Source organism: Emydura macquarii, unplaced genomic scaffold (genome assembly GCF_026122565.2).
Source record: "Emydura macquarii macquarii isolate MOO-44397 ecotype Brisbane River unplaced genomic scaffold, CSIRO-AGI_Emac_v2 contig_2897, whole genome shotgun sequence".
Taxonomy (NCBI): domain Eukaryota; kingdom Metazoa; phylum Chordata; order Testudines; family Chelidae; genus Emydura; species Emydura macquarii.
In genome coordinates, this window is record NW_027133034.1 from 56,950,740 (window position 1) to 57,007,498 (window position 56,759).

Here is a 56,759-nt window from a genome sequence, read left to right on the forward strand (position 1 = left end):
ATTGCCAGTGCCACAGATACAGTCTATATTGAAATCAATTTCATCTTGATTTTGTTCATCTGCTTCCCTAGCTAGTATATTGCCTGACTACAGAAAGGCCTTGTCTGATTTGAAAAACTGGAGGATAGATTGGTGTCCTTTAGCTTCTTTTAGTTCCCTTTCTTTTACCTTCTTACGTTTCTGGCTGCCTGATTTGTATTTATAGCGACCACCAGACATAGCAGTATGGTGGGGGGGCGTGACTGTGAGTGAGTTGACACTTACTCACATATATTTGGGCCTGCAAATCCTACCAGAAGAAGAAGCATCACTGGCTCCCACAGTCTTATGGTGCTTTGTTTTGCCCCTCCCACCAGCTGTCCCTCCCTCCTGCCTGTGTACAAGGAACTCTGGGACTGGTAGTTCTTGATATGGTTGACCATATCACAGAGAGGAGCACAAATCTCTCAGTCTCAAACTACAAGTCCTAGTTTAACTGCACAAGCACACACTCTCTGTTTTAGAGAAGGGCCTGGGCTGGGGCAGCAGGCCCAGCAACTCACTGTTCAGAATGTTGCCGGAGACTGCTCTAACACTGCTTCTGATTGCCTCCAGCAAATCTCACATGATCTGGACAATAGATACGAAGATACAAGAAAATAAGTTTCTATAAATATCCTCAGGCATGATCTGCAATTTAGCCTCAATTTTTTCCTCATGGTAATGGGGGTTGCAGCCTGGGCCGGGCCCCTCAGGGCCTCAGGGCCCCAATAAAGGGTACCCCCCCCCAGGTGGGGGTCCTGACTGTCTGCCCTTCTCTTAATATTTCTGTTAGCTTTTTTTGAATGCTGCTGCACATTGAGGAGATGTTTTCAGAGAACTATCCACAATGACTCCAAGATCTCTTTCTTGAGTGGTAACAGCTAATTTAGACCCCATCATTTTGTATGTGTAGTTGGGTGTAGTGGTCCATGGTCATTCCTCCCCAGCAGTCTCACGGGGAGGCCATGCCTCCTTTCTACATTGTGTCTTTAGGTGTGGTGCTCAATAGGGGCTCTGGCCCTCTGGGAAGGGCAGAGCAACAGGCAGTTTATAGCCCAGTTCTCTGACTGGGTGAAGAGCAGACAAACAGAGGCTGTTCAGCCTAAGGTGGGGAGCCTGCCACCCCAAGGGGGGGTTGGCAGCAGGAGGCAGAGGGCCCAGGGCCCTTACAGTGGCAGAGGACTCCACTACTGGGTCTGCAAGGATCCCATCAAAATACACTGACCTAGACTCTGGCAATGCAACCAGACTAATGTCTGGTGTCTCTGGGCTACTTCTTAATACACCTCCTGAGTATATCTCCAGCTCCCTAGGGTACTTCATCAGCAATCCCTCGATCTGAGGATGATCTCCACCACGGATTTATATATGGATCCTGAGATGACTCAGGAGTACAATTCTGGAACCACAGATCTGACCGCAATAGGTACAGACATTTCCTAGCAGGTCAGCTGCCTGTTGGAAGAAAGGTTTTTCCCCCCCTTCCTTCTCTCTCTGTTTTCAGCTTCAAGGGACAGATGCTTCTCCTCGAAGTGGGCCACTGCCTGATGGAGGATATGGCACCATTGAGGTTGGTTGATAGCTTGCTCCTCCCAGCTTATGATGTCTACATCAGTTTTCTTAAGGTGTGTTTTCAGTGTATCTTTCTTGCATTTCCTCTGACCACAAGATCTCTGACCATAGGTGAGCTGAGAGCAGAGAACTTGTTTTGGGAAGCAAAAATCTGGCATCTGCACACGGTGTCCAACCCAGTATAGTTGTTGCATAAGGATCACTGCCTCAATGCTGGTGACATTCACTTCAGTGAGGATGCTGATATTAATGCAGTGATCTTCCCACTTGGTGCGAAGGATCTTCTGGAGGCATCACTGGTGATACCTCTCCAAACTCTTAAGATGTTGTCAGTAGGTCACCCAGCTTTCACATCCATAAAGAAGTGTAGAGATGACAACTATATTGTAAACCTGAATCTTGGTGTCCTTCCATAGGTCGTAATCCATGAAAACACGTTGAAGCAATTTCCCAAAGGAAGCACTTGTGCACTGGATTCCATGCTGAATCTTACTGTCAGTTTTTACATTTTGAGAGAATTGGCTACCAAGGTAGCAGAAATGCTCGACTTTCTCCAAAGTCTGTCCCTCAACAGTAATTTGTGATGGATCAGGTACAAAACCCGAGACAGGCAGATAGAGTATTTTAATATCTTCTCAATATTAAGTGAAAGTCCTAGACTTTGGTAGGCTTGTTGAGAAAAATCCAGTGTGGACTGAAGGACGTTCTCAGAATGCACAAGGATAGCACAATCATCAACATACTGAAAATCAATAATGGATGACCTGAGGATTTTAGACTTTGAGCGGAGACGTCAAAGATTAAAAAGCCACTCATCCATTCTATATTGAATTATCAACTTCACTGGGGAGACAGCCTTTAACAGGGACCAGAATTACTGCTAAATAGATGGCAAACAGGTTGGGAGAATATCACAACTTCGCTTAACCCCAGTTTTGATGACAAAAGGGTCTGTCTCCAAACCATTACAAAGAATGATAGCAATGATCTGATCATGAAGAAGCCTTAGGACCTTAATAAATTTTGGAGGACAACTGAATCTGGCCAGCACCTTCCACAGGGTTTCCTCAGGGTACAAGATCAGCAGCAGTCCCAGTAACTCTTCAGGGTACCGGTCAGTTGGCAATCTCAGCATCTCCTGGGTGTTCTCAGCATGGTAGAGCTCCATCTCAGGCACAGGGCTCAGCAACAGGCAGGAGGTATCTGCTTCCTTCTCCAGCTTTCACACAACTGAGCTGCAGGGCTTACCTTTTAAACTTCCTGTCCTGCTCCTCTGTTTCCGGCGGGAGGAGGCTTGGCTCCATCCACCGGACTCCATCCACTACATTGGGATTATGTGTTCCAATGTTCATTACTTTGCATTTATCAATCTTGAATTTCATCTGCCATTCTGTTGCCCAGTCACCCAGTTGTGTGAGATCCTCTTGAAGCTCTTTGTAGTCTGTTTTGGACTTAACTATCCTGAGTAATTTTGTATCGTCTGCAAACTTTGCCACTTCAGTGTTCACCCCCTTTTCTAGATCATTTATGAATATGTTGTGTAGCATTGGTCCCAAGACAGATCTTGATAGATAATAAACTGCTTTTCCCGTCTATCGCTATATTCTGCTTACGGATCGAAAGAAGATATTAACATTTAGATGGAACTTGAATATAATAAAACTATTGTTTTTATTTCTCTTTGAAGTTTGAGTAATAAACATCTGTTAATAGGTTTATGCTAATGTATGTAAATATGTATGTATGTGTATGCCTAGAAAATAAATTTTACTTCAAAGATACAAGTGATTTCCTAATCTTGACCCAAGGATTACCTGCTGTGTTACTTGCTGTCAAGAAGATATCAATAACCTGCCAAGGGTCTGTAAAAGACTCTAGGAACCTGATCCTTTTTATCTTTGGACTACTTGGACTTCATCAGGGGGAATTCATGTCACAAGGCTAAAATCTCCATGAATGCTCTGGATCTCCTTATTAATTCTCGTGGGAGAATTAGAACAAACTATATACATGGACTATTTGGACTATAACCTGAAAGAACTTCTGAACCACAGTTTATTATCTCTACTTTGAAACTGACATATGGACATTACTCTCATCTGTATGTATATGAACTTTTAACCAATATTCTCTTTTTAAAAAATAAATATTAGTTTAGTTAATAAGCATTGGCTTTAAGCATGTATTTGGGTAAGATCTGAAATATTCATTGACCTGGTTGGTAATATGTCCGGTCCTTTGGGGTTGGTAGAACTTTTTTCATAAAATGGACAAAGATTTTCAGTAATCTCCATCATATTTGACTTGGCTGTCTTGGTAGAAGTCTGGATGGCTTTAAGGGAACTGTGTTTTGGCTTCTGGATAACCAATAAGGTGATTAGAAGCTGTTTGTTGCTGGCTTGGTGTCTCTAATTTTTAGAAAAACCCACCAGTATGTGGAGGTTTGCCTGCCCCATTCTTTGCTCAATTTAGGGTAAACTGTAATCTCAATATGGCTTCCCTAGAGGCCAACATCACATAAGCTAACACCATTACTCAGGTCAGCCATGTGCATGTATTTGTTTCTTTTACATGGTTATAGCTGGAATGAGTTGCAACAACTATGGTTAAGCTTGCCAAAGCTTTCCCATTTTTCAGTTATTTTGTTCAGTTGTTCATTGCTCAGTCAAATTTGCACTTTTCTGACTATTTTGTCTGTCCCCCTCTGATGGGGTGTGTACCCCACACCAATTGTGAAGGGGTTAATGTGGGCCTGAGAAGCTAATTAAGGTACCTGGCAAAAAGAGAGAGAGAGAGAGAGAGACTCAATTGTTAAGGAGCCCAGATGGGGAGGGGCTGTGGTGATTATAAAGACAGGAAGTTTGTAGCAAAAAGGGGCTGCAGGGAAAGAAGTCTATAGCAACTCGGGCAGGCATAAAAGAGGTAGGAAGTGGTCCAGGGAGGCAGCAAGGAGTTTGAGGGAATAGACTTTGGCTATGGAACCCAGAGTAGAGGGAAGGCCTTGGTACCCCTACCAGCAGCCAAGGAAGTTGGGATGAAACCCCCTGAGGTAATGAGTGTAAGGATCAGGGAGCTCAGAGACCGACAGAAGACTTGCTGTAGGTCATTGGGCTATAGCTTGGTTGGACTCTCAAATACCCTGAAAGAGAGGACTAAAGCATGACCTGACCAGAGGGCCAGGAAGAGACACCGCTGCAGCCACTAAGCAACTGTCAGCAGGGGGCACCAGATGGGGAGACGGCCTCTACAGCATGCCTGGCCACGAGGTGAAGCTGGAGTGAGTGAGCCCCTTCCTGAGTCAATATTTTAAACATTTGAGCAAAACTTGAGATTTACCACGCACTCAAAAAAGTTCAAGGGCATAAGCCAGAAGGGGCATGAAGCTTAAATTGGGCACAGAGCTGGTCCTTTGGTTAAATGCACCAATGGGGTCGCCTCGCCCCAGATCAGCCCCCGAGCGGCGCCTCCGCGGGCGGGGCGGGCTGGGCGCTGTCCCAGCAGTGTGCAGCCCAGCCCAGGCGGTCACATGTGGGCGTGGGGAAGGTGACTCAGTCAGGGCTCCCACTCCTTTCCCCTCCCCTCCCCTCCCCTGCCGGCAGTCACTGGGTGAGCGAGCGGCTGCCTGGGGCTGCTGCCACTCGCGCACTTGCTGGCTGCCGGGGCAGGTGGGCTCCGCGCTCGCTCTTCTCGGCGCTGGTGAGTGTGGCCCGCGGGGCGCGGCAGGCAACTTCCCGGAAACTTTCCGGGCTCCGGGGCGTGAGCTCGGCCCGGGCAAGGTGTGGGGAAGGGACGTGGCTCCCGGTCACCTGCTGTGCGGGGCGCGGCGGCGGCGGGATGGGGAGAGCGGGGGTGGTAGCAATGGGGGGGGGATCTTAGGGGCTGCGCTGGGTTGGGGGGACCTGGGGGAAGAGGCGTGGAAACGGGCTGGGCGGGGGGCGGCCGGTGTAATGGGAGCTGGATGGGGGGAAGAGGAGCGCTGCTCGTTTCCCGTCTCCCCCATTTCAGGCTCTTGGGGGTGTGGGAAGCCCACGTCCGGCTCCGGCAAGAGGCGCGGGCCGGCCGGCCGGAGCCGCTCAGCTGAGCCTGTGCTTGTTGCCTGGGACCCGCGCTAACAAATGGTCGCTGGCTGATGGGATTAAAACCTCAGCGGCTGCAGGCTGAGCGTAAAGGACAAAAAGGTGCTTCTGGGCTGACCTACAAAGCCGCGCCAGCATGGCTGCCGGCAGCCAAGATCGCCGGCCCCGGGAATGAATGTGCGCTTGTTTGGCTATCCGGGAGGGCCGGAGAGGGAGCGACAGGTGTGGTGTGTGTTTGTTCACGGATCAGTTTCGGGTCCGGAGCCCGCTGGCTGCTGAGTAAAGGGATGACTCTCAGTAAAAAGGAGCAGAATCCTTCTCACTCTAACCCAGGAATGGTCTGTATTCTTCTTATCTCTTTCCATCCCCACCCCCCACTCTCCGACAGCAGTTGTGCTCGTGAAGCTGGTGGGTTGGGCTTGACAATATTCAGAACTCATTCTCTTCCTTCCAAACCGCTGCATGCAGGGATATATTAAGCCCATACTTGCAGAACAAGTTATGCCAAGGATGGAAGAAGGGGAACGGAACATCTTTGAATTGTGTAAAAGACTAGATCAGTAGCTTCTGCTGGGAAATGTGTTTGGCTTCTACATACTCCACACCTCAAAGAGAGAAACTCAAGGGAGGGAATGTAGATCCAAGACTACTTCTCTTCTCCACAACAGCCTAAAAATGGAGAGGGAGGAAGAGGATGGTTGCTATGGTTAAGGTGGAGCACTGAGAGTTTGTACACTTGGATTTGCCATAAACTTTGTGTGACCTTGGGGAAAGTGAGGCACAGAGAAGCTAATTGATTTCTCCCACATTAATGTAGAACTAGGTCAGGGCTTGAAAAATATACTTGACACTTAGTAGCGTGAGGACTCCACCTATTAGCCAGACCAGGCTGTCTGCATGGGGGAGTTAAGATAAATTAACTAAAGGTATGAATTTAATTGGTATAATTTAAAGAAGTGAAATGGCATTAATCCAAGGAAGATTAAGCCTCTGTCTACACTTAAAATGCTACAGCAGCAAGCCTGCACTACTTCAGCGTAGGCACTACCTACACTAATGGGAGAGGTTCTCGCATCAGCGTAGGTAATCCACCTCCCCAAGGGATGATAGCTAGAGGAATTCTTCTGTCAACCTAACGCTGTCTGCACTGGAGGTTAGGTGGCTTAATCATACCACTCATAGCTGTGAATTTTTCACACTCTGAGCTACCTAGTTAAGGTGACTTAATTTTCTACTATAGGCCAGACATAAAACTAAAGCAAACTAAGGCCATTTCATTTCTGAATTGGAGTGTCCACATGGGAGTTTAACACTCTCTTTATTTTTTAACTGTGAAAGTCACACCTTTAGTTTATTTGTATTAACTTTTCTGAGTGTCCCTGTATAGACAAACACAAGGTCTAAAAACCAAAGCTGTGCCTGCTCTGCTCCTCTAATGCTGCACCCATTGCATCTGAAAGAAATAAAACAATTTTATGTTATTTCATTGTCAGTCAGATTTCTCTTAAATGCTTCTTAAATTTTACCAGTACAGTAGGGCAGATTGAATAGTAGGAGATTTGTGGAATGTATGAATCTGCTAATACTTGTTAACTAGCATTTGACCAGCTATAAAGCTAGCTGAATACCACAGTGTTTATCGAAGTAGTCAACAAGTATCACTAAAAGCTATGAAATGCGTTTTCTGAGCACTGTGTGACCAGCCCTACTTAGTACATTTCAGTGATTTTTTTCTTACCACCTTTCCTTTTTTGGCTTCACTCTACTCTTTTCACTACAGTAATCCATGATGCATGCTTTTGTGAGTTGTCTTCAGTGTCTTTCCTCATTTTTACCCTCTTGCTCCATTACTATATTTTCCTATCTCTTATCTTTCTTTTCTTCTTTCAAATCCTCTTTCTGTGCAGCACTTTTCTCTAACTTATCTCATCAGTCTCGCCTGCTTATCCCCATTTGTTCACTTTTGAAATTTGCTTAAAAGCCAGAGAACTAAAATTATTAACTATAGATTAACACAAAATGTGTGTGTGGGAGGTGAGGGGGAGGGAGCAACAGGAATGGAGTCAGTCCCTATGCCCTTTCTGTTTGTAGGAAACAGGAGAGTGCTGGGATTCTTATCTTGAACTTTGCTTGGGTGCTCTAACTTTCATATCCGTAGAGCCCTGCACGGATGCAAAAATGTGGATCCGCATCGATCCACATCCCCGAGAATCAATTTACATCCTACCCGCCATCCACAGTCTCTCATTTCTATGGCATCTGAACCCGCATGCACCCACAGCTCTGCCTCCCCCCCCCCCATCAGCTATTTGGAGGCCAGCCCTGCTGCATCCACTGATCAACTGTCGGGCGGGGGACACTCGGCAGCCTGTAGAGCAGTCAGTGACTGGTGGTGGGGAGGTGCCCAACAGCTGATGGGCAGCCAGCTCCCACCCCCAGATCTCAAAGGCAGGGAAGAAGCCCCAAAGGCTTTGAGCTGCAAACAGCTACTTCCCTGCCTTTGAGATCCGCATCTGATCCACCATCCACAAAAAATGGTCCACAAATATAAAGCATGTATCTTTGTATTTGCAGGGCTCTCCATATCAGCCTCTAGCTAGTAGATGCCTGATAAATTTACAATTTCTCTATCCAACTCTGGCTGGCTACAATAAAAGGGAGAAGGACCATGGTCTCTCATAGGGGTTCCCCCATCCTAGAGCCTGTTAGCTGTTTTCCAGGTGGGGTTTTTCATTGTTCACCTTCTCCTGGCTACTGCAATAGGAAAGGAGGTTCTGCTACTCTACCTTTCCCAGTCAGCCGCAAACAGCTGCTCTGCTATTGCTGGAAGTTCTTTCTCCTTTTTGTTTTAAAGCCACAGCACAGTGAAACTGATCTGTGATTTGCCAGTTTCATTACTCTGGGGATCTGAAAAACAGTGAAAACTGAGAAACTGAACAGTGTTCACTTTGCTAAAGTTTACAGAAGTTTTGTTACATATATCTGTAAATTTGGAAGGAAACAACTAAGTTGGACACACTGGGTTTGCATTTGGAAAGTTTTCTTTGCAGCTACAAGGATCAGAAATTTAATACTGAGAAACTCAAATAGAAAGTGCTATTTCAGTGTAAAGAATGATTGTTGCTATAAAACAGATCTAAAGCATGTCAAGGCCTTATTATTTTACATTTAACTTGAATTATCTTTTTTAAATAAAATCATTTCATATCACTTAAAACCTAAGAAGTTATTCTGTATTCTCTTACAGTCCTGGAAATCAGAACGTGACGGCATTGTACTTGTGCATGAGAAGGGGAAAGTAAAACTGACCAACCTACTTACTTCTATTGTCCAAACGTGAGTGTGTAAAAAAAGGTAAAAAAGGTAAATGTGTGTGTAAAAAAGGTAAATGTGCTTGTTGAAAAGTAAACTTTAAATGTTTAGTATTATTGGATTATTAAAACAAATGAAATATTAAAACAAATCAGATAATTTATTTTGTAAACCTGAGTGTCACTTTAATTAAATTAATCGACCAAGAAAATAGTAGCAAGACCGCTTTCTTTTCCATATTCTCTGACATGCGTGCTGTACTCAAAATGTTTTATAGAGCTGAATGATATAGAGCTGAATGATATAATATAACAGACAAGGAGAAAAATTGAGATAAAATCAAAGAATAGAGATGATTTAAAATGATGCTGAATCTGCAGTTTTTGATCATGCCACTAGCCTGTTTGAATGCTGTCGTCTTTGAGAGTTCTTTGGTTTCAGAATGTAACTTTACCCACTGAAGAAGTAGTATTTTTTCACTAAAATGATAGTAATATGGTAAAAACAGTTCTGTGTGCACTGCTGGAGTATGTCTGGAATGGGATTTTATTGGTTTCATAAATAGATGCAACTTTGTTAGCTACATTTTGACTGCTTATGAAGATAAGGCCAAATGTGGGCTAAGTTGCATGCTCACTTTAAGTGATATTAATTTTGTTATGAAAAATGACAGTTGTATCTTAAGGCCTATAACAAACATAACTTAATTTTGTTCCGCGCTGAAAAGAAGCGCTGTAAAAAATTATTATCTTGATTTCCAAATGTGCTCAGAATACCAGCCAGGGGTTGAATTTCAGTGGGATTTGGATGCCTATCTTCTGTTGGGTCCTTTGAGGAGCCCCACCAAGATGTTCCTCTAAATGCCACTGAAGCAAACACAAGGCAGGGTGTCTCTCTTCATGCATTGCTTTCTAAATAAAGGTTATCCAGGCTGGATTAATCCCTTGGTTCCAACGTTGCAGCCCCATAGTTCTCATTACGATAAGTGTTCAAATTCAGGTGTCAGTAAATGGAATTTGGTGAACTTATTCTGATGATTCACAAGAAGGAGTGGAGTCAACACTCTCTTCACTGCATTAGTTCTGCATTGCTAATAGGAATAAAAATGTCCATTTTTTTTTTTTTAAACTCCTCCCTCATCTGTGGAAACAATGCTACCATTACTGCATATTAATTTAACTTTCCTTCAACCAGCCTTACCTTTCACTGATGATGCCTTCTGTACTTGAGAGGAGCTCCTGGTAGCAGCTGTATGGATTTTTACACTGATGTTGAACTCAGTTTTGCTAAGATATCTGCAAATCACTTGACAATGGTCATGCAGTTGATGTAATGTAACTGCTATTTTTGTCCGCCTCATACCTCTTATGTTTTGTCCATTTGTTTTATATGTGTGTATTGTTGGGGAAGGGACACTCTTATGTGTGTGTGTGTACAGTACCTAGCCAATGAGACCTTGATCCCTGTTTGGGACCTCTACGCACTACTATCAAATAAACGACTCTAAATACCCAGAGAATAGATGTTGTGTAAGGTTATAATCCTGCAGAAATGTATGCACATGTTTAACATGTGCATTGATGTGAATGGGCCTACTCACAGTACATAAAATTAAGCATATATGTAAGTTTTTTTAGGACCGGGGCCTAAGAAGATACTACTTTTTACATAATTGTTCGTTGTACTCATTTATAAATATCCCCAAGACAAGAACACAACTTCATTGAAGAATTCCCTCCCTCTTACTCTTGTTTTCCAACAGAAGAAAGGAGCAAACAATTCCTGTTGCAGAGTTGGAAACACCAAAGATTGATTTGTTGTTGACTTGGCAATAACTTGCATTATACCATGAAAATCCAAAAATGGCTTAAACTAAAGCCAGGTTAATTTGACTTAGTATTTAAATGTGGGGTGTGGGTTTTTGATTTGTTTTGTTTTGGCTGTATTCCGTGTTTGAACCCTCCATTTGCCTGTACTAATTTTTTTCTCTAAGAATTAATCTTCATATAAGTGCATTTTTAGATGTTTTTTGTCTTAGCACTTGGAGAAGGAAAACTGGAAATGTTTATAAGTGGCCAGAATCAATGCTTTGTGGCTTGTAAATGATTGGAATACCGGGCACCCGATTAAAAAAAATAAATAAATCTTGAAATATTACTGTTGGAGTTGGTTGAAAAAAGGGATATTTTTTCATAAAAACATTTGTGGAAAAACTTGTCCCTAGTTTTTGTTTAAAATTTGAAATACATTTTCAACCTCTTTAATATGCATTTATACACTTCACATGGCCCTAAGTCAGCCATCACCTATGCAGTTTGTCCTGTTTTCTCTTCTTAAACAAGCTTTGCCTATTAAAAGGTGTTGGTTGAAATATCAAAATATAGAGTTATAGCTTTTATGCAGCTAGACATGTATTTGTTCTATACCTCTATACCTTGTGCTGTGAATAGGTGATTGGTGATCGTGTGGGAACAATGATAGTATTTTTTCTTTTTAAAGTGAAGATTGAAAATTGTTCAATACTGAAATATTTTTCAAGTTTAAAGTGCACTTTAATCATTGGACGACTCTGCCTTAAGGATTGACAAGACTGCATGTTGCTTTCTTCCATACAAATATTCTGAGTAATGGTGTAAAGCTGCTTTAGATTCTCTTATGGAGCTATTCATGACTGGGAATTCATTGCCAAAGTTACTTTCTGTACCTGGGTTTTGCAATGTTCCTAAGGAATATTGGTTGGCTTTAGTTAGATAAATTCCACTAATGTGATACGACGTTGGAGTTGGGTCCTGTCTGATTTTAATGAATAGATTTATTTTTTTTTAATTGAGGTCAAAAATTGTATTCTCAACCAGCTTCTGCTGAAATTAATTAATTCCTTAAGTCACTTAAACTGATACTAATGTACCAACAAGACAGCTTTTTATTCCATATAAAATTAGGTAGTTAAAAAGAAGTCTGCTTAGGTTTAAATCTATTAAACTTTTCCTGTGAGGCATGATAAAACTACAGGTGGGAGAAGCTTGTAAATCACTAATGTATATCTTTGATGTATTATAAATCCACTTCTTTGACATGTTTTTCTATTCCAGTCATAATCATGACTTTTAAATTATAGTGGTCATTAAAAAACACTGAAAAATTGAAATGTACAGTTATAGTGATTTTACATATCTCACTTCAAAAGCCTTGAAAGAATCATTACAGGTTGGGAGGAAAGCCCCTCAGACTAACCTCACACCAGTTCTCATTAGCTGTAATTAGACAACAAGCAATTTACTTACAAGTTGTGTTAAAAAAAACTAACCAAGAAAAACAACCCTCCTCCTACCACTTTCTAAAATGTGAATAGGAAAATGAATTTTGCCCCAACTTGCTCTTTGGATAGCCAAGATGGAAATATAGAGTTGACACTTATCAACTCAACATTATTTTGATGAGTTCAACCACTGCATTGTTAAAACTAAGTAGCTTAGACCCAAATTTTGATATACTCTTAAAATTATCCATTGGAAAATTGTTTTTGGGTGCATGGGACTCACAATTTGATGCTACTGGTTCCACCTAATGGATACTTTCTCTGCATCATTAAACTATGTACTTGCATATCAACAGTAGCTTTCATTAAAGGGCCCAGAGCATTAGACAAATATTTAATTAAAAATTAAAACAACCCTTGGAGGTAGAAAAGGTATTCATTTTATCCAGGGAAATTATGTGATCTTGAGTCCGTTAGCAAATCAATGGCCGAGGAGAGAGAGACCCAGGTCTCCTGCTGTAACCTCTTAAAAACACAGCACTCTTTTTGGGATACATTGTTGAATAGCCTTGCAACTACAGAATGTGTGTGTAAAGACAAAGTTACCTAGCTTTGGAAGGAAGCTCTGTTTTTCTAGTTGGAAGAAAAAGCTTCAGTCTTCTTTCTCCCTACCCCTTTTGCCAGCTGCTGGGAAGTGGGGGGTGTGTGTGGGAAGATTTTACATCCCATTTCACTGAATTTGCAAGTGGAATATATACTGTAAGACACCAATTATGACATGGGCTCTAGCAATTGTGGTCATACTCTAAAATTATCTAGAATCCTGAAGGAATTGCTGTAAGCTCTTTGCAACAAGCTTCTTATTTATTTTTTTCCGCAGTATTTTTGCTACTATAAAAAGATGTGGACACTACTCACGTGGCACAAATCAAGATGTTTGAAAATGGGAACATCTTTCTGGATCTGAATCTGACTCAGGCCAGAAGAGATGAATTTGTTGCAGTGGTTCCTTTTTTAACAAGAAGGCATGGAGATTATAAATTTTATATCCCAAAATACAAGAATTTCTATACTTTGCAAAGCAGTACAATTTCAATTACCTTGATCTGATGATGAAGAAACTAACAGTTACTTGGGTAGTTGTACTATGTGGCCTAATGGATAGACTGGACTGAGGTTCAGAAGACATGGGTTCTATTCCTAGCTCTGCCACTGGCCTCTTCTGTGACTTTGGGTAAGTCTCTTTACCTCTATTTCCCTGTCTGGTGGAAAAAATAGGGATAATAGAATCATAGAGTTGGAAGGGACCTCAGGAGGTCATCCAGTCCAAAGCAGGACTAACCTCAGCTAAATAATCCCAGCCAGGACTTTGTCAAACCACAGCTTAAAAACTTCCAACGATGGAGATTCCACCACCTCTCTAGGTAACCCATTCCAGTGCTTCACCACTCTCCTAGTGAAAAAAGTTTTCCTAATGTCCAACTTAGATCTCCCCCACTGCAACTTGAGACCATTGCTCCTTGTTCTGTCATCTACCACCACTGAGAACAGCCTAGCTCCATCCTCCCTGGAACCCCCTTTCAGGTAGTTGAAGGCTGCTATCAAATCCCCCCTCATTCTTCTCTTCTTCAGACTAAACAAGCCTAGTTCCCTCAGCCTCTCCTCATAAGTCTTGTGCTCCAGCCCCTTAATCATTTTTGTTGCCCTCCGCTGGACTCTCTCCAACTTCTCCACATCCTTGTAGTGGGGGACCCAAAACTGGACACAATACTCCAAATGCAGCCTCACCAATGCCGAATAGAGGGGAATGATCACTTCCCGTGATCTGCTGGCAATGCTCCAATTAATGCAGCCCAATATGCTATTAGCCTTCTTGACAACCAGGGCACACTGCTGACTCATATCCAGCTTCTTATCCACTGTTACCCCCAGGTCCTTTTCTGCAGAACTGCTGCCTAGCTCATCGGTCCCCAGTCTGTAACTGTGCATGGGATTCTTCCTTTCTAAGTGGAGGACTCTGCACTTGTCCTTGTTGAACCTTATCAGATTTCTTTTGGCCCAATCCTCCAGTTTGTTTAGGTCCTTCTGTATCCTATCCTTACCTTTCAGGGTATCTACCACTCCCCCCAGCTTAGTGTCATCTGCAAACTTGCTGAGGGTGCAATCTACCCCATCCTCCAGGTCATTAATGAAAATGTTGAACAAAATCGGCCCCAGGACCGACCCCTGGGGCACTCTGCTTGTGACTGGCTGCCAGCTAGACATGGAGCCATTGATCACTACTCGTTGAGCCCTATGCTGTAACCAGTTCTCTATCCATTTTATAGTCCATTCATCCAACCCGTACTTCTTTAACTTGCTGATAAGAATACTGTGAGAGACCGTATCAAAAGCTTTGCTAAAGTCAAGGTATAAATGATGATATTGAGGTATAATGATATGGACTTCATTGTAACTGCTTTGAGATCTACTGATGAAAAGTGACATGTCGGAGTTAGTTGTTAAAATATCTGTATTACAAATTGTGAATTGATATTAGATTTTTGCTCATGTCTGTCTTGAAAATACTTTGCTCAGTTTTGGAAAAGAATGTGGTGGTTTTTTTTTTCCCTTAAAACCCAGAATTCTTCCAGATACTTCAGTAGGTGGATGCTTTTTTTCACTAATGTAGTTCAGAAGTATCCGTTCAGCAATTGCTAATATTTAAGGGCTTTGTTTTAGATTAATAGATTCCAAAGCCAGAAGGGACCTTTTTGATCATCTAGTCTGACCTCTTCTTGTATAACACAGGCCATAGAGTGTCCCCAGAATAATTCCTTTTGAAGTAGAGAGAGGGAAAATCTCAAGCCCCTACACTAGGGAATTTCTTTTGAACTAGATCATACCTTAAAATCCAGCCTTCATTTAAAAATGGCCAGTAATGGCGCATCTTCCTCTGACGTTGTCCTGAGGTGTGGTAGTGGCCAGAAGGATAGCTGTTACGATGCTCAGAACCTTCACCTTGGTGTAAAATGATGAGGGCAGTGGTGCCACTCTTGGTTCATACAGGCCTATGTAGAGAGACAGTGTTGCCTAGTGGTTAGACCACTGGACTGGGAGGGACTTGGGAGACCTGGGTTTTGTTCCTGGTTCTGCCAGGTTGCTGGGTGACTCTGGATAAGTCACTTTCTGTGCCTCAATTTCCCCGCCTGTAAAATAGGAGCACTGACCTCTTCTGTAAAGCCCTGAGATTTATTGATGAAAAGATGTGTATATGAGCTAGGTGCTATATGATAGTGAAAAATAGTTAACTCGGAATAAAATATCTTGACACATTCTTTGTCTTCCACTGTATTGGAAAGATTCTAGTTTTGCCTCCTTGCCCCACCTGTTGCATCGTGATTAGACCAGTGCTTCCCAAACTCCTTTGGGGAGCTGTGAAGGTTTCATGGGGGAGCCACAAATGTTTGGGGAAATTTAATCAGTATGCCTGTTTTTGTTCTTGTCTAAATAAGAGACTATTAAACTGGGCTTCAAAATCACCTGCATCTTATCCAAGGGTCTAAGCCTTCTGCTGCTGCAGGGACTCAGAGCCTTTCTGTGCCCTCTGCTCCTGTAGGTAGCCTCCATTGACGCACTGGTGACCTTGCAGACAACGTTCAGGACCAGCTGGTAGAACATGCCGAAAGTCAGTATTTTGCACTGAAGCTTGATGAGTCCACAGATATAGCCAACATGGCTCAATTCTGTGTTCTGATATTTGTCAAAGCAGGTATAAGAGCTGAAGAACTTATGCTCTGTTTGCCAGAAGCTGAGAATGGGTGACGGGATGGATCACTGGATTACTTTTTTTGTTCATTCCCTCTGAAGCACCTGGCATTGGCCACTGTTGTAAGACAGGATACTGGGCTAGATGGACCATTGGTCTGACTCAGTATGGCCATTCTTATGTTCTCAACTTTTATTTGGCAAAGAAACCCCAATCTAGACAGCTGGTGACGAAATATTCAAGATCCTTTACAGATTCATAGTGGATGAAAGTCTTTACTGGCTTATGTGTTTGGGGCTGTGCACTGAAGGGGCAGCAACCACGAACTGAAAGAACAGTGGGGTTGCAGCCTGAGTGAAGAAAGGTACCAGCAGCAATTTGAATACGCTGCTTGATTTATGGTCAACCTGAAGTACATAAGGCCCTCAACATTGTTGTTAAATTTTATAAAATCTCAAGAAGTGAACATGCATTGTTTCAGTGTGCTTCTATTGGCTTCCAGTTATCTCTATTTATCTGGCTTTTCAGCAATGATTTCTGAAATAGTTTAATAATAATAATAGAAATAGTTTAAATTTGTAAAGCAATTTAATTCCTGCACTATCAGAAATTCAACCAAACATTACACAACTGTGCAAGTTTGAAACAGGCCCATTCTTCTCACTAGAATCTTAAGCTGTGTGTGAATAGGCAAAAAAAATCCATATTTTCAAATTATAGTTTTAAAACTCTGGATTAGTTTAGAATAGATAAGATTATATTAATATTGAACAAACTGCATGTAATTGAATAAAGTAGCAAAATCGTCCAAACTCATGTCGCTCTTGAATTTAGTTTCCTGAACTCTTGACTCTAGTGACCTGAGTCAGTTTTAAAAAAAAAAAAAAAAAAAAAAAAAAAAAAGTTTGATTGTGGAGAATCATCAAGTTTTAAAATATCTGTTGAGGAGCTGCAGTAGTAACAAATTTGGGAACCATGGGATTAGACTATACTTAAACATTTGCCCAACAGGGTCTGTTTCTAGCATGTTGACATTCTTACTGGGAACATATTTGATTTCAACAACATAAACTTAAGTTGTAATGCCCAGTACCTACTTAAATGTGTCTTGGTTCTCATCAAGGATATCTGTTTTGGAAGTATAGCAGTCGTCTGTAATTTTCTGATAGCATGGCACATACATCTCCTGATATACTTTGTCTGGATGAATTTCTTGAGCTATTTATAAGTGTCCATCTTGGGAGATGGGGAAGGAAATTAACAAGTGAAGTATATCCTAGGAAATGCGATGTTTCTGTATGGCCAGATGTACCAGGTTTATCCTTGCATTATATCAGTCTGAATTGATCTGTTTAAACTGTGGAGACATAGACACAGTCCTTTGTGGCATCTAAGTGCTTAGCAAGAGCTTAAAAATTTAAATTCCAAGTGTGTGCTCTTGATGATAGTGGTATGAAATGGAAAATATCATGTATCTTTCTCGGATGGAATCATGCCTCAAAACAGAACTAAAATAAATGTATATATATTTTTACTGTACATTTTGACCTGTTAGTTCTAGATAACAGTATTTTTTTTAATCCCTCTTTTAGTGGAGACATTTATTTAGATTATTAGACCTAGAAAATTAATGGACATTAACAGTTGTGTACAGTCATTGCTGGCTTTTTTGTCCACCTGCTTTTTGTTGTTCTCTAGGAAGCACATCACCCTCCTCAGAACCACCTACTTTGCATTTTGCTTTAAACTAACAATTGCACATTCATTGACAAGAGATTGGACCCTGAGAGTAGGTATTGTTGTTTACAGTTGAGTTTGTATAGTGAGGACCAGTTTTTTAAAATGTAATATTGTTGTGTTATGATTTACACTCACATCAGGTTGCAATTTTGTTTTGTGATGCAACAGTAACTTTTGTCCCTTGAGCACATATAGTACCTTATATATAATCCCTGAGCTCAGGGTAGCCTTAGTTGTATACTGATCCTGAAAATACATTCCTCTGTTCGCTCTCCTCTGCAAAAAGAGACTCGCGTGCATACACAATTCTGTACTTTGAACATTTGTAACTTTACAATACTGAACTGATTTTGTTCACATTTGAGTGGACTTCAGTACATGAGATCACAAACCAAGCTAAACTGGAAGCTTCAAACAGAGTGATCAGAATGTCATTATGATTTGAACATATAGGCAAAGTGCCGCTGTCTTTTGTTTTTTAACTCCGAGGATTAAACTACTGCTACTTAAACTTGCTTGGAAAAAAATCATTTGGACTGAAGCCAATCATGGAAAATTTCAGCCCCAAAAGAATTGTTCAAGGAAGTTATGAGCATCTGGGCAAAATAATGAACAGGGAATGTTTGAATAGAATCAGGAACTCAACCTGAACTTTCTAGATGGGAAATAGAACTTGCATGACTATACAACATCAGTCATGAGATTGCATTTGCTTAAGTTTTTTTTCATTAAATTTTAGTTAATGTGTTCATTAGACATAGAGCTTTATGCACAACTTAATCTGGATGTGAGATGTGATAATGCATGTCCAATATGGTTAGGGGAGAGGGTTTAGTAGAGATCACTGGCTGAGGTCCCATAGACTTTAGGGTGGTTGCCTTGACATGACTGGTACTAGTTAATCTTGATCTGTATTTCAACTTTGTCGTGTTCCAGATTTGTGGTTACTGTAACCAACTCCCTACATCCTCTGGGTCTTGAGCTGTTCCCTAGTGTACACAAACTAAGCTGTTATTTGCACTGCTGCTTAAACCAGCGTGAGCTGAATTGGTGCAAATCATAGCTTCTGGTGCTTTACCCAGTTTACATTAAGGTTTGGATTCTGAAGCTGCAATGGTTGCTGGCTACCAATGGTTGTAACTGAGTCAAATCCACATTGTGGAGAAGGCCTTAACATAAAGTCACATGGGTATTGGCAACTATCTCTGACTCTGCTTCTGCCTTTCCATTCCAAAAGATAATGCTGTTTTTTGTTTGTTTTGTTGTTGTTGTTGTTGTTCTCCTTACAGTTGCTCCTCATCTTCTATCTTGGCAGCTACAGAAGAGTTCTTACACCTTATACTACCTTCCCCCAAACCTGTTTATGGAGATTTATGGTATGATTTTCCGAAGTGTTGAGTACCCACAGATCCCATTGGCATGAGATTAGTGGGTACAGGATAGTTTTGAAAATTAAGCTGCTAGTCTTTACCACATCACAGGGATCACTGATAAGTGATCTCTCCCCATAGCTGTATCCCAGGTTTGCATATCATATCTCTCCCTGTGTGGCTTGCAAGGAATGCAGTACCTCTGTGGGTACTTGACTATCTGTTTCATTCTTCTGCTAAATGATGAGTAAACAGAAACTAAGGATTCCACCAGTTATCAATAACAAACAGTTCTTGTTGTGTTGATTGAATATAGGACTCAAAATGTAATTAGTGACCTATTTACTACCACAACATGTATTAATTTTAGGTGAAAGGCTTTTTAATGGACTTTTGTTTGCTTATAAGCAACCTATAAAAAAAATCCTCTAAAAAGTATTAGACATGCACTAAATAAAATAAATTTGACAAAAATACCTGGAAATCAGAAGTTAAATGAACATCAGTTTTGGAGAAATTCTTTCCTCTTTTGCATTGAGTATTTCTCTATCAGGATTTTTCCATAGTCTCTGGATAATATCAAATGCACTTCTTGAATAAGTGGGGGAAGAGAAAGGAGAAAAAAAAGCTTGTTACTAGTTGACCCAAAATTTACTTTTAAGATGAATCAGGCTCTTCGGACAGATGTGATAAATGCACACAGAAGGAAGAGACGGAGGATAGAAAAGATCAGTCTCTGATGTTTGCTTCAGTGACTTATTGCAGGCAGGGTGCATGGACTGGTCAATCTTAAATAGGACCTCTACCCTCTGAATCATAGCTCAGTTCCCCATTTTGGAATGACATTAGGCTATCCTCTGGTTTCTTTCCACAAGTTCTCACACCAGTACAGTGTTTAACCTGCCATATTGATTACAGCAATGGTATAAAGGAGCTGAATCTGTTCCAAGGCTGACCAATTTAGAAATTCTTTAAAAGACAGAAAAGATAGTGGATCAAATAGAATGGAGATTTATGATATGCTAGAAAGGGGTAACGAGAATTGGTGATAATGGCCTATTCCCTGGCTTGGTCTCTGGTTCTCTCGTAGTCTGCTTATGGCAGGATGTATGGAGATGTTGTGGATTGATTGATTGATTGAAAGGTGTTGTGGATTGATATTTGTGTTCATTCCACATGCTTCCCCAAAAGAAGTGCCCAGCAGGGGAATGGTTGACTATCAGTGTCCTATCGAAATGTCCAATTAAATATGACTTTTATTGCCCTCAATATAATAAGCAATTTTCATCAGTAGATCTTAAAGCACTTTACAAGGAGGTCTAATATCATTATCCCCATTTTATGGAGACATATTGGTCCAATTCATTACATTTCTAGTCTATCAACGTAGTAACTTGTAATCTTGTCAGGGACCTGGGAGACTAGTTTTCAGTCTAGACAGATTCTGTCAGCACATTGTTTTCTAACTCATCTAGAGCTTTTTTCAATAACATCTTTACAGTATATAACCTGTTTATGGATCAAAATGTTTGTGCTTCATAAGTGAAAGAGTGTTAAATTGCTAAACTGGTTTGATATAAACAGTGCATGTTGTCTTTCAATGTAGCTTCTACATTTGCTCTCTGAATTGAGTGTAGTATAAGACACTGGTGCTTTGCTTAGATATTAGTGATGTGTGCACTCTAGAAATACAAAGTCATTGATCGTATTTTCATATATTGCCAACAAGCCCAGAAATACTGAGACCAATAACCGAGACAAGGTGGGTGAGGTAATATTTTTTTTTTTATTGGACCAACTTCTGTAGGTGAGAGAGACAAGCTTTTGAGCCACTTTTGTCTCTGTGATATCCTAGGACTGACATGGCCACAACACTGAGACCAATAAGAACATTCATACTTTGAAGTCCTTCATTGTGCATGCTCTCATAGGAGTATACATAGAGTATTGTGTCTGTGTGCTAAATCAGAGTGTGTTCGGTTATATGTTACAGTCTAGGCAGTGGGTTCTCATTTTGTTCTTTCACTTGAACTTAAACATTATTTAATTCTGACTATTCTTACAACCTCTCCAGATGTTTAGCTGGCTTTTCATTCATTTAGACTATGGCAGTAAAAAAGACCAGTCCTGTAGAGTGGTGTTTACATCATTCCTACAACCAATTGAGTTGTAACGGGATTGGCCAGCGTAGCTGCAGACCCATTGTTCTGGTTTGTACTTTTGTTTTTCAGATTAAGGAAAACTTCCTCTTTTTCTCTCCTAATGAGTTTCATCAGCATCTAAGGTTTTTTTAATTTAAAAATAAAGTTTTTGTCCCCTGTGGTTGTGAAGAAAACCTTCTAAATAGGAACTGAGTGCAAACTGAGTGCATCTGCTGCAGGCAGAGAACCTGAAACAGTCCCTGTAAAATGTATGAACCCAGTTTTTCTCAGCCCACCCCTACCACTTTACCTCAGTAGGGTGTTAGATTGCCTCTGAAGGATAACTTAAATAGCAGTCTTGTTAACGATTGACTTTATAGGGAGGGAGAAGCAGGGAGGGAGAGGAGGCATGAGAACATAAAATCATTAGATTTTCAGAGATCCAAAGTAAATATTCAAGTGTGACTAAAATGAGGTATGTGTTCGCTAGTTCTGCCATTTACAGATGCTTTACGTACACAGCTAAATAACAGATTAGGTGCTTGGAGGAAAAGTGCCTCCCAGTTTATTGCTTTGCTGTGTATATTTCAACAAATTTAATTACAGTCAACTTGAATAGCCAGCTGCTATGTATTATATGTACCTGCTAAGCATCAAGTCTCTTGAGTACCAGCAATAGAGGATATTGGCATGGAAAGGAAGCTGTTCCCAATACCATTACTGAAACTCTACCTTAGTGTAACCAAACTTTTTAGCAACATCTGCACTTTGTGCATATTTGCTAATCTGACTCCAGCTACTGCAGAACGTTCTTTACCATGTTCTTTAGGTGAAATACTATTGATGCACTACAATGAATAAGAGCTTTTGATGTATGTTGAAAGTTGATCCAAGATAGCAACAAACTGATTGTTTGCAAGACAACAGGGACCTTGAAGGTTATTGCTGGTGTAAAGTTTTAGATGTGCAATTTACTATCTATTCTAAAGATGCAGCTAATGTGCAGGACATTTGCATAATGCTCCTTACTTGTATACTGTTCTCTCTCTCTTCCTGCATCCACTTTGATACTGGAGTTGCCACTGTTGAGCTATCATAGGATATGATAGCAAATGCTTTTCTGAAATTAAAACATAAGGTAATGCAGCAGCCCAGCACTCTCCAACCTGTCTATTAAATCTGTTACCTTGTATCACAAATCAGAGCTAGCTGCATCTCTCTTTTCCTTATGGTATCTTCCGAGGGCACCCCCGTCAGGTATGGATCTTCTTTCCTTTACCTTCCTAGGGTAGAAACTTGTGATTTGCCCACTCTTGTACTAAGCTCAGAGCTACAGTCCCCTCTGCACCACAATGAATAATCAGCAGGACTGACTGGATTTGGTACCTGTGGCTCTTTCCTTTGGGAGCTGTGACGAATGATGAATACAGTGACGCCAATCAGCTTTCTTAACAATAGGAACACAGCATAGTCACTCCTTTGAATGAAATATTAAAATGAATGACAACTTTGAAATTCGCCCCCGTTGGATAATAAAAATGTGAGTGTTAGCATTTAGCTTAAATCATTAGCAATATTAAATTTTAAGGCAAGTCTGGCATTTTGAACAAGTTCTCTTTCCGGTTTAGAGCAAAAATGAAAGTTTAAAAAAAAAAAAAATGCCGCCAAATGAAACAGAGCAGCTGGCTGCTTATGGCTCCCAGGAACTCCCCAGACTCCAAGAACACGGAGCCTAGAAGCCCTGAGAATCCCATTTTGAGTTGGGCTTTCAGAACTACCAGGCTCTGTGCTGTGGAGTCTAGATCCTGACTGCCCCTTTTAGAACCAGAGTTTCCAGGCTTCTAGCTCTGTGGCAGGGAGCCAGGAAGCTCAAGTTTCCAGCGGCCCAACAAGTGAGGTGGTGGGAAACCAGGCAGGTCTCTCTGTCAAAGCATTGTCTGTATTTCATATATAGTTTTTGAAACCAAAATGAAACACATTGGTTTTGATGAATTTGGCATTTTTCAGATGAAAAATTGTTTTGGGAAAAGTCCCATTGACCAGCTCTAGTTGTGAATCTTAATTGCAAGACATTTAATTTAGAAGTAATCCTGGAATTCTTCAGTTCTCCTGAGTGCTTGGCTACATTAGTGTGGGGAGGCCATGAAAGCACTGAGACAGAACTTGTTGCTACATTTATCCTCTCTTAGCTTTACTTTTTCTATGCTTAACTGAAGTTAACCAGAGCTAAAAAATATAACTGAAGAGACACTAGCCAACTTGGCCAGGAATGGAAATATTCTGGAATTAGAAAAAAGACTAAGGGAAAACTGAACTCCTCTCAGTGCAGTTACAGCCAGCACCTAATTGAAATTTAGAACCAGTTACACAGTATAAATAATACGGGCATCTGCACATTGCAGATGATCTGCATTTTTGTGCCCTGTTGTTAGAGGTGATCATGTAGTTAAAATAGTGTAACTGCTTGGCCTTGTAAGACAGAAAGGGTGGAGTTAATATTTTCTGTGTAATGCTGCGAATAGGTTTGAAGTGTTGTCTAGATTTAATTGCCTTTTGACCTCTTTCCTTTGCACAAAACTATAACTATGCTCTTTTGTTGTGATGACACTATCAACATCAGAATTTGCACCAGTGTCGTAACACTTAAGTATTATTGCTGCCTCATAGGCCCTGATCTTGTAATCAATGTGGGTAGACCCTTGTGCTTTTGCAAAATCCATTGAATTGAGTTGGGCTCTATTTGAGCCCATGTAGTCTGCAGGATCAGAGACTTGGATTCTAAATTCTCGAATAGGGAAAGCATTTTGTACGGCTTTGAGCACATTGAGTCACTGATCCTCATTAGTGCCTCTAAACACTACGGTAATACAAATATTTGGCATTGAAAGATGATAGTAAAAGTGTTTCTGCTTTGTATAGTCAGTTTTGCTGCTTGTGTGGATCTTTCACTCAAAAGGGCCAAGAAATTATTTTTCCAACAGTTGGATTGTAAAAACTATAGGGATGCAAAAATTTGTGTTAAATTTGCCTCAATGGGGTATTTTTAATTTGCTATTAAAGATATATATTTTTAGTAGCCCTTTTACACTATATTTTATGTAGGGGGAGTAGAGGAGGATAAAGAATGACAAATATTTTTCATGTGGGTTGTTTAAGCAAAGAATGTTAGAAATTCTTAGCCAATGCTTTTTAAAAAGGGAGCAATCTAGGCATGCCAGTGATTCTAGTTATAGTAATCTTCAGTAAGGTTCATCATGTTGATTGAACTATAATACTTGCACTTACATGGAAGCTTCCATTAGAAGATCACCTCCTGATTAAGGTTTGCTATGCTGTTTGTAGCTTGTTCAGGACATGTATGTGTGTTTTACTCACTGGTTTGAACAATTGTGATATTATCAGAGTTTTTTATAAAGGTGTTTCTCACTTAAGATACTCATTTATGTTGAACAAGGCAAGTCCAGGGCCTTATTAATATTCTTAGCAGAAGAACACAAATACACACAAATCTCATAACCAAATAGCTCGTGCTATATTCCCAACCATCTCCACTTTTGAGATATTGAATTTTCAAATCTCTGTGAAAAAACTGCACTTCTTCTGACAATTAGTAAACAAAGAAACAAATACAAGATATGTACTTAGCAATTTTGAACTGAAAATGGAGTGAAAGTAAAGAACTAGAAATACACATAGAAAAATCAATTTAAATAAAACCCCCAAAAGCACTGTATGGACATTACTCCTGTTCTTAGAATTCATTAGTTAGTTCTGATTTAATTAGCCCATTTTAAAATGTAGAACAGATTCAGTTATCAAATAATTACATAGCCTTGTTTAAAAACAAACATACATTTTGAGATTAAGATATAAGGTTTATATCTATGGTATAAATTGTAAAAGAACTTTATTAAAGATAAGTGACTATACAGTAATTACGCACCCATTTGCTTCTTGCAAAGTCTTGATACCTTTTGGAGAGGATGCTGGTGTAGTAAATACTAATATGTATATGTAATGTTAATACTCAAATTAGGATGCTTCTGCATGTGATTGTAGTATAGAGTGATATATGGGCCAGCCTGATGGTGTGCCCTTAAATGTATCTCTTTACTTATACATTAATATTTAAGTGAGAAAATTAGGGCAATAAAATGGCCGATGAAATTCAATGTTGATAAATGCAAAGTAATGCACATTGGAAAACATAATCCCAACTATACATATAAAAATGATGAGGTTTAAATTAGCTTTTACCATTCAACAAAAGCGATCTTGGAGTCATTGTGGATAGTTCTCTAAAAACATCCACTATATGTGCAGCGGCAGTCAAAGCTAACAATGTTGGGAATCATTAGGAAAGGGATGGATGATAAGACAGAAAATATCATATTGCCTCTGCACAAATCCCTGGTATGCCCACATCTTGAATACTACAGGCAGATCTGGTCGCCCCATCTCAAAAAAGATATAATTGGAATTAGAAAAAATACAGAAAAGGGCAACTAAAATGATTAGGGGTTTGGAACAACTTTCATGTAAGGAGAGATTAATAACACTGGGACTTTTCAGCTTCAAAAAGAGACTGGGGGGATATGATAGAGGTCTATGAAATCATGACTGGTGTGGAGAAAGTAAATAAGGAAGTGTTATTTACTCCACACAACACACGAACTAGGGGTCACTAAATGAGATTATTAGGCAGCAGATTCAAAATGAACTAAAGAAAGTATTTTTTCACACAACGCAGTCAACCTGTGGAACTCTTTGCCAGAAGATGTTGTGAGGCCAAGACTATAACAGGGTTAAAAAAAGAATTAGATAAGTTCATGTAGGATAAGTCCATCAATGGCTATTAGCAATGATGGGCAGGGATGCAAAACCATGCTCTGACGTATCCCTAGCCTCTGTTTGCTGGAAGCTGAGAATGGGTGATAAGGGATGGATCACTTGATGATTACCTATTGTGGTCATTGCCTCTGAAGCACCTGGCATTGGCCACTGTCAGAAAACAGGATACTGGGCTAGATGGGCCATTGGCCTGACCCAGTGTGGCCGTTCTTATGTTCTCAGGGAGAAGTCTGAATGTTTAGAGGAGTTGAAGAGAAAATCTGCTGAGGTGAGTTGTGACCTAGTTTGACTACTACTGATATGATATGATGAGGAACACTTTTCAAGCCGTATTACACCCTTAAGAAGTAGAAGATGGAGTTGTCATTGTCATCTCTCTTTTTGGACTCTGGAAAGCATAGATGCTCTCTCCCTTTAAGCTGCAAAGCTTAATGTGATTGGGGCAAAACCAGGATTGGAGAGAATTAATAGCTTTGTTTTAGTGTATGCCCAAATATGATCTAGTCCGGGTGAAATGGAAATACATTTTGATTACAGTAAAAACTGTTGATGTTCTCTGGACCAGTTTTATGATCATCACATGTTGTAATTCAGGGCCCAATTATTGAATGTTTTTATAAGGCACTGACTGCTATCTCATGCTGCATATGCAGACTGCTGTCTTTGAGCTACTGTGCATGCGTATGTTTTCTGCTGCCTGTGATAGTAACAAACCTCATCTTCATTGCTTGAAAAAAATTCTTTTTTTATTACCTGGGGGTAACTAACCTGCCTGAGCCATCTTGCAGTAAAGACACAGTGAAGACCAGGCACTTTACTTTGTGGTAAAACTAAAGTTGTTGAGGTCAAACCCTGGAGGGTATATAGAGCTGGTTATCTTGAGCATACCTTTTTTTAGTGGAGAAGATGAGGCTTACTCTTGCCTGTGTGTGCCACAGAAGGGTCAAGATTAAAAAGATAGTGTCATGCTAGCAACCTTTGTTGGATCAGGCAGGGAAGATTTGGCTCCAATCCCACGTTACTTGATGCGACCTTCAGGTTCCCATTTCTACTACTCCTGATGATTGCTAGGCTTTTCCTGTGCACCCAATTTATCTCACCACTTGTCCTAGCATCCCTGTTTGGGAATGTGCACCATTCTGGCCTGGCCTGGTACCTCTTGCCCAAACTTCTTTTTATTCAAGGTCAGAAGTTGATTTGCCTATTTTACCACTACTCTCAGTGGTCGTCTCTAATGACAGCCTAGCTCCAAAGTCACCTTTTAAATAACCATTGCCTTATTAAAAAAATCTAGAGAGAAATCAAAACTGCGCATTATGAAATCTAAGGTCTACCTAAAAGCCTTGCTAGATTTAAGCAAAAAAATAATTTTGTGTTCTTGGTGCTCTAGAACTGTTGCACTGCTGACAGGTGTTCTCTCTCTCCTCCCCCACCCCGCTCATTGTTAGCACTTCAGATTTGAGCTGGGATTCTCTTTGTTAGTGAACCTGTCCCTGACCTATTCATAGACCATCTTGATGGTGAGTCTTCATTGCAATCCAACTTCCACTTAAACCCATTTCTGCCATGTAAGTTCAATTCACAAACTTGGATTCATTGCTATCATTATATGCAATTCACTGTGTTCTAGCTTATCCCATAATAAATGACAGCTAGCAGCCTTGGCAGACAATGATTTCCTTTCGCTCAACCTGGTAATGCTAAAGAGAAGTCCCTTGAATCTGGGTACATGGTTATGATGTCCTGATCAAATTGATTTGTTTGCTGACCTTGTTTGAATTGTTAGGCAAAACACAACTCTGTTTCAGTTCCAAAGTTATGCTTTGTTAGTTCCAATTCTTTATTTGCTATGACTTCTTAGGCTCAGCCTGTTACCATTTCTCAACATTTGGGTCAACCTTAGTTGCTCAGCCACTGAGCACCTCACCCATCTGCTACTGAACAGTTTCCTCCTTTCTTCTGCTTGGGAGCTGAGCCCACCCTCTGAGCAGTTGGCTGCTCTCCAACTAGCCTTTCCTTCCCTTCTGGAGAGTAGTTGAATTGTCAGGCTGCTGCCCTCCAAATAGCTAAGCAGCTGCTCTGGAGTCACATCCCTGCCTGCTTGCTAGACTAGGAACAAAGTGGACTTTGTAAGAGAAGAGTCTCTGCTTCAATCTCTCCCACGGGGATCCCAGCAACATTGAGTTCTAATAGCGTGTTTTTAATTATGGAAGAGAGGAAAGGACAGAGTTCAGTCCAGTACAGCGGAAGGGACAGGGCAAGGAAAGAGATGCTTCGGCATTGTAATGGACTCTGGAAGAAATGTTTACATCTGCTGCAGATTCATTATGTAGATCAGAGGCTATATATTAAAAGCATTCTTAGCTTGATGTTTCCAGGTTAAAAAAAAAATCCTTGCTCTTGGCTGCAATGTTTAGCAAGCGTATAAAAGACCATTTAAATCTAGAAACAGTATTTCACTGGCACCTAACACATAACTAAAACAGTGTCAACAAGATGAAGATAGAAAATGTGTGCACTTACAATGCAGTTGTCGGGATGAGAGGTGTTTGCACTAGTGCAAAAATAATACCATGTAAATGGCATCCACGTTGGCAGCAGTAGCAGTTTCTAAAGGGCTATGGCTTTTTAAGTTCTCATTTTTTAAAGTAATTGAAATCTTTGTTAATTTAATAAAATGTTGTATGAATTAATGACTATAGTCAGTCAATCTGTATTGCAATAAGGTTTCTTTTTTCCATTGTATCGAGAGTTTATGGATAATGCTATGAATTCAGTATACCATGAGTGACTGACTTTTTTTTTTAAAAGCATTGCTAAATTTAAATGCAGCATGATTTTGCACAACATAATTGTATGTTTGTTTAAAACATCACTTTTATGGTACCCAACGAGTATAGCATTTGGTTGAATAGAAGCACAAATAGTTATTTGCCATATCCCTAACCCAAGTGTCCTTCACTTGCCTATTAATATAGTACTCGTATAGAAAGAAAATGTAGGAGTATTCAGTTAAGGTTTTACTAATATTTTAATTAATGTAAATAGTATGAAAGCTTTAATTTTAGGCTTTTGAAATTCTTCTCCTTTCCCTCTCTTCCTCTCCACTCCCAGAGAGAGAGAGAGTGCACACATTTGTGTTTAACTGGAGTCTTTATCATCTGATTTGGCTTTCTGTAAGAATTTTGTAGTGGGCTCAGTGCTTCAGAAGAGATGGGGTTTGTGTTGGGTGTTACTTGTAGTTTTGTTGGGTACAGCAAGGGTGTTCACACTTCATAATGTGTTTCTGGTAGGAAAATTCTGTTCCCTTGCCTGGGTAGCAGGTGTCAAAAAGGAAGAAGCTATTTGTCTTCCACCTTTGTGGGGAGTAGAGAGAAGATGACTTTCATCCCTTACTACTTTCATGATCCTATCCTTACCACAATGGTCACCTTTATAATAGTATAAAATGCTTTGTAAAACATCATACTTGTTAAAATTTAAAGTAACTGTGCATATAATTGATCTGAAAATATATGCACTTTGCAAGTATGTTGGACATGATAGGAGTATAAGTAAGCAGAATTTAAGCATGATTGTGTGTACAGATGTATGTGCAGGTACTACAGTTGTGAATTAATGCAGCCGTTGGGGCTTTGCGAGAGCAGCTAGATCTGTGGAGGGTGCACATACAGTAATTTGTTGAAGGCAGCAGATGCTTATGCCTGATCTTAGTCAACTTGAGATGGCTGGAGTGTTGCACTGTTGGACATAAATGTTTCCATTGATGGTGTAATAAAATTTTTAAAGGATTAAAAAAAAACCTATATTCTTGATGTACTGTTTTCATTGAAACTGATAGTGAGCCACATAAGTAGGACCTAATTTATCCAAATTGAATGGGGGACGTAAGTAATGTAATAAGAGGAATCTTTAATTGGTTCCATCAGCTGCTAAACATCGTATAGTTTTTTGGTTAGGGCTCGGTCCTGCATTGTCCACGTAAGCAACCCCTATTTACATAAGTGGAGCAATATGCTTAGAGTCACAATGCAGTACACGTGTTCATATAAATGTTAAGAGCCTAATAGAGATCAATGGTAGTGGTAGGATTTACCTAATAATTAGATTAATCTGTACATGCATACAAAAGCAAAACAGTGATATTTGGTGGTGTTCAATGAGATGGATCTTGAGTTTAAAAGGTTTATGTGCTCTGAACTATCTCTGTAGTTCTTCATATGCAAGTTAGTTGCGTGAGAGACTAAATTGACATCAGAGTTCAGTTCAGCACTATAATAGAAAGCTACTTCTGTGAAGTCAGCAGTATGATTAACAGACTTTCCTAGGGATTTGTGAGACAATCCTTTGCTTTGTAGTCTCTTTTTTTTTTTTTTTTTTTTTCCGGGTGAGCATTGGGGAGTCAGTCTAACTATAATTATCATGTTCAGTGGCTCAGTACAGTCCTCACAACAGTTACCCTGATGACGATCTTCCTTGGTTTGTCTAGAAATAACCAGGAAAAATATCTTCACCTTGTCTTTATCAGTTTAATATTATAGATCTCTTTTCTTTGTTGCCAGGGCCAACAACCTTACTGGGTCAGTATTCATGTTACTGAGTCATTCAAGAATAACCTTGCGGGATCTTTAAGGTGCAAGAAATATCTAATGTATAATGTCTTTGGGTATGTCTGCACAGTGAGAGCCATGTGTGGGCTAGCCTGCCCGAGCTATCTTGAATCCAGCTAGCACAGGTAGCAATAGCAGGGAAGACTGCACTGTGCAGTTTTCAGTGCAGGTAGTACAAGCCTGGCATAGATCCTGGGTGCATGTTTGACTTTCTAACCCACTCTGAAGTCCACATGTTGTTGTCTTTGCTGCTATCATTACATGTGCTACCTGGATTCAAGCTAGTTTGGGTAGGCTAGCCCATGCGCAGCTTCTATTGAATAGACATACCCCTACAAGTAGCAGCTATGAATAAATAAAGCACTTACATAATTAAATGTCGGTACATTTATTTTTAGACATTTTTATTAAATGTTATTTATGTAGCACTGTAAATTAACATGACACTTTACATATCGAGATTAAGATAATCCCTGCATCAGAAATGACCAACTAAAATGGACAAGAAAAAGACAAGATATGATATTGGTTAGTGATTCAGGAATGGGTAGATTACGGAGAGATTTGGGGAGGAGGAGAAGAAGGCAGAGGGGGCATTTCTGGCCTTTAAGGAGAAATTTGCAAAGGGAGAGTTCTTGCTAGACAAGAAATTGGAGATCGTTTCAGGCATAGGAAGCAGCATGATAGATACAAAGCTGCAAAGAAGAGTAAACAAGCCGTAAGATGAGAGTTGGGAGGAAGATGCGTTATAAGGACTCTGGGGGAAGGGATATAACAGTTCTGCTTCCTGTGATGAAGTACCTAGCATGTTTCTAGGTGCTCAAAAATCAATATAGGATGTGAGGAAGTAGGAGGAAACTAAGTCAGAGATGTAGACAGAAGTGAGATTTTGTTGGACATTGAAGGAGGGGGAACAGGTATGAGTGGATGCCAATAAAGGATTTAAAGAGTGATTTGAGATGGTCAGAGTGAGGTCACAGAAATTACTTTCAGAAGCAGCATTCAGCATAGACTTGAGGGTTTTATCAACTTTTCTATTTGTATTTCAATTATTTTCTGAAATAAAGGTGCACTCTCATTGGTTGATATAACCATTAAAACATGTTAATTTACAACTAAATAGCCTTTTACACAAGATTTGGTACATCTTTTTGCTACCTAAGAGGGTATATTATAACTATGTACATTTATTTAAGCAATAATGTAGGATAATATTTTCAGATTCTTAATTGTACATTTTTAATATGCTAAAAAATGGTGAATTAATATTGCTTATTTACTAAGCTTTTTGTCAAGCTGTATTAGGATGGTAACTGGAATTTAATTAAACACTAACAGAATATAAACTTTATTTTATTAAACAAAATCCTCTCCTCCTCATTTTTATTCATAGACTGGAAGAGAGACAAGTTTTGCTGCTTTTTTTACTTCCAATCAATTTCTCAACTTTTGAATGAATTAGTCCAAATGAAGAAAATAATCTTTTTGTGCCTTCAGAATAGGCTACTGTTGTCAAAAGCTGGTTTAGCCTTTTAACAAGTTGTGGTCCCAGGTGCTTAGCTAGTGATTTCCATCCGTTCAGGGGTATGACTTTAAAACATCATCAACAAACATGTACTGCTTGAATGGATCATCTCCTGTCCTGAAATTTATTATGACTGATGGGTGATTATTAGATTCCCATGTCATAGCAGCATCTTCTCCAGCAATGAGGCATCTATCCTGGTCCTTTGGATTGAGAATATTGGCAAGAAAATGAGGTGGAGTATGTGCTTGATCCATCTGCTGCTTTACTGCCTGCAATTTAACTTTGTTGTTGGGGAATTCTTCAGTGTCTCTTGAAATCCTTTCCTACTTTCAGCAGCAGCAGTATACCAGAAATCTTCCTGAACTTTATCTATGGAAATAGGTTTCCGTATATTCATTATATCTTCTACATTTCTCTTTAGTCCCATGTTGACTACTTTGGCTGTGATACTTCCATCTATTTTGTAACTATTTTTTTCACAACTTGTCATCCGAATAGGCCAGTTCTTAATAAGTAGCTCAAAACAGTCAACCACTGAATTCCATCATACATCTTGGGTGGAGAATTAGTTTGCATCATCCTGTATCCAGCAACCGGCCAGCCATATCTGCTCTGCTGGCTGGAGTGTAGGCTGGTTGTAATGTTTGTTCTGAACAAGATGAAAGGGGAACTTATTGCGTTCTTTTCATCTATGAAGTCTTGCTGGAATTTGCTGGTCCTGATGACGAATTCATTCATGGCTTTACTGGATGATGAAGAAAGTTGTCCTCGTGTTATTTTATTATTCGGGTAACTTACTATCTGAAGTATGTTTAGTTGCAGCACTGCTGGTGGTACCAGCAGATGGCTCTGAAGCAATAGATGTTGCAGATGGATGTTCATAACCCCTGATGCCTAAACTGGACTCTGAAACAATTTTTTTTTTTTTTTTTTACAAAAAATCAGTCACTCACTGATTATTACTCAGTGCACTGCTTTAAAAAAAAAATGAGATTCCTTCTCTAGCAGCTATTTGTACCACTGTTTAAATTATATAATTTACTCTAAAACCAATTTTATAGGGAATATAACTCCTAAATCATAAGGATTATCTGAATTTATTTAAATTCTTGTCTCTAGCAACATATCAAACAGTTTGGGATTTTTAAAAAAAATATTTTAAATTTGTAAATGTGTAATAAAACTTTACTTTTAAACAGGAAATATTTACCTAGGATATTTGATTATGCTGAGCAAAAATCATGTCCTAAGTCCAGCACTAATAGTAAAATGTAATTGATAAATACTCCCACAACAAACTAACATACTAATTATATGTTGAACACACACATTTTGAAATCCACTCAAAACACAGATTTATGACTGTCTAAGTTATTGATACTAGCCTAGTAAGACATGGTAGGCAGGCTATAAGAATGGCGAAAAAATAAATTTACTAACCAGTTGATCCAGATTGTTCAGACATGTCCACATCATGATGAAAATCATTGCCTTCTGAGGAGTGTTTTTCAAAATGTTTCATTCTGACAACCAGGCCTTGCATCTCTTTGCACCCAGTATACAGCCCCTGGGTCCCCCACATGATCAAGCCCTTAATCTAGTACATGATTGTGACGGTGTCCCTCAGGGTGCAGCCTGGAAACTGTGGGACTATGGTGCCCCCTTAACACTCTAGCTTGGGCTGTCTCTCTCAATGCCTTGCTAGTGACAAGCAGCAAGCCCCTCCAGGCACTATCCTCACCTAGTTCAACAGCACGAGAAGCCCCACACCCGGATAGATTGCACAAATATTTACATGAATTGCCTCTCACCCTGTGATGCTGTGAGCAAGTACACAGACATCCACAGGCACACCCAGAATCACCCCGTTGAGTTGCATGAAGGCTTTCCCCAGCCACTCATGAACCAACAATAGAGAGGTACCAGCCAATCCCCCCCCAGATCTCCAGCAGTGCACCCTAGAACTGTTCTGTTTTGTACTGGTCAGAAGCCAGGCCACTGTAAATTCATTATTCAGTTCGCCACTTCATCAAAGGAAAGTGGCCATGCACCAGTCTTTGTAACTTGAGCAAATTTCCCAATCACTTCAACCAAAACACTGTTTTAGGCAGAATATAAAACAGATCTATTAACTACAGAAAGAGTGATTTTAAGTGATAGGCATCAAATATCAGAGTTGGTTACTTGTGAAACAAAAGTAAAATCACTAAGTTCTTATAAATTAAACAGGATTTGAATCAAGCAGTGTTTCACCCTGATAGTACAAACAGGTCACAGATCTTCAATACACAGGCTGGAATGCTTCTCCCGCCTGGGACTCCCTTTCCAGTTCAAAGTCCTTTGTTCTCCAGACGTGTATCCAGGTGTTGAGTTGGGGGGAGGGGGAGTGAAGCCAAGTGATAATGTCACTTCCTCTCTCTTGTAGCTTCTTCCAGCTTGCTGGAAAAGATCTCTGGCTAGGACACGGGGCACTGCACCCATTTATCAAGCAGTGTTCCATTGTGTACGTGTTCTCTTTGTGAAATCTTCATTGTAAACAGTTTCTGATAGTGGATTCTTTCCTTGCTGGGTGATGGTGAGCCATTGATGCTGTCTGGCTACCCATTGTTACACCTGAAAGGTTGGTTGTGGATGTTTCCCATCTCTCATCACATTTTAGTAACAGGTAGCACATACAATCCAACAGGATATTATTGTTTAACAGATCAAAGCTTTTAAAATGATACCTCACAAGGCATATTTTGTACAAAACACACAATAATTGTAGGATAATGGTGAATATGGGGTTCCAGGGTGCTTTGAAGCAGAGTGCTGCAATGATCTATTGTACTATATTTAGAAAACTTGACCTCTGATGTTAAATTTTTTCCCCCCTAATTCTTTCTTTATATAGAAAAGCAGTCTTTAATTCAATGTGTGTATTAGAAGCTTATGGATTTAGCATATTTATTTATTTTATTTAAATGTTTTGAGAGAATAAATTTAGGCCTTAACATATTTTGTAATAAATTCAGATTTCATTTTAAACAGGTTTTTTTTTTTAAAGGAAATACTTTTTTATAATTTAAATAACACCATGAAAAAATTCCAGTGAAATAAAATCTGATGTCCTGTTCTCTCCCTGCCCCCCACCAAATCATTTATTTTTATCCACCCTGGTTTGGATGGACATTTGCCTTTCTCTAGCTGTGTAGAAATCTGTCTCTATTCTAATACTTTTAATTAATATAGTTTATGCATGTGAATGATCCTTCTGCCTCATTCTGACAGGGTAAGTAGTGTGTTTTAATGGTGCTAATCCCACGACACAGTCCTGCAGTAAAAACAGTAATTAAATCAGCATTGGCATACTGTACTTTACATACTAGTTATAAATGCACATCTAAATGAAGTGTGGGGATATACTAGCTCCTCTCCTGCCCTGCCTTCCATATATTTGCCAGCTGGAAAATGAAGATTCTCCCTAATAAAAATGTGAGTAATTTTGCAACTCTGCTCTCATAGCATCATTGTGTTTGGATTTTAAATAAAGATGGTGATGAGTTTGAATTAGATCAGCTGCTCCTTATTCTCTGACCTGTAATGGTGAACCACCACATGGCTTTTTGAACCGTAGAGCCTTGTGGCACTATAACACTTTCTTTGGTATATGAAGATTAACAAATAATATGGTTGTACTAACTCAGTAGATTATAAATTGCATCAAGTAGAGTATAATGCAGTCATTTTATGCTCACTAATCTATTTAATGTTCAGTGTACTGCTAACTTTCCCTATAACATTCTTTTCAGGGCTGCTTTAGAAAATATTCTACCAAAAATACTCTCCATTGATCTTTGCCTGCATAGATTAAAAAAAATTAATGTTTTGGGTTTTTTGCAGAAGAAGTCATAAAGTCCACTTATCCCACTGAAAATGGCCTTTAGCAATCTGACCTCAAAAGCTGCACTGCTTTATGATGAATGTATTAAACATGCTGGTAAGTCATTAAATCCGAATGTCCACTAACTTCAAGGCTTTTCTATATATATGGAGTCGTGTTAACCATAATTTGGTATTGCAAACTTAAAATAGCATTGTCTTCCTCTAATTACACCTACGTTGTCAAGCTTGAGAGGTGGAACTTTTGCAATTATAAAAATGTATTTGCTGAAGAGTTAAAACTTCAGACACTACATATACAGAGAATGGCTCTTCTAAAACAGCTCTACTATCATCAGAATTGCATTTACATTTTGCAATTTGTACTGAGACAGTCTAAAACTTTAATTATATTTGATTATAAATGGAGTTCCATTTTATTAGTTAACTGAATTAAAGTATTTTGCTGAAAAGTGATGTATTTTGCTCTCCCTGATACTGAAGTAGCAAGTGAAAGGAAGTGTAAACCTTGATGATTTATCGCTATATCTTGCAAATTCCTGTAAGTGATTCACAGTATCAAGTTCCTGTTTTAAAAGGGAGTATTTATACTCAAAGTTCAGGTAATAAATATATAAATCATTCAGTGGTTTAACGCGAATATTTTATAGTGTTGCATATCTGCTTAGTGCCTGTTCAAAACTTGCACATGTTGGGTATCCTGGCTTTTCATAATTCTATAGCTATGGAATTAGATCCAGACAATGGAAAATACCATTTGGCTGTAGAGCATGTGTTGCCTTGAACTGGACAAGTACAGTGAAATCTGAACAGAAATTCATGTAAACAGGTGTGGCTCAGAGATGCTGTACCACTAGGACTGGGACAGATGAGTCCAGACTAGTACCATAGCTGAAAACTTTTTCCCTGTCATCAGTGGGAATTGGACACAGCCAGTGCCAGGGGGCAAGTTGAAAGTGAATGGAGATGCTAGCCCAGAGGATGGCTTGATGAATCTCCAGAAGCAGATGACCAAGATGAGAACGAGGAGTTAAGGACAACGTAGGCAGAGCAGCTGTAAGACTATAGACGATCTGGAGCCAGGGATGTCAGAGAGTGACTGCTGCTTCAGCCTAAAAATGCACCCATGAAGGTGAAAATGCAGAGATTGCACTAGGAGAACCTAATAGTCTGGTAAACTAGCAGGGAAGCTTCTCATCTAATGCTCTGACTTCTAGCCTGCCCCTGCAGTGTTAAGATGGTGGACTTGTGAAGGATTTTGGATGACTTACAGAAGATTTCTAAATCTCTTTTGCGTAGTAAGGTTTTAAGAATGTATATAGTTTGCAAGGTTCTGACTGAATGCACTGAAATTTAAAACTGCTTTATTTGGAAATAATACAAATAAAAATATTTGAATTAAAACTTGAGCCCTCTGAGTGGTGGTGTGGGTCCCAGAAGGAAATGACAGAGACAGGGTCTCCATGCTAGTGTTGTATGCTGCCTGTCTTAGGTTTTTGTTCTGCTGCCCATCACTGTAATAGGGGCACAGTAAGGAGTTAATTGATCCTGGGGGAAGTTTAAGGTGCTAGTTTTGACTTATAAAAACTCTACATAGTTGGATTTTGGACAGATTACCTAAAAAGCCACTTCTCTCCTTGTGCAACATCATAACAGTTAGGATCAGATGAGTGCTCAAGATAACAGCCCCTTGATTAAAATTGAATGGATCTGATGGTAGGACACTCTTGCTGTGAAATATCCTTCACTTTCTAGAACTTGAGTCGCTCACCCCTTAGCCTGCCAGAGCTTGGATATGGTGTCTTGCAACATGCTATGATAACATTTGTTCTCCCAGGCATAGGCAGAAGGATTATTGGGAAGGAACTGATGGAGTGGGTGAAAGGGAGTAGCTTCTTGTGAGGGTGTGGTAGTCCACTTACAGCTGATTACTTGTCTAGTTTTTGTTTGTTTATAGTGCCTAGATTACTTGACTAATGCTTTGTAAATGTGAACGAATAAATTAGAGAATTGAGCAGTGTTTTTTTTAAAGTATTACAAGTTGAATGTCTGGATTTGTGACTTTACCCCGGTAATACGACAAGCCACAAAAGCAGCAGAATGCTAATACAAAAGCCACACTGGCATTATTTAAAACACTTAACAAAACCCACAGAAGGTTACTGGTAAAAGCAGAGGTTGAAAGCAAACTGACCAGGTCACTACTCTTCCTAGTGAGGAAGAAATGGGCAAGTCTTCTGGAAACCAGATCCCCAGGATGAACTAGAATTAAAAAGGAAGATGTCACTTTCAAAAGCTTGAATGTAGCTCCTACCAATGTCAACTATTAATGAGGGAAATGGGACTTGTGTGGAGCAACTCTAGCCATAACATTTAATATCTTTGTAAGCTACCTGGGGAGGAATTCACAGCATTTTCTCCATATGGATGATTTTAATGTGAATTCTCCCTGTTTACCCTGCAGACTTAACTCTGGACCCAGAAATCCCTATACAAAACCAGACATTTCATTGTGAGAGGGATGAGGACAACTTTCAGGAATTGCAGGATTTAACAGGCACTAAGATATGGGAAATCCTGCTGACAGCTTTTTTCTGTCAAAACTTGGACTCCATTTGACAGCATCCATTAACTGGGCTTTTCATCCTAAAGGCAACCAGCAAACCACTTTGAAAGTCACTCCATAGTCAGATTAATTGGAAGCTCTGCAGTCTCCCACTAACCAAACCTTTGCTGGGAAGACTCAATCACCCCAGAATGTCTTAAAAGAAAAGTTATAAATGCCATAGGTGCAGAGGACATAACTCTCAGTACCAGATGAGTTCAAGGGGTAACTTGAGTGAAACAAACTCCATAGACCCAGCAATGGGGGATGAACTCTGCTTATGATCTATGGATGAATAAATCTTCAAAATATTCCTGTTAATAGAGTTCTATTGGTTTTTATCTTGGCAAGGGAGGATTATGTGAAAGATGTCTCTATCTGGGTATATAGCTTTAGAATTCCACATGCGGTTGTAGGCAACATTTGCTTAGCCAGCATGCCCAGAATTTTCTTCAAGGTGTGGACTGAGAATTGCCTGACAATGCATATGAGATTGGAAGTGGGGAATTAGGCAATAGCTTGTCAAGACTATCTGAACTGGAGTATGGTACAAAGCAGCCAATTATACCTGTGAGGATGATGTGGCATGCAGTATGTCAGTCACCTTTAGATTACAAAGGCGAGCATGTATGTAAACTTCAACTGTAAGCTTTGTGCCTGGTTAGTGGTGTAATATAGAATTAGTGTAGCTGAGAATATATATAACCCAATTTTTATTTAATGTTTTTCTGTATGTTGCCAATAAAATGTCCTTTTTTTAATCTGAGTTGACAGCGAAGACTTAAACTGACTCTAAATCAGTGCCAGGTGATGCATGGAAAGACACTGACCTCTGATCTTCAGAGACTGAGTGTGTGGTCAAGGCAGTGGCTTTAATCGCTTACCTTGACTGGTATACTAAGAAATCTGGCAAAGACCAAAATTGGTTTACAAAGAGGATAACAACCTTGGAGGTACTAAATTTTCTTAAAGCAAGTTATAAAAACTTATTAGCTTCAGGTTAATAAATTATTCTAAAATCTGACCAGTGAAAGCAGAAACTACATGGTGACCAATTTAAGAAAAGAATATCCTTGTTATTAAGTTAATGTGGATGTAAAAAGCATCATGAAAGACTTATGGTTTGTTTGTTTTTTTTCTCTTAGATCCAAGAGTAGAAGGCTTCCTTCTCATGTCTTCACCTGTGCCACAAACTATTATCATTGGAGCCTATATTTATTTTGTCACTTCTTTGGGACCAAAACTCATGGAAAACAGAAAACCTTTTGAACTCAGGCAAATAATGGTATTTTATAATTTTGGTGTAGTAGCCCTTTCAGTGTATATGACTTATGAAGTAAGTATTTCTCTATAATTACTTGTTTAACTTTCATTTCCAATCCTTGTTACATTTCTATCTTTTTTGTGTCTAACTATATCTGTAGTCTGTTCTAAGAATGTCAAGTGTTTTTCTTGAGGTTCTCCCTAATCTGTTTATGCTAAATGTCGCAATTATGGTATCCAAAATATTACATAAAACTAGCTGAGCTAGCTGAAGAAAAAAGTTACACACAATCATGAGGGTGATTGTTTATTTTATATTAGAAATACCATAAAAGAGAACTTGAAAAATCTAAATACTTTCCAGGTTTTAGTTTTTTAACTTCCTTGGGCTCAGAAGGTTGAACTAGACCAGCAGGTGTCATGCTTTGTTTATAGTCTTTTACTTTTTAGCTGCCATGTGGTAGAATATGTTGAGATTTTCAACACTGCACAAGGAATGTTTAAGTGCAAGATCCTTTTCAATTAATTTTTGGTTTTCAAATTGCACAACCATGCTTTCCTGATATAATTTATCTTTTATTTACAGAATTTAGTTTAGGTTTTTAGAATAATTAATAAAAAAAAACTTCCTGAAGTGTTCTGGGAAGCTATTTTTTTCCTCTAACCTGTAGCTCAAGAAAAAGCTAGGCTTTTTAGGAGAAAAAGAACATTATTTTTTATGTGACAGTGATCCAGTGATGCTTCTGTGGGATGCATTGGTTTTAATGACAGAGAAAATAAAATTCTATATGTTCATGGTGCGCACCTACAAATAGTCATTTAGAGTTCACTCTTAAACTGGCATTTGTGTGTGTAAAAAGTCTACATTGACACTTTTGCAATAAACAATGTGGCTGCTTGGCAATACTACAAGCTGCCTGATAGTTTTCTACAACTGGCCAGATGAAACAAACTATTGTGGTAGCTATTTTCATCTTTGGCAATCTAGTTAGGAAATTTTTCAGATACTGCTGCCAAATTGGCTGTTAACCCAGTTCACGTAACCGTCAAAATGGATTAGACTGAGCTTTTTGCATTTAAAAAGAAACCGATATATTGGCTAATAATTGTGCCAAATACCATAAATGCCAAAAAGGATTAAAAGCATGCTTTTCTTTTGCACTTCCTGCTTTGACAGATTAGTTAGTGTCATGCTGTTTTTATGTGTAGTTAAAAAATAAACACTTGCCTCTTTCACTTCTGACACTAACATGGTATTTGATTTGCTCAACGTTACGCCTTTATTTAAAATGTCACAAAAGAATGCATAGATACTGTATACCGGATTGAATTTCAGCCATCCTCTGACTTCCAACCAAAACCTAATTCTTTTCCTCGTTTGCTATCTTAAGCCATTTTGTGGATGTGTTGGTATTACATTCACTTACAATGTTTGAAATCCTGTTGGTTTCAGCATCTGATTTGTTAAATGGGTAATCCTTTACTTGTCGTATTCAAGTGATGTTTTATTGAAACTACAACTCTTTACTTACCAGGGAAAATGTGGTTTCCTATTATACATTCATGGATAATTCTGATTAACTGACAACTATTCATTCAACACAAGTGGGGTTTTTATAGTATTGGCTGCGTGTGGAGGGGAGGAAGAAGCGAATAAAGTGTAATATCTACAGTGCCACTCTTGGCTGAGTTTTAATATAGTAATAGAGGAAGGATTTGATGTGACACCTGTTGCAATCAATTGATATTGTACATCTGCATGTGATCTCAAGACAGCGTCCCATATCTTCTGACCATTATAGTCTAATTTGCATCACAAAGTTGAATATTTTTTTTACAAGAACTTGAGATATTTACGGTACCCTCCCCTCACCCCCGCACACACACACAAAAAAAGTCTGTGCTAATTCTTTAGCCTCAACCCCCTGCAGTTGGCTACAGACCACCAAACTCATAAAACAAGTTGCTGAAACAGTTGTGTATAAACTGAAGGTCCGTTGGGTGTTGTAAATGGAGAAGGAAAAAAACCCAAGGCAGAACTTTTCTTTTTTGATGTGCCTTCTCTGGTCTTTTTTCGTCCTCTTTTATGGACTTGTTGCAAATAGATCTATGAAGCTATGTGCAGTTGAACCTGGCATGTGAACTGGCCAAAATAATTGAGTGGAATGGGGGGATCTGACAAATGTACAAATGGCAGTTCCAGTTCTATGTGGACTTAGTAACTTCCAGTGAAACCAAAAAGCTATTGGATGTTAATTCTTATTACTAGGATTTCCTTATCATGGTGTGATATCTTTTTATTAAACTGTTGACCAGTCACAACTGTGTGCTGAACAGGCTAAATTGCAATTCAGAGATTTAACTAGCTGAATTTTCTTGTCCTGAGTGTATTTCCATTTGTAGAAAATCTATGAAGAACTGAGTTATTTAACTTCTAAATAATAGAAGTGTGGTTCTATGCTAGTATTTGACTCTTTAAGATGATCTTTTAATGCCCACATTCAATACCAACACTTTTTTTTTTTTTTTTTTTTTTGGGGGGGGGGGGGGTTATTTATTTCAATCACCTGTTTCCATTAGTGAGAAGTGAGACACTGATCTAATGTCTATTCTGGGGAGCAACTATTTCTTCTCTTGTGGCACTGAGGCTTAGGTACACTGACATGGGTATAGTTGAGGTTCTCATCCATATTGCCAAGTTATGGGATTCAAATATCTCTCCAGTGCAACAGTGTTGCTAACCTACATTGAGGTAAATAATTCTGGCAAGCTGACTGAATCCACAAGCCTTTTTAGTGATTACATGATTATTTAGGTTTAACTGAAATTAATTAAATTTCTCAAGTGATAAACTAAATCTTTGCTCTCCCCCTTTTCCTTGGCACAGTTTCTTATGTCTGGTTGGGCCACAGGTTATTCATTCCAATGTGACCTTGTTGACTACTCCAGGTCACCTACAGCTCTGAGAGTAAGTAACCAAATCAAGCTAATTTTTGTTATATTAACTTTATTTTTTGGAATGCTTTTAAGCATTGGAGTAGAATTGCTAAATGAAAATGCCTTGATGCATAATGAAGAGCATGTGAGTAACCATAAAGGGTGGTGGCGGCAATGTGTGCTGGTAGGGTGGATTGATTTTAAATCAGTGATTTAAATCATCCACTGAAAGCTTTGATTTAAATCTTCAATATTAATCACTTTTTCCATTTGTACTTCAGTTATCTTCTAAAGAGAGGTTTTTCCCATTGGTTGATATTAACCCTTAAAACATACTGACTTACAAATAAATAGAGCCTTTTCACTAGGTTTGGTACATCTTTTTCTACATAAGACTACATACATTGCAGACAAAACAAGCCCTTAATACAATACATGATGTGTTGTGCCATATTTATAAAGCTTGACCTCAAAAATCAAATGTTTTTCCCCAGATTATTTCTTTTTATGGAAAAGCAGCTTTTAGCTCAAAGTTTTTGATAGAGGATCCTGGATTCAGCATATTTATTTTTTGTTTAAATGTTTTAAGAGATTATAAAAAGTGTAGGCCTTGAGATATTTTGTATTACATTCAGATTTCATTTAAATAGTTTATTTTTAAAAAGAAAAATTTATAATTTAACAACAAAAGAATCAATTTTTATTTATCGTGTGCGTGCGTGCGTGCGTTCAATACAACATTTTAAAGTTCCCTGATTCTGAAAAAGCATTTGGTTTGCTTGTTTTTTTAAAGAAAACTTTCCTAATGACTTTCACTAGATTTGACACTGTGTATTTTTTGGATTCCTTAGATGCTTCGGACTTGTTGGCTTTATTACTTCTCCAAGTTCATCGAACTATTAGACACTGTAAGTATGTAATGACCCAGCCTGGTAAATACTGTGATCTCCATAGAGGAAAAAAAGACATTGGTGTTGCAGCCATTGGATCATGTGGTAGCTTTATTCTGTTAGCTCACTAATCAGACCTCATCTCCCCAATCAACAGAATTTGGTTAGTGAAGGATAACAGTGAGAGTGGAGAAACATTTCAGGCATTTTTGTGCCATAAACTTTTAAGCACATCTCCTCATTAGTTAAAAGGGGAAGTCTCTAAAAATGATAGCCATGGTTTGGCTCTTTTAAACTGTCCTGGGAAGTACTCAGGGGAGGTGGGCTGGAAACAAGTGCTGATTATGCTTCAAATATTTTTCCTCTTCCTCCCCAACAACTTTCCCTCCCTTTTCTCAAACATTGGCAGTTAGGGTATGGCACAGCCAACTGTACTCACCTGCCTCAAATTCAAGTACCCATCCTGGCAATCATGACTAGTAATACAATGTTAGCGTGATGCTCTGGGCTGTATCTAAGGCCTACCTAAGTAGATTCCAGGTCTCCTGTTGGAGGGACCAGGAACGCTGGAAATAGAAGTTGTGACTGATGACTTTGAATTAGTCCTGGGTCTGAGAAGTTATTTTCTTCATCTGAATCCCCCCAGTTGTATACTTGCCCTTGTACCTGCTGGTTATTTAGGTACCTATATCTCAGCTTCTTTTTAGTTTTATTGTGAAAGTTTAATTTCTTGAAACTTTGGCAACCATACATAACATGTTACTATTGTGCTGCGTCATTTGCTATTTCTCAACATTTGAAAACAGTCCTGTATTCTATGTATGTTTTCTGTCACACCTGACCACTCTAGTCCCCTCTTTCTGGGTGCCACCTTCTACCTGCTCTTGCCATCTGACTCTACTTGTCTCATTCTCATGTGTATTCCCATCCACTGTGTTCTTTTTTTAGAATGTTTTGCCCTCTTCTCCCTTAAGTTTCCCTCAGTGGATTGATGGGCATTTAACTGCGTAGCACTTTGCCCATTGAGAATATCCACATTCAATCCTCTCATACTATCTCACCTTTCTTTTCACATCTTTGGGCAATTATTGTCTCTGTAATGCTTTTAACGTGTAAAGTGCTAGTCTTTCTTTAGTTACACTATGGTTCTGATCTCATCTTTCCTCCCTTGTGTACCTCTTCTGTGCCTTTCAGTCAGATATTTATATCATCCTATTTTTTCAGTTTCCTCAGATGCTCTTCTCAATCTGTTGTACTCAGAACTTCAAGGGATCTAAAATAGGCTGGCTGGACAGTTCAGTCCAGGAATTGGGGCCATCTTCCCTGCATCCTCTATTACTTTCAGTGGCTTCATAGCCATCCCTGCGTATATAATTTAAAAGTGCCCTTCTGGCTTTCAGGATTCTATGGATTTATTTTGTTCAATCCTCTGGTTTCATATCCACCTCTTCATCCTTCTGGCACACACTCATTCTCTGGCCATGGCTGCCTTCCCAATAATTAACCACCGTAAAATGGCCAATTATTTTACTTTATCTGGAATTGACTTCTTCACTACATATGCGGAAAATCACACTTCTCTTGCTTACAATGCTTTCAAAAGCCTTGCCTCCATGTAAGGTTTCATATCAGTTCAATTTTGCACTAAGTTTCTCATTTATAGCTCTCAAGGGCTTTACAAAGGTGAAGTGCCATTATAACCCTCATTGTACAGATCAGAAAATTGAGGCATGAGGGCCTGATTTTCAGACCCTCTCTACAGTGAGGAAGCATAGAACCAGTATGAATTGTTTTTGTAAATATCTTATATAGACAATCGTATTATACTGCGGATGATGGAGTCCTAGAAGGAAAGGTAGTTGTGGTCTAATGGCTTGAGCATGGACCTAGGAGTTGAGACGTCTGAACTGATTATAATTAGACCTGATTATTGATCAGAAATGCTGATCTTCTGCAGCTTGCATTGTTTGTAATAGATGTTCAGATTATTCATAGCCTTTGAAAATCAGCCCTCAATCTGTGACTCAATTTCCACATATGTAAAATGAGAGAATAAGTGCAAAGAATTTAATGTACCGTATTGGGCAACCAACATTTGTGTGTACAATTAATTGCAAACAAATTACTTTCACATGTGACTTTTCTAATATATTATTCTTGAAACTATTTCAGATCTTTTTTGTTCTGCGAAAGAAAGATGCCCAAATTACATTCCTGCATGTCTTGCATCACTCCATCATGCCATGGACCTGGTGGTTTGGAGTCAAATTTGCTGCAGGTAGTCAAGAGAACTGAAACTATACTGTATATGTAGTAGTAAAACCTCCATACTCTATTAATGAAAAACACGTTCAAATGGACACTATCAATTTTAAATAAAACATACACATTATGACAAAGTATCTTTAGAATTACAAGTAATGCCCAAAGATTACTGTACCTAAATCAGATTATAGGGGGAGAGGGAAACCTTCCAGTAGGTTCATTTGACAATACACAGTGTATGGTCATTTTCTCCTGTTGCTTTATATGTGGAGCTGGAGCAGAGGAAGAAGGCATACCAAGGTTGTGATTTTATGAAAATATTATTGTAAAACCCAGCAGGGGAATTATAGGGCTGATGATTTATTGAAACTACTTCAAAAAATAATTGAGTCGATTGCATGTTGACAGTGTCCCTTGAAACACATAAATCTAATCAGAGGGGAGAGTTGTCTCATCATTCTCTCTTTAGCCTTAATTTTATTTAGAAATTATTCAAGTTTTGGTGCAGCTATTTCTGACTGGCTTTTGGGAGGACAAATGTTACAGCATTACATCTGGCTACTTTTCCAGAGTTAGTTAGATATAGAAATAGAAACTCAAAAGATATGGAAATTCAGGCCAGATAGCATCCAAATATTTGGGGACTGGGGAGAACCTTTTGCTGGTTTTCCCTCCTCTCCATCTTTATACTCTCTTGTTACCCTAACCTTACAAATCATAGAATATTAGGGTTGGAAGGGACCTCAGGAGGTATCTAGTCCAACCCCTTCTCAAAGCAGAACCAACCCAAATAAACCATCCCAGCCAGGGTTTTGTCAAGCTTTAAAAACCTCTAAGGATGGAGATTCCACCACCTCCTTAAGTAACCCATTCCAGTGCTTCACCACGCTCCTAGTGAACCCCCCTTCAGGTAGTTGAAGGCTGTTATCAAATCCCCCCTCATTCGTCTCTTCTGCAGACTAAACAAGCCCAGTTCCCTCAGCCTCTCCTCATAAGTCATGTGCTCCAGCCCCCTAATCATTTTTGTTGCCCTCCGCTGGACTCTTTCCAGTTTGTCCACATCCTTCCTGTAGTGGGAGGCCCAAAACGGACACAATACTCCAAATGTGGCCTCACCAGTGCCGAATAGAGGGGAATAATAACTTCCCTCGATCTGCTAGCAATGCTCCTACTAATGCAGCCCAATATGCCGTTAGCCTCTGTGGCAATAAGGGCACACTGTTGACTCATATCCAGCTTCTTGTCCACAGTAACCCCCAGGTTTTTTCTGCAGAACTGCTGCTTGGCCAGTCAGTCCCCAGTCTGTAACTGTGCATGGGATTCTTCTGTCCTAAATCCCTCCGCTCTCCTCAGCAATCTCGCCACAGAGCAAAAATGACAAAAATCCGATAGATCCTTGCATCAAAAGCTTATAGAATGCAGTCTTTTTCTAACCTGGGGTTTCACCGTGTAACAGCACAAGATGTAGCCTTAGAGTCTATGAGCTAGGACTGTGATTCCCCAGCTGACATATCAGGCCTGCGGACAGGAATCCCAAAGCAGAACAGTCCTGCCCCACCTCTTTTGCCCACAGCCCTGCCCACAGTCTTCCCCAGATCCCGCTCCCTCCCCCGTTGAGCCTGTCTGCCACTGCATCCCTCCCCCCACATTGCTTGGTCTTCCACACTCTCTCTCTTCCCCCAGTTGGTGAGTGACAGCTGGGGGGGCTGAGCAGGGAGGGAGGTGGTGAGCAGTGGGGGGGGGAGGGACGCATGAGCTAGTAATGGCAGGGGGGAGTGCTGAGCAGGTGGGGGCCACTGAGAAGCCAAGCAGTGAAAGTGGGGTGTGGAAGAGAGGCAGGGGGCCAAGCGGGGAGGTGGGCTGATGTGGAGTGACACAGCAGTGAGCAGGGTGGAGCCTGAGGTGGAGCGACTGTGGGCGGGGAACACAGGCGGAAGAGGCAAGATGGGGAGCTAGCCTCCCCAAGGGGAAGTTTTCACCCACTGTCCTTTTAAAATCACCGGGCTGCTTGGCAATTGCCCCCTTTTCCCCTTCTCCCCCACCTGTCAGCAGGCCTGTCACATACATATACCTGTAGTAGCTCGATGAGCGCTAGTGCACATATAAATAGTCATGTAACTGCAGTCACACAGGCAGGGTCCGGCACGGCTTGCCGTGCAGAGTACAAGCATGCCTGAAACAACTATTTATACTCATGATAGTTCTCATGGAGCTACAGCAAATGTGTATGTGAGCTGGGGGATCAGACCCCATGCTTGTAGTGTAGACAGCCTATAAGGGCATACAGCTTGAAACCTGCAGAGAGAATGCAAGCCTGTTGGAACACCTGGTGGGGAATATTATTCCTATTGGTGGTGTGTCTCGAAGAGGTAAAAAACAACAGAAGGACTTACCTGTGCATCGTTGCCTTTTATGTAACATGCCACCCATCTTCCCTGGTATTGTTTTCTTCCCACAGCTTTGATACTTAATTGAAGGAGAGAACCTTTGCCTACCTAGTCCCTCCTGTGTATATTAATTGCATGCATACAAAAATGTCCTGAAAGAGGTCCAAAAACTTTGCGTGGATTCTATGGAAGGTTGTCTAATGTGCAGTTAGCTAATGAAGGGGACTTCCTTCTACATTTTCACTGTTTGAGTCCAATTTCTAATATATAAAGAAATTCTCATGTTTTGAACTGTATCCTTTTCCTCAAATCAGTGGTACTCTGTTCCTATAATTGGAGTTAGCTTCCTCAATTTACAAATCAGACCATTTTATAACTGTTAATATAAAATACATTAGTCTGGTATTCCCAGCACTTAACAATAGCCGCTCAAAAAGATTCCATTACCGATACTGTCAATTTCCTGCTCTCCAGCTGGGCTTCAGAACAATGTACCAGCTGTGCACTTGTTCCATGATAAGGCATCTCAGACTTAATCTCCTATGTAGTAATCTGGCAAATGCTTTCCACAAAATGTTTGAGATCCACTTTGTCCTCAATCAGTAATATTCCCTCATGTAATCTTAGAGCATTCTTTCTTTCCAATAATTTCCAAGAATTTCAGTTCAACTGATGTTCATCTTATATTTAATTTCCTAGTTGTTTCTTTCCTTTAAATAATGGCATCATGCTGTCTGCTGCCCAGCCGTCTGAATTTGTTCTTAATCCAAATAATCCAAATGAGTTTGTGAAGCGATGCCCATCTTCTCTTTCTGAGGATCTGATGTAGACAGAAAATTGAAAACCATATTTATGCAGTGGAGTGTCTTTCTTGTGGAACAGTATTTTTGTAATGTTGCCTAGGTAGCTTTTTTTTCCTTCCATGAATTTTCACTAGGCAGCCCAAAAAAGTAAATAAATTAGTCTCAGAAAAGCAGTCTAATTGTTTGGGAAAATGTGACCTAGAAACACAACATTTTAGAGAGAATCTGACATTTAAACTGATATGACGGTCCTCTGTGGAGAGGGAAAACTCCACTAACTACTCCAATAATTAATAAAGGAAACATTTATTTTTAGCCTAAATTTAAAATTAGGACTAGTTGAAACTGTTTGACATATAATTGGGCTTTCAATTAAATTAATTTTTTGCTCTCTGTTTTTTCATGGACTTCTCACCTGGGAATGCAGAATATTTTGTATTTGAATTTCCATCAAATAATCAAAATGCTCTTTTTCCCTTCTCTCTCTGTAAACCATTTTTTTGACCAGCTATATTTAAAACTCAATTTACTTCTTAAATATTACTGTTTATGGCCAAGATAATTTAATCTTATTGGAAACATAGCAGGAGGGGGTTTTGGAGAGGGAAATATCTGCATGGTTCCCCTCAATGAGGAGTTCCTTCATTATCATTTCATTTATTGGTTTTGCAACCAAACCTGAGGGTTATGTGGGAAGCTAAGATCACATACCTTGAAGTCCCACACCTCTGGCCCTTGGTTCTTCTCTGGTCCTGGGAACATGCATCCTCTGGAGCTGTCAGTGTCATAGAACCATAAAATATTAGGGTTGGGAGGGAACTCAAGAGGTCATCTAGTCCAACCCCCTGCTCAAAGTAGGACCAACCCCAACTAAATCATCCTAGCCAGGGCTTTATCAAGCCACACCTTAAAAACCTCTAAGAATGGAGATTCCACCACCTTCTTAGGTAACCCATTCCAGTGCTTCACCACCCTCCTAGTGAAAAACCTTTTCCTAATATCTAACCTAGACCTCCCCCACTGCAACTTGAGACCATTGCTCCTTGTTCTGCCATCTGTCACCACTGAGAACAGCCTAGTTCCATCCTCCCTGGAACCCCCTTTCAGGTAGTTAAAGGCTGCTATCAAATCCCCCCTCATTCGTCTCTTCTGCAGACTAAACAAGCCCAGTTCCCTCAGCCTCTCCTCATAAGTCATGTGCTCCAGCCCCCTAATCATTTTGTTGCCCTCCGCTGTACTCTCTCCAATTTGTCCACATCCTTTCTGTAGTGGGTGGCTCAAAACTGGACACAATACTCCAAATGTGGCCTCACCAGTACCACATACAGGCGAATAACCACTTGTCTTGATCTGCTGGCAATGCTTCTACCAATGCAGCCCAATATGCTGTTAGCCTCCTTGGCAATAAGGTCACACTGTTGACTTATATCCAGCTTCTTGTCCACAGTAACCCCGAGGTTCTTTTCTGCAGAACTAATGCCTAGTCAGTCGGTCCCCTGTCTATAGTAGTGAATGGATTTCTTCCTCTTAAGTGCAGGACTCTGCACTTGTCCTTGTTGAATCTCATCAGATTACTATTGGCCCAATCCTCCAATTTATTTAGATCACTCTGTATCCTATCCCTACCCTCCAGGGTATCTACCACTGTCCCCAGAGGGCGACTTAAAAGAATAGAGAGTAATACCTCCTAAGGACTAGAGGTAGGATTGCTGCACAGTTGCAGCCCCTGGACTCATGAAAAGTTAATCATGGGGTCTAGAAAAAAGGTGGAGCAGAAGGGAGGAAGCTGCAGAGGTGTTTGGAGCCCCTTTCATGTAACACACTAACAAATGTTCACATTCAGTTAGACCAATTATGTTTTAGTGCAGCTTTGGAAAATTGACTTAATGTTGCTGTATTTTACTAGGTTATTATGGCTAAAGTATTTACATAAGCATTTGCTAAGAAGAGAGGGAATTGCTGAAATCCTTCAGCGTTGGTGACTACAGAACTTAACTTGAAACTTTGTATTTTATATGCTAGTGAAAGTCAGAGACTCCCACAGAGCCTCACTCTTTCATTTGGTTTTCTTCTTAACTAACTCAAAGCAAAATGCAACAACTTCACTTGGTAGCTAAACACGGGGTGTGTGCACACGTGTGTTTTTAAGGATCACTGTTGCAACAATCTTAGACTATTTTTATTGTTGTATAGGTGGGTTAGGAACATTCCATGCTCTTTTAAACTGTATTGTACACATCATCATGTACACCTACTATGGACTCTGTTCTCTGGGACCAGCCTATTATAAATACTTGTGGTGGAAGAAACACATGACATCTATACAGCTTGTGAGTATTGTGACTGAGCCAGGCTTTTTGCAATCAGTCAACCTGTATGTAAGTGATTTCTTAATGGTTAAGAATGAACATGTTCACAGAAGTATTTTTACAATGGCACAAAATAGTTTTTATCTTCATTTTATTAACTGAGCTCAGCAGAAATCATGAGACCAGTTAATTGTGTAAATAAAATCTATTGACCTAATTTCCAGAGGTGCTGAGAACCTACAGTTATCTCTGAAGTCAGTGGGAATTGTAGGTACCCAGTGTATTTAATTGCATTGTACTCTAAGTGTATTGATAAGGACCTATATGTCCATTTAAGAACTGTTGGAGTATGAACTCTCACTAGGAACAGACAAATAGTTTTTTTTTTTTTTTTTTAAATAAGTTTGCAAAACTATATTAAATTAAATAGACTAAGGGATAGCAGAATCAGTTCCTCCAAGAATGTGTCATCTTGTAAGTGTCTCAAGCCACTCCTTTCCCCTGGCCTGGTAGGGAGAGCTGCTTCCCTGGTCGTCTTGATGTGGATCTGCTCCCCTGTCCTAACACCATGATAATGTTTATAACTAAAAAATAAATGTTACTTCATCAAAAACCCTTCTCTCCCTGGCCAAGTAGGAGAGTGGAGTTTTGTAGGTCTACACAACTTCTGTTTCTCACTAACCGTCTGTGTGCGTGTGCGCATTATGCCAACAGCTATTTAAACCTCTTACTAGTTTCTCTTCATATTTTTTAAAAACGTAATTCATAACTGAGTATATTTTCCCTTGTCTGTTTCCTCCAGGTCCAGTTTCTTATGGTTACAGTTCACATAGGACAAATCTATTTTATGGATGATTGTGCATACCAGTATCCAGTCTTCTTATTCGTTATTTGGGTATATGGCTGTATGTTTTTAATACTGTTTCTCCACTTCTGGTATCATGCTTATACAAGGGGCCAGAGACTACCAAAGATTATGAAAAATGGAATCAGCAAAAGCAAAGATCACTGAAGCAATCTATGTAAATGTGTACATCTCAGATCAGTAACTTGTACTACTTGACAATCGATATTTAGGTGCACACTACGCTGTGTACATTTTATGTTTTTCCAAAACAAAGAACTTGTATTTTTACAATAACTTATTTGGGTTTCTGATACTGGGGGGAGGGTGTGTGTGTAATTCTGTGATTAAAGATTTGCAGTTTTTCAGTGACTTGCACATATCTAGAGAAATTTTCTTTGTGCCTAGAAGAAATGAATATTTAATGACACTCATACAGGTGAGATGCATATAAATAAAAAGATCTTCTTTAGGAAAAGGTGTATGATAAGTACAGAGTACTTTGAGCACTAAGAAAAGGTATAAAGAGTATTCATTTTAACTGATACCAGAAACTGTAGTATAATTTTATTAAAATAACCATGAAAAATCTGTTACATGCATAACTTAGAGACTAAACCAGATTAATGTAGTTAATACATGTAAACATTCATATTTTGTACAAATTGTACCATATTAAAGAATGTAAGTTAAATAAAACCTTGGCAGATTGTTTAAAAAAAGATGAATTTTTGGATTATAATAACTTAAATCATTTTATAAAAGGACATGGACTTTAAATGTTTTTTTTTATTAATTGAACATTATAATAAAAACTGTCTTAATTTGATATTCAGTCTAAAACATTAGTGATTTGATTCACTCAAGTAGAAAAATAGTCTTACCTCATACCATTCAAAATTGTCTGTGGATGTACTTTGATACCTGCAAATAGGAATGTTTACTGGGAAAAACATCGTGAAATTAAACAACCAAAACCTTATTACATTTTTAGAACAGGTTTTGTTTAAAATATAAATGCCAGTTTCATTACTGTTTTGCTGTATTTTCTCCTTTCCGCTGCCTGTTGAAATGAATGGTGCCTAATGAGAAATTGCTTTGTATAATTCGTGGTGAAGTTTCTCGGTTAATAGTACTAGTGCCTTGTCTTTGCCTTGTGGTACTGAATGAACTGTTCAAAAAGACTGCAAACTACATAGATTTATGGAGAAGGAGAAGGGGACAGATGAAGACTGTGTGTAGTAAACTCCAATTTATGTAGAATGAACTGATAAAGTATCTCCAGTAACTGATCAGAGGGGTATGCCTGCTTAGAAATGTATAGGATCTAGATAGCTGTATGCAGATAGTATCTCTGCTGTGTGAGTTTATCAAGGAACAACTGTATTATGCAGAACCAAACTTGGAGCTATATTTTGCCTCGATACACACCATACAGCATTCATTGATTGTTTTTTGTGACAACTCATGCTAGTGATGGGCTGAAATCTACCGTGTACTCTGCTCTGATCTGCAGGAGTTGTGATGTTCTCTGAAATATGTCTTCTGATCCAGCCCTTTTGTGTTCAATGGTTGAGGAATTCCAAAAAGGCATTTTTTTTCTTATGTGGACAGAATTACCAAAATAGTATTGCAAGTGACTTCTTACAAAATAGCATATATTTGTCTCTACCTTATTGAACTAATAAATACAAAATTTCCTTGTTTTTCTGCCTTATTCCTGCAATGTTAAAGTGGCATGGGGGGACTTAGTCTTCAAATAGCAACTATGAGACATAAAATTATAATATTGTTTTCTTATACCATAGATCACAATGCTTAGTTTGAATTTCTTTATTAATTTTATCTTAATCTGTGGAAAAGACTTATTACCTCCAATGATCTGGTTTTTTTAATAACACGAAGATGCTTTGAAAGAATACTGTAAAAGATATTAAAGAACTATGATTTATACCTGTCTTCCAGCATATAATTAATCTCAAATTATAGCATGTGTTTTATAACTCCCATTTCTAAACTTGATGGGTGAGTGAAGTTTGATTTACTATTTTGGTGTTTTTTTGTTTTTGTTTTTTTTTTAAAGACCATCTTGCACAAACTAAATAACTTGGGAAATAAGCTTTGGGAAAGATAAAGATACACATTTGTGCTATCAGTGCCTACCTTTCTATGAAAGTAATATATGGATGTCTCCTATTTACCTGGAATACCAGGTCTCCAGAAATTACTCATGCCTGTTACTTCCTAGAACACATTTTTGGGAGGTGGTGGGGTGGGGAAAGGGAAATAAAGCTACATTTTCCTTCTGTGTAAGAAGCTGCTATGCTTAATTTCCTTACACTAAAATCACTGCTCTTCTAACACATTTTAGCAAACTGCAAAGGCCCCTTGGAAAGCAAACATTCTCCACTTCAATAATTCCTTACCTGCTTACTGGATTGTTTTTTCCATATCTTATGTGGCCAGGCCAGGCTTTACAGCCAGTCCTCTTTGCCCCATCAAGCCCTATTTAAACAGCAAATAGCAAAATAAGTAGATATTAACAAAAGAGCGCTGTTGACCTATTTCTGCAAGGTAAATAGGATTATTTTATCCATCACTATCTCCATTGTGGTTTACACTCCTGACTCACCCTCAGGCAAGAGAAGAGGCAACTTCAGTTTCACAAGTCCTTTGGCCTCCTTTTCCCGATGGTGGTGTGGCTGAAAGTAAACATCTCAGTTGGTAACAGTTGAAGGGAAATTCATCCTTTCAGAGGAGTGATCCTGGGTCATTCTATAGGTTGTATGCATATGCAGTATATTGTAATAGTTTAAGTACCTCCAAAATTATTTAATTCACTACAGGGTACAAAACCCTTTGGTCCCTCAAAACCACAGCTCCTGGGGAGCTTAAAAACTAGAAACGGTTAGGCCTTGGATAGAAGTCTTTCTCTGTAAAATGAATCAATTCGCCTTTGTGCCCAAACCATGGTTAGAAAAAACTCAGACTCAGTCTATTATGTTTTATGTCAGAATAACGGGGTACAAAAAATGGAACATTAAATAGAATAATCAGCATGAATGGGTGTCTCTGGATAATGATTGAAATTGGTATGAGTCTTTTTTGGAAGTTTAGATGAGGTGCTAGAGCCCTCTGCTGGATGAAATACAAATTTTAGGAGAATCCTGAAAACTCAGTGCTCACTGTCTCTACTACATAGTGTAAATGTTACCTTTCACTTTATAAAATAGTGGCTAAAATAAGTTCACAAAGTAGGATGAATGTCCTATTGGGACTGTGCTGAAACTATGGAAGGATGCTTTCTAGACTATATGAAGACCAAGCCCCTCTGAGTTTACAAACTTATCTAGATAACATCTAAAGAGAGAAGTGAGAGAACAAGTAAAGCAATACTGTTCATTAGAGAAAGAAAGTAAGCAAGACATGTTACTTAGTCAGGATTTACTGGCCTTTCAGAAGAAATGGATTAGTTAAAACAATTTAGAGTAGAGGGTGAAGGCAAAGAGGGCAGTAGATCTGGCCTAGTTTAAAGATGACTCAGACAATGGGGAGAAAAATCATTGAAGGGAGTTTGAATTGTGGGTATGGGTAGATTATTTCGAACAGGGCAGGGCTAGAAAAGTGGATGCAAGTGTGGGAGGCCAGAGCTGGCTAACACTAATACAAGTGTTAGGGAAAAGTGACCCACATTTCGTGGTGATAGAGAGAAATATTGGATGGGAGGGGAGGGGGAAAAATCAGCAAAAACTTGTAGATGCTGTCTTATCCTTAAACTATCAGTTTACAATTGCCAAGCTTATCCGATATAGCAAGCTTTTCACAAGACTGAAAATTCTCTTATAGAAAGTAGCAGCAGAGAATGTAATGTAGTTTTAGGATCATGAAGAAAAAAGTTACCACTCTTCTGTCTGAGAAAACAAATAAAAAAAACCTCAGTCACTGTAGTTTACAAGTCTCAAACTCTCATTCCATTGTGAAGGCCAAATTCTATTTTAAATGTTGGTCTGTCAGCCATACCTACAACATTTGGGCCATATACACTATCCTTTCTTCATAGCAGTCTTCTACTGATACCAGTGAGGTTTGTACACATATTAAATAAAGCTACAAATAGATAGTAACTAAAACATCAGTACAGTTTATTGTTTGTCAGCATTACTGAGTGAGGAAAACTGCTACTAACCAGTTTTAGGAGCACTGCTTTATAAATATTTAAATAGTCATTGGGTCAGAGAGTGAGAATAACACTACAACCTGATGGGTCACCCATGGGGGGAGGTGAGACTCCCCAGGTTGAGACAACCCAGGTCCAGTCCCCCTATTCCAGTGACTAGCTAGTTATA

The 56,759-nt window shown here is 39.4% G+C and overlaps 1 protein-coding gene across 8 annotated transcripts; it reads left to right on the forward strand.

Annotated features, from left to right (window-relative positions):
- Window positions 1-4,482: 4,482 nt before the first annotated feature.
- Window positions 4,483-54,372, forward strand: ELOVL7 (ELOVL fatty acid elongase 7). 8 transcript variants are annotated; one of them, XM_067568926.1, is made up of 9 exons: window positions 4,483-5,289; window positions 8,917-9,032; window positions 36,111-36,207; window positions 39,861-40,051; window positions 42,866-42,946; window positions 43,767-43,823; window positions 45,978-46,083; window positions 51,454-51,590; window positions 52,372-54,372. In XM_067568926.1, exons 3-9 carry the CDS (start codon window positions 36,144-36,146, stop codon window positions 52,579-52,581), a joined length of 846 nt encoding a protein of 281 aa, XP_067425027.1. In that variant the 5' UTR covers window positions 4,483-5,289; window positions 8,917-9,032; window positions 36,111-36,143; the 3' UTR covers window positions 52,582-54,372. The 8 variants fall into 8 exon arrangements, with proteins under 8 accessions (XP_067425027.1, XP_067425032.1, XP_067425031.1 ...); XM_067568931.1 differs by having other exon boundaries at window positions 8,917-9,023; XM_067568930.1 differs by having other exon boundaries at window positions 8,917-9,005.
- Window positions 54,373-56,759: the final 2,387 nt, after the last annotated feature.

Coding starts and splice junctions, on each gene's coding strand:
- ELOVL7 (XM_067568926.1), top strand. CDS start 36,144: ATGGCCTTTAGCAATCTGACCTCAAAAGCTGCACTGCTTTATGATGAA. Junction 43,824..45,977: donor TCATCGAACTATTAGACACT/GTAAGTATGTAA, acceptor AAACTATTTCAG/ATCTTTTTTGTTCTGCGAAA. Junction 46,084..51,453: donor TGGAGTCAAATTTGCTGCAG/GTAGTCAAGAGA, acceptor ATTGTTGTATAG/GTGGGTTAGGAACATTCCAT.